The 72,089-nt window shown below is 34.5% G+C and overlaps 2 protein-coding genes across 2 annotated transcripts; one reads left to right on the top strand and one right to left on the bottom strand.

Moving 5' to 3' along the window:
• Positions 1-26,284: 26,284 nt before the first annotated feature.
• LOC123565714 (neuropeptide receptor 15-like) lies at positions 26,285-58,445 on the top strand. Its single transcript, XM_045359518.2, has 2 exons — positions 26,285-27,208; positions 55,683-58,445. The coding sequence occupies exons 1-2, from the start codon at positions 26,799-26,801 to the stop codon at positions 56,437-56,439; spliced, it is 1,167 nt and encodes a 388-aa protein (XP_045215453.1). The 5' UTR covers positions 26,285-26,798; the 3' UTR covers positions 56,440-58,445.
• Positions 58,446-65,463: 7,018 nt separating this feature from the next.
• Positions 65,464-71,274, bottom strand: LOC123565715 (uncharacterized). The gene is made up of 3 exons (XM_045359519.2): positions 71,200-71,274; positions 66,431-66,513; positions 65,464-65,802 (listed from the first exon to the last, which is right to left on the bottom strand). The coding sequence occupies exons 1-3, from the start codon at positions 71,222-71,224 to the stop codon at positions 65,593-65,595; spliced, it is 318 nt and encodes a 105-aa protein (XP_045215454.2). The 5' UTR covers positions 71,225-71,274; the 3' UTR covers positions 65,464-65,592.
• Between the last annotated feature and the right edge of the window lie 815 nt (positions 71,275-72,089).

Here is a 72,089-nt window from a genome sequence, read left to right as displayed (position 1 = left end):
GGACAGGTCCGTAACCGAGTTGATGCTACGAACTTACTTCGGCCGACCATGACGTCCATTCGGGATACGAACGTTTCCTTATATGCAAATAAGCGGAGCTTAACCTCTAAACTAGTGTAAACAAACAAAGTCGGACAGAAATAAATAATAAAACAATATAGAACGCTACGAATCAACACTACATGGCCAAGTATTAAATATCAAATACTTGACAATTAAAAGTTAACTATTTCTGCAGAATTAAAGCGATTTCGGTCCGTCTAAACAGAGATTTAGTCACCCGGTGCATACGTACAAAATTCCAAGATGGTTGACAACTGTCAAAATTTCAACTGACAAAAACTTTTATGAAGTTTTACAAATTCACAATGGACATTACATGAAAACATCGATTTAAATTTAATTCGCAGGTGTATGTTGATTGAACTGTTGAATTAATTCAGACTGACATTGCGTACTTTTACCGAAAATCCCTGCGAAAGCTACAGTTAAAATGTTTCACTACTGAAACAAACACGTGACTTGAATATTTTGGAATGTAGTTTAGTAAACAACAATTTAATAATGCATCTGGTTATCTGTCAATGCCTAGAAAGGTTACAGAACAATAAACTGTGATTAAAGTGTAGTTGACAGATAGCCTAACAATTTTTGAAATAAAAATAAAAAACTACAGATAGGCCGTAAAAGCAGTGCAAAACCATTGCCTGAAACGAGGTCGTGAGGCATCATGCCTCACAATACCCTCCCTACTAACAAAATTTCGTCCTCGAAATTGAAAATTTACAACCTATGACATGAAGTACAACAATAATAATTACTTTGCGGCAATAATGATGAGAATCATACTAATTATCAACATACATTAAAAACAATTAACAAGTATGCACCGGTAACCTATAGATACAGCAATATAATCATTTACATTAAACAATGTGGTTCGAAATCTTTGTACTGCCCTTACCAAGTACTGGTTTTAACTTTTATACATTTGCACTAGAATTACTTTTAGACAGAAGGTAGAACACACATGTACAGATTGCATTTACATATTTCCAATTAATTAATTCTGAAATATATATAAATTATAATCAATTTGATAAAATTTCATAAGTGCTACATTTATGCTTTACATTTAAAAATTTTCATATATACCATTAACAACATTCACAAGTACTAAAATAATTTATATAGACACCTAAACTGGAACCTATAACAAACATTGCATTCCATATTATACATGTTACGGGCAGTACTATACTTAGTAATAAACAACACTTTGGACAATACAAAGGAGTTTGCCTGAGTAACAATTGAGCAATTTGTCCTTTGAGCAATAAAATGTTTTAACAATAATAACATTATAACAGCCTTCTTAACAATAAACAACAATTGTTATAGTATTTAAATTTTTATATTCCAGGCTCCGTATACTCAACAGTTGAACTTGAATTGTACTAATGTTTAAATTATTTAAATGGAAAAAACCAATAAGTTATAAATGATTATTAATCATTGGTGACCGTACAAAGTACAAATGAAGTGACATAGTAAAAAAATGTACTTTCAAGTTATAAAAGTTAAAATACCGGAGTTAACCTATTACTTTATTATCTCGAAGGTAACATTTACCAAAAAAAAAAAAAAATCTACCATAAACCAATTGTTATCGTACCGAATACTGATACCAAAAGGGTTTACAAAAATTGTGGTAATAATGGCATTTCTTGAAAACACTAGTATACTATTTAAAGAGTTAAGTCCTACAAAAAAATGTCTGAGAAAAATAACAACCCAGAGCCACAAATTAAAATACACTTAAAAATTGTCTAACAGACCCTCTAAGTCCTGTAATGTCGGTACAGTACTGTCCAAGTCTATGTCCTCTGTCTGTACCTCAGTCCCAGACTGTTCTGTCGTCTGTGTCTGTGCTGCCCTGCAACCCGCAGTCATCTGACAAAGTACTTGTCGTAGTAATGTCAGTGTGCGTCCGTCTGTAGTGTAACCTTTTCCAGTCTGGTTGACAGTCAAGTCCTGTGCCTCAAAGGACACGTCCACGTTGTCTGGCCCAGCACGTCAAAGTCCGTCAAGTCTGTGCTGTGCCGCAAGTCTGGCCTAGCTCCCGTTAAAAGTCTGAGGGTGCATCCCAAACAGAAGTCTAGGGTCAAGTGGGGACCTAGCATGCACCCTACCTTCTTAGGCGGAAACTCTGGTCTCTGTCGTACGTCCATTCCTCTATGACCGTAGCCCTCGTCAGGTCTCGGTCTAGGGAACGTATAAAACTCTGACGTCTGTCCGTCATGTCGAGGGTCAAGTGGTATATCTTTTACAATAGAATTACAAACTATACTAACACCTGCTGTAGAGGAACGTCTGGCGTCGTCGGCTGGTTCCTGGTATTTCTGGCCCGTCATCTCCTTTTGGTCGTCGTCCTTGGGTGTTGCAGAAACGTCCTCATCCCTAACCGGCCTGGACAATCTTGGGGTTAGGAAATGTCGGGTCCAGCGCCAGGTTAGGTAAATGTCATGTTGTTCTGTCGGTGTCGTCTTAGTGTGCCGGTGTCTCTGGTGGTTCACCCCGGGACAGGAATTCTTCAATGTCCTCTGGTATTGTCGTCTGGTCCTCCAAGGCGTCGAATTGGTCCGTGGTCTGGTCCGGTCGGTCGTCGGTTGTTCTGGTAAGGTGACTGGCTGGTCTGGGTTGCCAGAAGGTTTTGCGGTAGCAACCGAATGTTCTGTAGGTGGGCCCCCTGAAACCGCATGCTGTTAATCTTCCAAGGGTTATTGGCCTGTAAATGGTGGACCTTACGAAACATTCGTGCAGGGGTCTCAGCCTCCTCGAGTATGGTAGGAAGACCTCCTTCCACCTCCAAAGTAACTCCTGCTCATACTTGGTGTTTCGTCACCAGGTGCCTCCTCTGGACATCAGATCTCTTTTGGGATTTCAAAGTTAAAAACCGGTAATCGTACAAACCCCTTGGGGTCCATGTCTGTCGTCCTTATGTCTAACCAGCTGGTCTATGGTGTCATATTAATTCGGCACTGTTTACAGCGAAGGACTGATCCACATGCTGACCTTTTTTGACATTCTGGAAATACAGGAAAAAATGGCAAACCCATTAAGTGCATGTAAATTTTAACTATTAAAGCACATTTAAAATTTTTTTATCAAAAATCATAAATATTGTATTTACTATATCGACTGTTCGAGTTTCAGACATATTTATACTCCTCCATTACTTTATCATTATTTTTTTTTTAGGGAAATTTTTGTTTATTTTATACAATTCTGCTGGTTAGTCTGTATTTTACAAAAATTCTACAGCTCAACCATTAATGTTACATCCATACAAAATATAAATAAAGCTGTATTTGGGGTGTAGGTACGACACGGGAAATCGGTATGGTATAGCACGGTAACTGAACGTGGTATGGTACGGTATATCTGCATAATACATCAGTACGGTATGGTTATCCTTTAACTAACCTGATAATCAATAATCTTGTGGAAATATTCAGTAATGCGGTAGTTTGTGAATTTCCTTTTTTTTTCTGGAGCCCCGTACAAAAAAAAATGGCACTTTTATGTGTCACCTCAAATGTGGTCATTTTTATAAAGATGCAGTTTGGTCTACATCAGCTTGGTTTGTGGTTTATGCCTCTGGTAGCGAGACATTATTATGGTAATACTGTTTATTTAACACATTGTCTCTGGAAGCGAGACACTATTTTTTTGGCTTCATGGTTTGTCATACTTGCTATAATAATAGAATCATTGTAATTTTTATACACAATGAAATATGATAAAACACGTAAAAAATATAAGGCTTACAAAAGACCAGTAGGTCTCCAAATTGTATCAACATACAGTAATACAGTTTTGAAGACAACATGCAAAGGGGAAACACCTTAAAAAAATAGTCTTTCTGTACTGTTTATTTATTTGTTCATTACATCTTACTCATTGTAAGGTTTTTAACCGATTGTGTGAACATTTAATAATTTGCCAGTCTTTACATTTTTTATTGTAAAACTAAGGTGGAAAGACTTTCATCACTTTGAAAGGACCTGTCCAACGGAAACTTAGTTTTGGGGAACGGCCTTTGTGTTTGTAATACTTTTGCCCAAAACAAGGGCTCTTGTTTGTATGGAATTTAAATTCAGTCTAGTATCATATGTATTTTTCTGTTGTTTTGCTGCTAATAGCATGCTATGGCGAGCTTGGTCATGGCATTTTCTTAAATACTCTTGGAGGTGTCTTACATATTCATCAGAGGAGTACTCATCGCTTCCTTTTAAACCATGGCCATATAATATATCCATAGGTAACCTCGGATCATGTCCGAACATCATTTGGTAAGGTGTTTTACCAGTACTGGCATGAACTGATGATCTGTATGCTAAAAGTAATATTGGTATCCATTCATCCCAGTCTTTCTGGTTTATTGATATATATTTACTTAACATGTCTTCAATACTGCGGTTCATTTTCTCTATGAGACCATTGGTCTCTGGGTGAAAAGCTGAAGATCTAAGTTTAACAATATCCAATTGTTTACATAATTCTTGGAATAACTTTGATTCGAACTGGCGGCCTTGGTCAGTCACTATTTTAGTCATTAGACCATATCTTGAAATGAATTCGTTAACTAAAACTGTTGCAATAGTCCCAACAGTCATATCCGGCAATGGGTACATTTCTACCCATTTAGTAAAGTAGCACTGTACAGACAGTATGTATTTATTCCCTTTTCTGGAAATTGGCAAAGGGCCTATGATATCAATCCCGACCTTTTCTAAGGGCACGCCTGTTATTGTTGATTTCAGTGGTGCCTTGGCAGCTCTAGAAGGCATTTTTCTGCCACCAAATTCTGTAGTGCCCCCGCCCCGGTCACTGTACTTTACTTAGGTTAGGGTAAAAAATAATGTTAAATGTAAACAGACCAAGGGCAAGGGGACTACAGTCAGGGGACTGAGTCCACCAATTACAATACTGTAAGGTTATTCATTGTTCAGGGATAAGCAATATGTTGACTAAACTAGGGTCTGGTCGCGACCCTATAGGCTGGTAGCGCCCAAGACAAGGCTGGTAACGCCTGAGTTCAAAGGCTGGTAGCGCCCGAGTTCAAATTTATTTCAAAGTTTAAAATAAACTACTGACAACGTTCCTTTCGGCTTCAAACAACTTTTATTTATGGGAAGCCTTAACAATAACTATTATAATTATAACTGAATAAAATAATCAGTAATGAAATATAAACCATGAAAATATCAGGCAAAAGTCGTGTAGCAGGCGGACCGAGAACCAGCTCTAAAATTACAGAGTTTTCTAAGAGAAAAACAGCCAAATACTTCTAATAAAATAACTGTATAAATTAATGATAATAAGTACCGTGCAGTTTCAAAGTTTGAATAATTCGTATAGGTTTTAGAAGCGTAAAATTAATAAAAAAAATGTCTAAGAACAAACTGACAAACAGCCTTTCTGTACGAGAGACGGAGGCAAAGTGATGATTCTAGCGTTCTAATAATTAACCTTTGTGGTATGCATGGCATGCAAATGAGGATGAATACCAGAATCTAAATTAGTCTGAATAAGGTCAAAGTCGGAAATACCCGGACAGGTCCGTAACCGAGTTGATGCTACGAACTTACTTCGGCCGACCATGACGTCATTCGGGATACGAACGTTTCCTTATATGCAAATAAGGCGGAGCTTAACCTCTAAACTAGTGTAAACAAACAAAGTCGGACAGAAATAAATAATAAAACAATATAGAACGCTTCGAATCAACACTACATGCCAAGTATTAAATATCAAATACTTGACAATAAAAGTTAACTATTTCTGCAGAATTAAAGCGATTTCGGTCCGTCTAAACAGAGATTTAGTCACCCGGTGCATACGTACAAAATTCCAAGATGGTTGACAACTGTCAAAATTTCAACTGACAAAAACTTTTATGAAGTTTTACAAATTCAACAATGGACATTACATGAAAACATCGATTTAATTTAATACAGCAGGTGATTGTTGATTGAACTGTTGAATAATTCAGACTGACATTGCGTACTTTTACCGAAAATCCCTGCGAAAGCTACAGTTAAAATGTTTCACCTCTGAAACAAACACGTGACTTGAATATTTTGGAATGTAGTTTAGTAAACAACAATTTAATAATGCATCTGGTTATCTGTCAGTGCTTAGAAAGGTTACAGAACAATAAACTGTGATTAAAGTGTAGTTGACAGATAGCCTAACAATTTTTGAAATAAAAATAAAAACTACAGATAGGCCGTAAAAACAGTGCAAAACCATTGCCTGAAACGAGGTCGTGAGGCATTATGCCTCACACTATAATACCTCATCGACGGCACTTTGATGGTTCAGCCAAATGCCACTGAGTCCAGGCAGGCATTGGGAGACATTTAACGACTGTCAAATAGCATTTAACACTGTTGTTGTTTCAGTTACATATTTTTTTTAAAACCGTTTGAAAACATAGACTATAGCCACGCATCGGATGGATCGAGTCTGTTCATGGAAGCAAATCAAGTTTGCAGCACGCCGCATGCTGCTTATCACCGGCCTGATCGGAACCCTCTTATTGTTTCATCCCTTTTTCAAAATATTTACGCCGATTATATTCGCTGCTTTTGTACCTCTATGACTGTTTTGTGTATTTGTAGTTGCATGGCTGATAAAAGTTCTTGATGGAGGTACAATTTCTGTCTGTTTGTATTCCTGTGTTAATTTTAGTTAGCATACAGACAGAGGTAGGTCTGGTATCTTGACCAACAGACAGCAATTTTCAGTTAGAGCTTTCCTGTTTCGTATAGAATTCCCTAGTCATTTCAGATACAATTTCAAACTTCAAACTGGTATAAATGTAATATAGATATATTAACCAGATAACTTTAGGCAACAGCAAATACATATAACAGGCTTCCAGTTCAAGCCCATTATTCATAGTCTTCCATGTAAAACTCAGATCATGTTTATTTGACATTAGATGGACTTCATCTTTGTCCATAACAAAATTTGTTCGTAGATTTCATAACTGACAAGCGGATACTATTTCGCGATCCGCCAAAGATGACTTCCCTGAAGTATATTACATTGGCACTTCAATTACAACACTTGAGTCTATTACATATTATATTATACGTATCATAGATATTTTCGTGGGAAAAGATCAAATCGAACAAAGTCGCACCATGTGAGAAATCTTTACCATTTCCCAACAGAGACACACCGCCATCCGGCGCAGCACAATAGTTTTGAATGGTAGTACTTCAAATAAATGAAACGCATTTATTTAGGAAAAATAAGGTAATAAATAGAAACAGTGTCTGAAATTTTCGAGAAATAACTTACTGAAATATACACAAACATGCTTCTGAAAAATGTTCAGTCGGAATTTATGCTTCTTCTTTCGAGATTTTTAAAAGTTATCAAATTAATTAATTATAGCCAAACGGAAAATCTAACTTTACTGAAATTCGTCAGTAAGTTAAGTAGCTTTGTAGATACTGATTAATTTTTCCCCACTCGACTGTGTGTAATGTACTTTTTACTGTAAAATAGTGTGCCATTTTGTGATGTGAGCTAAATAAGGACGGTGTTGTAAAATGTGAATTATCTCGTTAACGTCAGACTGACCTACCCATTTATATGGTTGGTCCATTTTTTGAATTTATTTATAACGTATCATTATGAAATTAATTTAATTGTATTCTGGTCTTAATTAAAGGATATCTTAAAGAACCATTTTACTAGTGTATAAAAGGTGTGTTTATTTTCGAACATCGAAAGAAAATTCTGTGTTTTGTTAAGAACAAATCAATATGAATTTACGTCGAGCAGTGTTAACACTTTTCCATGGAAGCAATTTCTGGTGATTAGCAAGTTTCACCTGCTTTAGTACATGTGGCAGAATCGTTTGTTTACGTATGTTATACTACATATATCGTTATGAAATAAACGAGAATCAAACTAGTCTTTAACAAGTTAGAATATAAGAAATTAAAACTAAGTTACTATTTAGAGAAGTTCACAGGTCTATTCGCTGAACACTTTATGTATTGATTAAGACATATGTAAATACTGGTGTAATATTGAAGACAACCAGGGCACCTCTAAAAGAGAAATTTCTAAATAATAAAAAGCAAGAAGCAAGAAGTAAAAAGCAAAAAAGCATAACACATTTCATAAATATCTTGCCCACATAGCGGGGAAAGTAAACAATTTTTAAGCATAGATATCTTTGATTTTTCATATGAAATACCTTGCATTGTCCAGTATAGTGGCATTTAAGTGACGTTATTATTTCTAGTCCTATTATGACGCCAAACCCAAGAATACATACATCTATTTGTCAGCGCGATTTCTTTTATAATTTGAGTATTTAATTAGCGTGATAGGTAGGAAAAAATGATCTTACACGTCTAGTCCTCAGCACGGTCGGCGTTGAATTATGGGTCTTAAAAAGGCAGGCATATAAGAATTAGGCGAAGGATATGAGGAATGGGCAAGGGCGCAAATATTCCTTTACTATATTAATTAGCTGTCATTATTTGACAGAATATGATTTTGCTATGACGTTCTGTAAAACTTAAGCTATAATATATTCGCAACGAAACATAATAAGGAATAATTTTATACAAAGAATTAGGATGAGCAAACACCGCCTGACAACGTTCCTCGGAAAAACACTTTGGAACTGTATGACAATCTGGATGTGGGAATATGCTGTTATAACGTGTTAAGAAGGGGAATATCACGTGATGTTAAAACACCTTTTTACAGCTGCCTGTACCATAGTTAACCGTTAATGTATTTCGAACTTATAATGCATAATCAAAACAAGACTAAGTTATCAACATAATTCTGGTAATTCGTTTAGATTAATTTTTATACGTTTTCTGTTAGAATAGCGTAATACATCTGTCCAGTAATAGCATCTTCATTATCCCTCTGGATATAACAGTAAATTCTGTTATAAATTTGTAAACTTTTCACTAATATCCGTTTTTAGGCGCTATATTTGGTTCGCTATTTGTTTGATAGTACCCCTATCGGCGTTATATCGTATTATTTTAGATGTACTGTGATCTTCTTGTAGATTTAATGAGGGAAAAATAATGTTTAAAGCTCATTTTTCTCTCTTAATGTAATGTTCTAACGGTATTTCACTTAAAATTGGATTGTGTTACTTGTTTTTGATGAAATCCATTTGATGTACTTTAGTTTGTTATTTACTTAGATGTTGACCTCATTCTGTGTCGCCTTGTTATTGAATACATCAGGGTTGTTATAAAAGTACTCTGATCTGCAATGTAGTAAAGAGCTCCGGAGGATATTGCCAGGCTTTGATTCCACGATTCACTTGCGCCGAGTGTGACCCGGTCTAGCAAAACTAATGAGAGCCAAATGAATCTTTGCAGATGAAGGTATTTAAGAAATGAAATATTGCCGATCCTATTCTGTCGTTCATTTCGAATGAACACCGAAAATAAGTTTCATTTCTTATATAAACATTATATTGCCTTTCCATTTGTAAACAATATTATATTATAAATTTCACACGTTTTTTTTGCATTTAACAATATTTACATTAGCCCTATTCTTTTCCATTGAAAGTTATGACGTTCATTTCGTATGAACAACAAAAGGAAAGGCGCGAAAGTTACATCAACGATTAAATTTGGCAAACAAGTAATTTGCATCCGGGGACTAACACATTGTGTTCCGCTCATTCCTCATTTTTTGCAAAATCCTTCCCCTGAGACCCATTTTGACATCATTGAAGCTTTTAATAAACCACAAGGTAACTTGTTGATAATGTACTTTATTTACGGTCAACTTCCAATTTGCAGAAATGGTGAACATATTAACGCGTTTCTCTTAAACACTGGTCTGCCCTTAAAAGTTATGTTCTTTGTGTTCAGACAAGTTGTGTAGCACATTGGCTAGCTGTTTTCTCGGACTGACCCTATTTATATCTTTTTTATTTTGATCTAGTCTGGTATTTTGTCACTAATGTAAGGGCCTATTTCAGCATTTACATTGCCTTTTCTAAGAAGTTGGAAATATGGTAAATGTGAGGTTTGACCCAAACGCATTTACTCCCCCCACCCCACTTCTTCAGTTCCTTTAATATACACAAATGGCCCCAACACGGTGCCCCTATTTTCAACTTGCTTTTTGTCCGTTTCGTTATATATGTTATATGTATTGTCTTGTAAGTTCTTGGTGTTACTTCCCTTTATCCCTCCTTTTAATGGGCTTAATATTATATAACCAGCCCCTTCCACAAATTCTTTTACTTACCATTTCCCTTTCCTTCCCTTTTTCACCCAACTGAAATGAACACGTTTTATCTATCTAATCATCATCGGATTGAAATGAGTGAAAAGTGTCATTTTGTATAGCAAATTCAATTTAATGTATTGAGTTATGTATGTCTATTTTAAGAGTGTCAAAAGTAACAAATCATGTCATAGTAAATGTTTTAGTTTATTGGTTTGAGCCAGGACAGACGTACATCAATAATAAATACTTCATGTATAGTATAGGTCACAGACATTGCATTGTCTAACAGACGAAACGATCATTATTTGAATGCTTCGAGAATCCACTTAATTGTAATATTTAATCCTTAGCCTGCTGGCGGCAAGTGCTTCTGCCTTTGCAACCAGAGCAGACCGTGCAGTCTGATCTTGGTCTGCACTGTTCGCTATTCAGTCAGTAAATTTTCAGTAAACACCCCTCCGAATAATAAAAGGTTTTGCCCAAATTGAAAGATAGACCATTCTATTTTAGAAATTTAGCTGGCTAAAGGTTAAAAGACATTCTTTACACAAATCATACGAAAACCTGACAATAAAACTTCGAGACTTAGTGCTTTATACATTGTAGTAAACATTACGCCCAGAATCTGATGTCAAATGAAATTGAATTATAGAGAAATAGTGCATATAAAACTACTCCTAATTTGGAACCATGATTCGTCTATGATTGATTTTAAAGGTGTGATCGTGATTCTGTGAAGTCTGGCGGACACGTCATCAACTGGCAATCGGTTTGATAAATTGACTTTATGACTGCGCATGTCACTAACTTAAAAAGTAAGTAAAGCAATAAATGAGCCGTGCCATGAGAAAACCAACATAGTGGGTTTGCGACCAGCATGGATCCAGACCAGCCTGCGCATCCGCGCAGTCTGGTCAGGCTCCATGCTGTTCGCTTTTAAAGCCTATTGGAATTGGAGAAACTGTAAGCGAACAGCATGGATCCTGACCAGACTGCGCGGATGCGCAGGCTGGTCTGGATCCATGCTGGTCGCAAACCCACTATGTTGGTTTTCTCATGGCACGGCTCAAATGGCTTTTAAGTTCGCCTTTCTCACACTGGTCCTAGAAGAGTACGATGTAGTTTGCATATTGTAATATTTCTGGTGTTGTAGTTGCGGGTATCAATAACGAACAAATACAAATGTTATCGGACATGCCCGTATAAAATTACTGTAGCAGTCTAGACTTAAATGTAGTTATACATAATTTATTTTAGGTCGATTGTGAAGGAAGTTCTACAACTTATATTAATCACTCTCGACACGAGGGTATGAGAGAAGATGCCAGTTTCCCTTTTAATGCTGAGCGCCAAGTAAGGGAGCTACTGGTACCATTTTTTACGTCTTTGGTATGACGCGGCCGGGGATCGAACCCACGACCTCCCGCACTCGAAGCGGACGCTCTACCACTAGGCTATTGAGGCGGTTTCACTTTTAAGATATTCTGTTACATATTTATTTTAGGAACAGAACGACCCATTATATATAGTTAGATTCCTACAAGAAACATATGTTTTACTGAGTTTAAAAAACGTAATTACTTCCCTTTAATACGAAAGTATATAAAAAGTTGAGTACATGTATATCTTTTTGTTCCAATGTAACATATAGTTTTACATTTACATTTACATTTGTTAGACAGCGGGATATTTCCACAATATGAACAAAAAGGCAAGCTCTACCACTGCACGTAGCTTCTGAATTAGTTTACTTCCTCTCTATCGTAGATGCGCAACCAAAGGAGGCAATGGGAGGTAATTATATTTTTTCTTGCACGTCTAATGACTTTCAGCAAAATATACGGCAGACAGAATAAAAATTTAACGAATATACTACATTAGGTATTGTATTTGTATTATTCCTTAGACAAAGTATGTTTGTCAAATTCATACTTATACTTTAATAACTCTATCTAGGTTGGACAACCATGATAGGAAAATCAAATTTGTGCAAATTTAACTTTCATTAAGGCTAAGTGAACATAAATAAGTGAAAACGATTAGAGGTTAAAGTTTCAAACAAATCCGTTTCTTGACCAAAATCTGATTAACAACCTTCAATGATATTCAAATAAAAATACTAAAAACAAACGTGTGAAATGAAAAGAATTCAATACTTTGAACTTGCAAGAAAATATCGCTTTAAGACCGCAAATAAAGTCGTATCTAATTAATAAGTAAAAAAGCCTCCTTATTGTGAGAAACAATGACCTTGATCCCAGTGATCCAGTTTTAAGCAATCCTAATCTTAATAGAAATATTATTTGCCTAGCTAAGGTTTCATTTCATTCCATTTTTCTTGGATTGAACTTGTCGACCTTGATACCCACACGTCATATGTATAATCTAATATTAGCTTTGTGTAGTTTTAGTTCAATAGGATTTTCTCTTATTTCATCACGGTTTGTTGCACGAACAGCTTTTCTGTTTTAAGTGCATTTACATTAAAGTTAAACCGGCTGGTCCCATTTGCAATCCCAACTTTAGTACTGATATAAGTTACCTTTAGGCCATAAAACAGACAATAAGATTCAATAAGAAAAACACGTCCCAAGAATGTAGTCCTCCTTAATGAACACTCTTGGTGTATGTATATATGTATGCAGCCTGTATATGCATACAATAATACAAGAAATTACATGTACAGAAACACAATGGACAGTCCCTGGTCAGTTATTACATGTAGTTTATTTTAACGTAAAAGTAACAACCTTATCTATCTTGACATTACTATTGACTTTATATTTAAAATAGTACACATGTAATAAAGTACAGCTAACACCGTAAAAATGTGATACCACTAAAGCTAGAAGTTTTATTAACGATCCAAATCTTATTGCATGACATTTAATTATGACTTTAATTTGTCTTGACTCATTGTGGTTCTAAGCGCGTGTATTTACTTTCATTTACCTGCATTACTGAAAACTGAATCTATATAATTCAACTGCACATGTCAACCGAAAGTCGAAACAAGTACAAAGTAATTTGTCGTTTCCTGGTGTGGTCGCGTGGCTCCTCCGCCAGCAGACAGAACGACCTCGCAAGAAAATGCTATTTTGCTTAGTTGAATTCTATGCTTCCAAATAAAATACGTAAAGAAGATAAATATGACACCATAACAATATTAAGGCTTATAATGCCTTTGTTTAAAATCACTCCAGGAGAACTACGTTCCAACGTAAGTCAAGTCTCATCGATATCATGTGACATACCTCAACGATTAAGCTACGGTGTCGCTTCGAGTGACCTTGTTGATTCATATATTATGTGTAATTAAGCGTGTATTCAACGTTTTCATAACTGAAAAGGTAAGTTTGGTGTGTAGAAGATATATTAGCTATTTGCAGCATTTTGCAAGATACAACGAACTAGTTACAAATACACTTATGTAAGCTACATAAATGTTGCAAGGCCGCAACGATAACAGACATTATGTGACAACGTCTCACATACAGTGTTGCAAAGTCTCAGCATCATAATTACCATTTGAACTTGTAGAAAATTCTTATGTGGATCTTATCTTTATGTCGAGAACATTTCTTGGACATTTTCATAAATGACTGGATGACATCTGGGCATGATACAACAATTTAATCAGTATGACAAATGTATTTGTCTTTATAATAATACACATTATAGTATTACACTGGGTGGAGTAAAATTTTTTGAAATATCAAATTCCATGGAATCTTGTAAGCATTGTCGATGGCTCCTACACAAAAGTGGTGCTCAGGTGAACCATTACTCTTACAGTCAGTTTTGAAAAAGTGTATAAATGTTACGCATTGTAATGTTAACATTTTACGTTAAAAGTGGATAGAGAACCTGTAAGGTTTTAATAATTGGAAGAACATAACAATTATATTATTTTAAACTTTACTGCATGTCTTTCTTTCTCGTCCTTTTTAAATACGCGCATTTCCTGAAAATTTCATTGCTAGTATTTTGCGTTGTTTTTATCTCCCAATTTCTTTTTTAAGTTCTCGAAACTTGTGCATTTACTAAGATAATCCAAACTTATGCATCATATTGCATCACCCTTTTTCTTTTCTTTTTCAAACATAATTCACAAAAGTCGTACAGTGACTCGAATCTCTTTTACTTTGTCGTTTTACTGAAACGCATTTTTCTTTTTAAATTGAAAGTCATCCAAAGATAAGCAATTATTATAATCTCAGACAGATTTTTATTTTACTGCGCCCCTTTCTCGCTTTTCAGTAATCTCATTAAATCATTACTTATTTCTTCCGTCCAATCTATGTTCGCACTGGTCGCTGACTTCGATTCACTTGCCTTTTCATCTATGTGCTTGAACTTTAGCTTTGGATGTGGGATTTTCATGTAAAAAAATCCATCCAGTACGCTTGCAGAACAGAACATAGAACAGAACATACCTTTATTACCTCGGAACTTGTACATAACAGTTATTTGAGTATACAAAGCAAAAATAATATTCAATTCAATTCAACATGACATGGTGATATAAGCATGTACGAAGTCAAATATCATGTATAATTTTATCATGGTTGTTGTTTAGTAAATCATTCAGAAAGATAATTAAATTACAAAATATATATGTATATATATAAAGCAAGAGTGAGTGGACCAACAAAAAAAGAAAAAAGAAAGGGATGGGGAAATGTTACTACAATTATCCCGCAATCACGGTAATATTTGAAATTACCTATAGATCTACTGTGACCGAATTATAATTTCCGAAAAAGACTATATAGTACTTGCAAAAGGTCGTTTGCTCGACCAAGATGCCCGTCCGTATATGAAATTATGTTCGGAGGGGCACCTCGCGCTTTCCGTCACCACGAACCTTAAAATCTTTAATTATCTCGGAACGCTTCATTAAAGTTACAACACACTTTTTAGATAGTACGTACATGTGTACGCCGGTAATCAATACTGTATAGATAATCAGGATCGTAAAGCATTACTTCAAGAACTTTCCACATAAATTAGCTATTTCGTAACAAATGTTTTCGGCATCATGTGCAGGCGTATTGCTCATTTTGTCGGCATATAATAATTATTATTACGTCGTGCAAATGTATTAGGAACCTGAGACGTCATAACTCGTAACAATACAAGGCGCAAGTGCCCTCAGGATGGATATTTCTGTCGAGTTCGTTAACACATAACTGATTTTTTTCTTGCATATCGTATAAAAACAAGCGTTTCATTCTGACAGATCATATTTGTTAAAATAACAACAGAAATTTAGAAGCAATTAGAAATACTTCATTTGCAGTACTCATTCTTATGGCAGAGTATGCACCTACCATATAATATCAAAGCAGCGCAAGTTTTCTTGCCTACCTAGCGGGGAAAGTATACATTTATCCGAGCATGCGCCGGGGATAGATATTCCTGTCTTTCCCTAGGGAAAAACCTTGTCTAAAATATCGTGCACTAAGGTGACGTCACATAGTACTGGTACCATTGTGACGTCATAAACTTTATAAATAATGTCGGGAAATACCCAAACTTATTTGTCTCCACGATCTATTTTGAACATGATAGGCAAGAAAAAGATCTAACATGTCTGCCTGTGTAAGACAGCTGTTTTCCCTACCCTCGGGACAGCATGGATAAAAAACCTCGCTAACGCTCGGTTTTCCATTCCACACTGTCCCTCGGGTAGGGAAAACCTCGTCTTACACAGGCAGGCATGTAAGATCCTTATAATCATAACCAGAACGAAAGCCATCGCATGGGCTGCCAGATGGATTTTGCAGGCATGAGTAAAGTCGAAAGAAACGCCAGTCCGTTGTGCAAGAAATATTTTCCTTATTACATATCTACAATTATTTCAATTGAGTTTTAATTGACTGCGATCGTGCAATATTTTTCCTTATTATATACGTTACTATAAATAGTAACAAAAAGCCGTTTAAAACGGTCATTACGAATTCTGTTTATGTATACATAATGGCGCAGTGCGCCTCTAGCGCCATAACCATAACGGCCCCGGGTAACCAGAACGTCAGCGCGTTCTGATGTTGACGTCATGAAGCAACATTATTATGGCGATTGAAAGAGCGCTGAATCAGATCGATTGTCAAATACTGATGGCATTGTTGATAAAAAGCAATACAGATAATTCTTTTAAGTGTTTGGAAAATATATAAAATGAAAATACCAAGATAAATATGAAGTGAACGTATATGATAAAAATGTCAATAAACGACTGGTTATGCCTTCTAGTCGCAATTGCACGCAAAGTTTCATAATGGTCCTCGGAATAAAACCCTCGGACTATTATAACACTAGACGTGCCATTATGGCAAGAAAGCACAACCCAGTCGTATATGAACTTCGAAGTAATTCTTCATGAAATGATTTTTCAACCCTAAATTATGCTTTATGTAAGAAAGTACAATTATCAAGGCATTTGATTTTATACAACATATAGTCTCTTATCTCACCCGATAACCTCCTCCACCTCGCCAGATAAACTTTCTCCATCTTAGGCACTAACCTATTATTCTATTTATCTTGTCATTACTTCATTTTCCGATATTTGGCAATTTATTTTACAAAAATAAGTGTGCGACAGCCGCTTTAATGACGTCATATTCGTAATGACGTCACTTATATAATGACGTGATTACCGGCAAAATCGCAATAACTTCTTCGTTTTTGAATAAAAACTCATTCTTTGACCACTCATTTTCTTAGTTCGGACATTTCCAACACAATGATGATGGTTTCGTTACAAAATTTCTTATGACAACAATATCGATCATAAGGTCACATGATCAACTGACCGTATATCACTGGTCACATGATCAACTGACGGTATATCAAGAAAGATATACGGCACCCTGATATCGGGTCGAAAATACTGCAAGTGACAGGATAAAAACTGAAAAACTCCAGTAAATGCTTGAACAAATGAAAAATGCACTTTAAACTTTTCTTACAAGATTATAGATACACGTGTAATATAAACAGGTAAATAGATGGGATAACGGTGTCTTTGAGTGAAAATGGCCCTAAAAGAAATTAATAGCCCTTGGGCTATTATCACCTTGACAGGGCCATTATTACTCAAATACACCACTCTCCCATTTATGAAACTGTAATTATTTGGAAAACGCTTTCATATCGGAGAGGAATGTTTCCTTAAACGTTTAAATGGAAATAACCGCGTGACGTCCATGACGTCCACGCGCACATTGCGACATCTATTTGACGTTTCAACTTGTGGAAAATATGAATGCGCATCAGCTTGATTTGTTTATTAGATTTTCGGAGAAATTCTCGTATTTTTCCTGTTTTTCGTAGCAGAAAGGAAATTCAGACATAAAGTAATAACTTGATAGTAGGTATGTAATCAAAACATTATCAACTCTGTATGTGGATATATGCACTCGTTCTTTCGCGGATAATATTGCGCTCCTTAAGTCGCGCAATATCACAGCTGCAGAACAATTGCATTATATCCAAAAACAAAGTCAATAACTTATAAATATTGACGTTTCAGTTTCATTTCGGGTGCGTGTCGTCAATTGTGACGTCAGTTTCATGGATGTCGTCACGTTTTAAGTTCTTTAACTAGGACATTTTCAGTTCCACTTGGGCTAAAGAACAATTTTTTTATCATTGATATAATGAATTATACACATGTAGTAATTATAAAAAAGATTTTTAGATTTGCATCGATAAATAAGTAGATCTATTCATTCTTCATAAAGTCGCGCAATATTTCTATATTTCCGCTGCAGAACGCGTGCATATACCTAGATACAAATCTAATAACCTACGATTACATGCTCACTTCAGGTTTCTTAGTTGCGTCCTGTGCTTCAAAAGAATCTTTTACACACTTAATAATAATTAAGGTGTGCGCATGCAATAGTATAAGTCAACTCCGCGCCACCTCGTATATATCACTAGTAAGATATCTTGGGGAAACCGTCAAATGATAATAAAAGAAACGGATTAAAAGAATACTAGTACATACTTTGAACAAAATCTGATTTTCAGTCACAGACTTGCTGGTATATTTTACTCGAATATAAGTAATGTGTTACGCAGAAATACTTCGATGAGTGTCAGTAACGCTTGCCTTTGTCGCGTATAGAGTTAGTAACATCATCGGTTAGAGTGAGGGACATGATATTTAATAAATATTGTTCGTTTATGATAAAGCCGTTGCAGTAATATAATTTCTAAGATTAAAACTGGCAATTGCCTTTCATCGAACATTGACTGTCAGTAAGTATTGCTGTTGAAAAAGTGTAGTATATTTGTTTTATTCTGGAAAACAGTAAAATGCTTCTATTTTCTAAATAACAGACAACTGTTTTTAAAATTTAAATGTTTTAATAAATTTATGCGATTACTTTTAGAATGTGAATAAATGTTAAAGTCAAGAAATAAGTAAATATAATAAAAGCAATTGATATATGTGAAAATAATATAAGCCGTGTCATATTGAGCGATACCGTAACCAGAAGTCGTTGAGATATGTCACATGATATCGTTGAGACATGACTTACGTTGGAACGTAGTTCTCCCGGAGTGAAAATGTGGCTGTCACATTCTTTGATTTTAGCATAAAATAGATTATGTTCTAGGTAAATCATATTTTCAATAAATGTTTTCTCATATATTTTTCATAAATCAAATCAAATAATTTATTAACATTCATTTGCAAAAAAATATTACTGATTTCATTATTTTGATTACCTCCCTTTATCGTTCAAACTGTATAATTTCATGTGTAATATTAAAAGTAGTGCTTTCCTAACCATTAAATTATGCATAATTTCCATTTGGACAACTGTTTTATCTTTTTTTAACATTTAAATCCTTATTGAACTTATAAGAATGAGTACTGTTTCATAATTATACAGTATTTATATGACTAGATTGTCGCTTCCGGCTGTTGCAGAAAATAAACAAAATCTAAATAAATAGAATAATGCCGTGACTTAAAATAAATTCTTATTAAAATATCATCGCAAATCTCCAGCTAAAAATAGACAACGCTTCAAAGTTGATGCTATCAGTACAAGCACAGCATGCAGTAGACAATGCAAAGAAAATGCAAAGTGCTAAGCAAAAATGCTCAAGGAGTTTTCAGCCGTAATAATGATAACCGATGTATAAATAGAATGAATATTCATAAGGTTGAAATCATGTATAAAACAAAAACTTGTAAGTAGGGTTTGTACGGGTTAACGTACGCCATGCAATTTACATAACCACCCAATGACTATATTAAGCTGCAGTCTTAGATACCAGACTGTGATTTCCTGTGATTTTATCGATCCAGGAAAACTCCATCTTACATTTGTACATAGAATGAGGTTATCAATAACAATTATGTAATAATACTGTCTTTCATCTTAATTAATTATTTTAACCTTTGACCAGTATATCAGAAAGTTATCATAAAAAAATAGGATTTAACAAGAACTTAACATATTTAGTTTCATAACAAGAATGTGGCAGTCGCACTGGAAACAAAAACATTATAACTCTAGGAATATGTATTTTCCTCCGCACATTTACCTTTAAAGGCACTGACTTCCAGATTTCGGCTAAAATGATCTTTCTACAAAATTAAAGTTTGCTCATATTATGAACATTAGAATATGTTTTTTTTGTTTCTAAACTATCTTAAAAATGCCAAATCAAGAAAGAAAACAAAAAACGATGAGCGCGTTGGGAATCGAACTCGGACCGCTGCGGCAATAAAGAACTTCTCCGCTGTCGTTACCAATACCGCTACGGAGGATTTAGTGGATCGAGCGCGTTAAATATAGATATTTATAATTACGGCAGTTTACCCTGAGTAAAGCGTTACAATCGCTTTTCGATTTTTGGTTGCGGGTTTATCCCGCTACCAAAGTTAAGTGTATTTCTGACAATCATGTAGCATCTTTATTTGATTCCAAATCACATCCAAAGGAATTTGTTCATGTGCTACACAAAGTAGTCCCATTCATGAACACTGCGGATGAATTATCAATGATCAAGCAGTTCTTATTCAGCCTCTATCCATTCACACTGGCCATTTAGATTATATAAGATCTGTCAATGATTAGGTATTCCAGCCCATGGTTACATCACTGACTTCCAGCTGTTCATGTAAGGTCAGGCAGAGTTTATCTTAGATATGAGGCACATTAGTATTTGTTTCTTATACATGTATATTTATAGATTGGCATTTAAAATGAAAATAACTCAAGCAAAACCCGCAACCACCAGACATCTCAAGGCTTTGATTATTGTAAAAAATTGTAAAAACAACTAATTCTCATGTGTTTCCATTACATATAATCTGTCAGTAATTAAGTTTCAAAGCATTCTTAAGAAATAAAGCATGAATTTCCAGATATCTAAATAAAATTTCTTTTGTTTTGTTGTCGTACGATCTGGAGGCCAGTGCTTTTAAGAATGGATGTGTTTCAACAAGGCCGATAGTAAAAGTACTACTCATTCAGACACTGATTACACTAAATTCCCGGAATATGATTTAAATCGCAAAAATTTATTGTTCCAATAATAACTTTCACAGAAAGTCTTATATTTATTTATACGGTATCTGCGAACGGATACAAGTATAACTGAATTAAAATTCCTTTAAAATATTACTCCTGAATTTAAGTATACGATCAGTCCATCGTTCCGAGTGTAGGAGAAATTTCATCAACGTCATGCAAAGGTACACTTTAAACAAAGTGATTAATTTAGATATGAAGTAGCTGAGAATGATGTGAAGTAGCTGTCTCTGTGAAAAAGTTAAGTCAGGTGAAATATCGTGAGATCAAATCAGCTATTTGAGTTCAAACTGATTTCACCTGTAAATATGATCTAACATGGGGTAATAAAATGATATAATTCATTGGTGTGGTATACAGTACCTCTTCAATCCAGGTAGATCAAATTTAAACAAGGAATTAAAAACGTATATCAATTAAGAGATTCAAAATGTTCAAAATGGACTGCTGTCATATGTTATTCATTAACTATGCGAGTTCAGCTCATTGTAATCATTTCAGCTAAATGAGTTTATTTCCGATAGCTATATTTGTTATTTTTATCATAATTGAATTATCATTAAAGAGAAAGGCATTATTGTTCTCATGTTAAATCTATCTGATAGGATTTCCTAAATCATTTAAATAAGTGAAAGAATTTTCAAAATCAGTTTAATAATGAGAAAGTTATTTTATATTTTATCAAAATGACGGCCATTTTGTTTCCATGGCAGTAAAAACCAAAATGGCGGATTTATTAAATTTGAACTGTATTTACTTATTTCTGTAAAAAATTTTATCTACTTTTTCCAGCTATAATGAAAGAAATTACCATGTTTTACATCTTACACTCAAGAAACATGAATTTATCTAATTAAAAGGTTATTTGCTAAATAAAGAATTCAGCAGTGTATATATGACGTCATAAATACACTAAAATGGCCGCTTCCATGATCAGCCATTTTTTAAATTTTAAACTACCATATCTATTTCAATAGTGGTCCGATTTTAAAAATTCTTTCGGCGTTATGAAAGGTTTGAGGATGGCTTTTAGATAAAATTAACCATTTGATTGTCAAATTTTTAGAGATAGAAACAAAAACACAGGTGTAAAACGTTAAGTTAGTTAAGATTTACATATAAATGAGACAATTTGTTTAGAACAAGTTAAGTTGTTTCAGCAGGCGACAAAGGTTAATGTACAAGCTATCCGTTAGCTTTTACCCAGAGAATGACCTCCCGTTTGGCCTGTGAAATATACGCTTTATTCACAGTATTCACCCACACTCCGTGTAGCTGACAGTTTAGAACAAATCATGGTGAATAACATCAATTGTGAACGAAAATGATACAAAATTGTTCTTTTGTCTCCACCGCCAGAGACATTTTCGTGCAGGCTTTTAGAATACTTTCGCATTTTATTTTGTAAAGGAACTTCCTCTGGAACAAAAAATTAAATAAAGTACTCCACAAAAAAACAACAGTTTTGTTGTGTCAGCCAACTACTTCTACCGTACGATTTATGAACACTGTCATGGGAAATTTTATTCCTTTTATTTTCAAAAGAACACGAATATCTTATTATTGTCTTTAACTTGTTTATATCCCATGAAATGTTGACACAGCTAAGTTCTAAACTGAATGCATTATCAGTATAGCATATGTCTTTTACATGTAGCATCGTTTGCTAGTTTTCTGACTAAACGTTTCGCAAGGCTCTTTTTGAAAGTGGAGAATAACATTAAAACTGTATACTCGTGCAGCCACTAATCTTAATTGTGTAGCAAGAGGCTTTTTGTCAATTATTTCAAAGTTGGAATGTAATAAAAGCATGCCGGAAATAATGACAAACAAACAATATAGAAGTCAGCACAAAATTTCTTAACCGCTGTTAAATTTATTTGATACTGGCGTACAAAATGTCAACCTCGGTACATCTGAAAATTACTTAGCAACATAACGTAACGGAGCACTACAAGTTCCCGCTAGAAATCTTCGTAATTTGCCAAATTCAATTATATAATACAATAGTATGGTTTCTTCTCCATAAATGCGTTAATAGGTTAGATTTTACCCAAAGAATAACCTGAAATCACAATTCGCCCACACTCAGTGTATATGACAGTTCAGTCAAAATAGTAAATACCATCAGTTGTGAACAAAAGGGATACAAAATTGATCCTTTGTCTCCCCCGACAGAGACATTTTCGTGCAGGCTTCTGGAATACTATCGCATTTTTATTTTGTAAAGAAACTTCCTCTGGAAAAGAAAATTAAATAAAGTACTCCACACAAAACAAAACAAAACAAAAACAAAAAACCCCAAGTTCTGTTGTGTCATCTAACTATTTCTATCGTACGATTTATTAACAATATCATGAGGAATGTTGTTCCTGATATTATCAAAAGAACACGAATATCTTATTATTGTCTTTAACTAGTTTATATCCCAGGAAATGTTGACACAACAATCTCAGTAAGTTCTAAATTGAGTGCAATATCAGTATAGCAAGTGGAGGATAACATTAAAAATGTATATTTGCTCAACTTACATATTTGTCATTAATCTTGATTTTCAGAACAACAATTATTGACCGAAGTTTTATATTATACTGAGCTACAGAAATTTCACCTCTGTAAATATGAACGTTACTAAACAACATAACGTACCGGAGCACTACAAATTCCCGCTTACCATCCTTGTTATTTTCCAAATTGAATTATATAGATTTCATCTCCATAAATTCGTTATTACGAAACATTATTTTTCGTAGTACGTGACAACGGCATGAGTTCAGTAACAAGAAATGTATATCGCAAGATGAAACTTTTACGCAACTTTTCCTCAAACAAATTCTGTAATTTTGTTTATAAATCCAGAGATATATGTTGTAAAACAAAGGTAGTAAACTGAAAATGAATAAAACTCTGATAGGTGGGCCGATGGTCTAATGGTAACACGCTTGACTGTCCGGAGTTCGAATCCCGGTCCAGGCACTGGAAATTTCTGAGATGATCTTGAGTGTCTCCCACCTAACTAAGAGGCATGTACAGGTTCTTCCCAGAAAAGACGGCTTCGCGTGTATCGGTGCTATACACCGGGCACGTTAAAGAACCAGACTGTCTATTCGCAAAGAGCTAGGCTAAGGTAGCCGGACAGGCCTGTATCTAAAAAGAATTTCTCTCTATCTGTTCTGGGGGCTTTATCTCACTCTGTCCCTCTGGTCAGATCGCTGTGTGTCTGTGTCTGTACAGGATGAATTTCGCGCCCTGTGTGGCTGCGTTTGCTATGAAAAGAGCGCTATATAAATCTGGTATATACTACTAATAATAATAGTAACTTACAAAACGTGTATAGAAAGATTTATGCATCGTAAATATATTTGATTTAGCAAGAAATTCTATAAAGTTTTAAGAGCATGTTAATGTTACACGGGCGGTTCCAGGATATTTTTCCAGGAGGGGTCCAAATGGGGGTATGTGCAGGAGGGGGTGCGGGAGGGGGTATGGGGGGCATCCCCCGGAAAAAAATTGTTTCTTGGGGTCAACGGAGAGCGAATTTCGAGCGTTTTAGAGTAAGGAAAACAAGAATCTGAATCCCATCAAAAATGTAATCATCACTTCGAAAATTAGAAATCCAATATTATTTTACCAATTTCCCCATGATATGAAAACAGGAATAGATCTAGTGGGGGTACGGATGAACAAGGATGAAAAATTCATTATTTGGCCTTGACTAAGTTTAAGCCCCCTGCCTAAGACTCGCCGACTTCTAAAGGTTTATTAAAATATAATATAGATCTAAATCATGTATTGCCATTACCAATGTGGATGTTTGTCGTTTGATCTCAAAAAGTTCGTGTTTCAAAAGGTAGGAATTTTTTCTAAGGGCTTTCGTGTATATTGTTAAAGGTCTTGTTATGAATGTTTCCTGATGTATGCAGTACGTTATAATATGATTTTTGTACTGTTTGTTCAACTGTGAGCGTGCAGCTTTAAAAGTGTTTTCACCAATAACTATTGAAAATTCTAGGGGGACCCCCCTGACCCCCCACCCCCCTGGACCCACCCATGTGTTCTACTGCCCTTTATCAGGGTTTGAACAGTATAGATACCAGACATTGCCTTGTATTCATCAATGATTATATCAACTATATGGATGTCACATTCTGTAATACATGATATGTCACATCTAAACTCACAAGGAGTGGATTCCATAGTCTCTGTATGCAGTCCCAATGCGTTATGGTTTGTAGGAAATCTTGAAGACCCCAATACACAACCGCTCAATTAATTCCCGAAATAATTTAAATTTAACCTTAATTACAAGTGGAACAAATACGATCAATAAACTATTAATACAAATTTACCGTCTTTTCTTAAGCATTGCAGAATGCTTTATTACTGTAAAATATACCCCCCAAAAAAACAAGCATTTCTTACAATAAAATACACATGTATGTTTGTATAATGTTCAAATATAAACTGAACACATCTCGCATTCATGACGTAAAATTTAACTGACTTAACGATGCCATATGACGAATAGTAATATTACTAAGTACATGGCTATTTTCCCCCTGCCCTCACACTTCACTAAATATTTCTGTTACGAAAGTTGATAAAATCTGTAATGGATATGTGTAAGATTGATCAAACGTTATCCTTCTAGTGTAGTATAATAGTACTGGAAATGCCGGTGATGATGATGACGGCGCGTCAAGTGCATTGCGTCATGACGTCACATTGTTGCGATGTTACGATATCTATATTGAAAAATTGTTGAATAGTTCTAAGAAGTTTCCAGATGTCTTTTGCAATTTCGTACGATGGAGCGAATTTATTAATGTTTATGTAAAGTTTTTTTTTTATACATATTTATTTTAACTGAATTTTATTTTACAAAGAATCTCCCATTATTCATAACTCACATTCTTCCGCATTCAGCTGTAGTTCCGTACCAGTGAAAACTAAAATAATATTTTCACTGCTTTAAAAGAGTGAAAATACCAATTTTGTTTCACTGATATATTTAAATATTTCACTGAAAAGCATGAAATAAATATATGAGCCGCACCATGAGAAAACCAACATAGTGCGTTTGCGACCAGCATGTATTCAGACCAGCCTGCGCATCCGCGAAGTCTGGTCAGGATCCATGCTGTTCGCTTTCAATGCCTATTGCAATTAGAGAAAACCTTTAGAGAACAGCATGGGTCCTGACGAGACTGCGCGGATGCGCAGGCTGGTCTGGATCCATGCTGGCCGCAAACGCACTATGTTGGTTTTCTCATGGCGCGGCTCATATATGAAAGCATCAGTATAACGTAATAGAAAACGCAGATAGCAGGCTAACTCTGTGTAAATATTTTCCAATGATTGTCCAGTGCTCTGTTCACAGTAGGAATGACAGCTGGATTATAAGCAAAACCTATTTGTTAAGTCATTCATACCACCAGAAAAAGGCGTCTGCTGTGAAACACATAGCGTTTCTAGTTCGTTTAATAAATTGCGATATACATACTGTCGTTAAAGAAAAATGCTTTTTAACACTACCTGAACATCAACGAAACTCGTTTTCATGTGAAAATAATTTACAAAATAGGCAGAAAAATACATGAATGAAAGGTGTTTGAAATTAGTACCTGTACAGGTGTTAATCATTTTTATTTGCATTTTCCATTAGGTAAGCAAGTGAGACAAATACCAGACAGATACTCTGCTATACTACGATGGAATTACAGAAACAAAATGTAAATGTTTTAACTATGGACATAATATTGGACTTGGAAACGGTATAAAAACCGGAATTTAAATTACCTGTACAATTGAATTAATTTTAATGAAAATGAATATATCATAAATCAACAAGTAAATCAATAACTAAATAAATGATTTAAACGGAAAAGTTGACAGAACAATTTTAAAATTAAAATAATGAGTTTGAACAATTCGAATTTTAGAAAAGTCTTATCTGGAATTTTAGATGAGACAAATGACACGGAAGAGGCTGACATCACCGCCGTTCAAGCTACGGATCCGAGCACCGTTATTTACCTCACACTTTTGTTCTTCGTTATCGGTGTTATAGGGATTCTCGGGAACATGCTCGTCATTTTTGCGGTGATCTGTAGTAAAAAAATGAGGACGTCAATGACTAATTTACTGATCACTAATTTAGCATTCGCTGACCTGTTGATCATGGTACTTGGTATTCCTGAAATCTTTCAGTTCATGATGAATAAAGGATGGACTTTTGATGACCTGGTATGTCGTATAAACCGTTACGTGCTGGTGACGTCATTGTATGGTTCGGTTTTGACGCTTATTTCTCTGTGTGTTGAACGGTACGTATACAATATTTCTACTTTTCTGGGTTTGGGAGGGATAGGATGGTGGAGGTTGTGGGCATCCGTCAATTTCTTTGCCATGAGTGGATTTGATAGTTATTATTTCGTATTGCAATCATTGTTCTATTTCAAATCAACATTTGACAATACATTGTATAAGTTAACCATTTCGGCCTTATGAATTAAGTTAAAATGATCATGTTATTGATTTTGTGCTTGTTGTCTGGCAACATTAGAATATGAATTGTGATTTACTTTGTCAATACCTCGTACTGAAGGTGATTCTTTGGACTGAATGAGATTTTTGAAAAACTTATCTACACAAAAAAGGTATCAGCATGAATAGAGATGAAAACATAAATAATAATTAACTCAGGCACATAATTTCGACATTTCCTTTATAATTCAATGCTTTATTTTACCATTATGTAAATATTCAAGTTAGAAAACTTATGCCAAGATTGCCACCAAGCAAGGATCAAACAAACAAATGAACGGAAGTATAGGTATATCGGAATCCTTTATGTTTAACGTGGTATGAAAAAAATGTGAAAATTATTAAGATTTTTAACCAAGGCTGTAACATCACCATAACATATGCAAAACTAGAACATTGACGTCAAAATTTAACATGGTAAAGCACCTACTTATAAAAGTTACAGTCCTTTAAAGCTCAGGAATGACCTTTGACCCACAAATATAACATTTTACTTTGACATGGCGGCCTGGGTCTTGTGCGCAACACTTTTTCTGGTTGAGACTAACAATTTTGCAAAAAATGCCACGTAGATTCCAAAGGTACGGCCTTTGACCTTTAAGATTAGGATCCAGATCTATTATTTTGTCGCAATAAAGCACACATTTCTGCCATATTAAAGAGATTTTGTGCACACCAAAGTGGAGGCCAAGACAAGATCAGAAGTAACCCCAAATTGTGATTTTGACACTCCTACTAAATCAGGCAAACATTTGTGTCAACCAAAAGAGTTTGTTCTTTACAAACCAAAGAAACGGAGAGGACAAGATGTGACATGACCGTTGGCCGACGAAAGTGACCTTGAACGCTGAGGTGGAGGTTCCGGTCTCACGCGCGACACGGCTTCACTTACGCAAGCATTTCTGTCAAAGTAAAAATAAAGATTGTTTCACGCCTGCAAGAACTTCAGTCCGTACAAAATTGGATTGACACAAAGACGCACGCGGAACAGCCTATTGAACGACCTCAAACGGGCGTGGCTTTTACGTAACGCCTCTAAAGCTGATGATGACTCTTAGCTCACTTTGCCAGAGCAATGTCTTGATGAAATTAAAACTTACTAGTCACAAATATTCGAATGAAACTCATTTACTTTATTAATAATAAAGCAATATCTAAAAGGACGACATTATTTTTGCTTCCTATACTTGTTTCTTTTACGAAATGATGAATGCTAAACGTATCCACTGCGAATAACTTACTTGGCAACGTAACAATAACCACATACATTGAGAGAAGACGTTTAAATAAAAGATGGATATCGTCTGATATTCTAGCATAAAACTGCTGTTTTTTGCCGTTTTCAGAGGGTGTTTTAACAGAGAGTAAACGTATGTTCACAGAGAGGGAGAGAGAGTCTCGCGCTCAAGAGATGTTAACACATTTTTTATATATAAGCGCGTTCCATTGCAAAGCGTAAACGTATCACGGCCTCATAACGAATAATTCAAAAGGAAATAATATCAACGTGATCAAATGAGGCTGACATTTCCGTGCATTTCACGGACATTTAATGACTTTGATGGACAATAAATCCATCTTAAGCGTTTAATGCTAGAATAGCGTTAGCGCTTGTTCATTTCGTGATATAACATCTGCAGTATTTTCAAAATAGTGGTAAGCCAGCAGTACTATATGCATAAACAGTATACTCTCGTCTGTTACTCCCATGCGGGCAGTATAAAAGTGCCAAATGCTTATAAAACCTGGCAATCAACGTTGATCAGTACATGATCCAGTGCTGCATACATGAAAAATGATGTATTTTAGATATTTCTTATTGAAACTAAAAGTTCTGGTTGTCAGCAGTTACTTTGTTCGTGACAAGAAATTGTTCCGTATTCAAATAAAACTGGGATTTTGACTTGACAAAAGCAATAAAGACACGGACAAAGCAAGCCATCAACAAGATCTCGCATTATCAAATTTTCTGGTCTCTTGACATAACACATTTATTTTGTGCGACATGTAGTGCTTCAGTTGATGACTTAGAACTGATTAACCTTAAAAAGTTTATGACAAATTCAGACACGTGACAGGTTTTGGTAGGGTAACAAATGCTCTCTTTCGGGCGACGAAAAAGCCATTTAACTTTAATGATCGATAAGAAAATATCATCTCATTTTAATATTTTGATAAAAGTATTAAATTGCATATATACAAATATCAAAAAGTATGATCGATGTTTGGTGACTATCAGTAATATTGTTATATATTTTCCATGGGAAATACTTGCAACTTGGATCCGATATTAGGGGTTTTGTTTATATTCCATTCGATTTTGTTGACTTTTTATCACATGTATTAACCCACCATTTAACGTTTGTACCTGTTTATCTTGAAAAAGTTGAAAATAGCGCCGAAACGTCGATAAAATAAACTGTAACATTGTTTTTGATATCGTGTTGGTGTTTATCCTTCTGGTATGATACTAAAGTATATTCTAATATGAACACGCTTACGCTAGAATGACGTCACGTATACATGAGATGACGTCAATGTTTTTGTTGCGACCAAGAAGAGCGCTAGATCTACTATATTTTATCTATTGTTTTAGATTAAGGGCATATTAGAATCGGAATAATTTATAGCAAAGCCATGTTTTAACACTATTTATACACTTGGGTGGTAATACGTGAAATTACGTGCGCCCTCGTGAAATTATTACGCCCGACGTATAACCACCCATCGTGCATAAATAGTGATAAAACTCTCTTTTGTTATAAATTATTTTTTAAATAATAGATCTACACATTTAGTTGTCTATACTCGTAAACGCCTGCCGAAATATTAAATTAATACAAAATAAAGCACGTTTTATTTTACTTCGGCATACATCAGTCATAGATTTACAAAACACATTTGCAGTATCAGAAGCATTATAAATGACCATTAAATAGATCAATTATTATCTGATAAACATGACATTATTTTAAATAAACTATAAACATAGAATAAACCATTTTGCTAAATAAATTACTATTTCCTAGTTGAAAACAAATAAAATATGTGAAAATAACTAAATCTAAATTGTAAAGAAAACGTTTTCTTTCTTTCTGGATACAGTAATGTTATGAAAACCTTGCCAGAGTTGGAGATGCAGATTTACCGTAATACTTTTGGCCGCTGACTCTAAGCAATTTTGTTTTGACAGACATACCAGTATGCAACCAGAAAGAAGGCGGGAATTTTTTCTTAAGAAAATTCACTGAATTATAGAAAGTATGTTCCAACTGACATTTATTTGGCGGGATTTTCAGCACATTGTATTACATGTTGAAACACCCTTGTAGAATCCGCCTCACTAAAATGAAATCTTTATGACTTCGTATCTTTTAACTTATAGTTTACTAGTATAATTTTGCTTTATTATATACGTTTTTGTATTCCTTTACCCAGATCATATTGTAAATGTATATTGCAAAATCACAAATTAAACAAAAATAAACAAAAAAAAAAAAAAAAAAAAAAATCATTTAGAAACACACATACATGTTGAAATTGTAAATACTTTCAAAATCGGGGCTTATTTTGGTTTCAAACCAATTCAGTTGAGTTTCATTGCGGGAGATTTTGTTTGGTTTATACCAGTTTTAATTCAGTATGATTGCTGGAAAGTTCGTTTTAGTTTATACGAGGGCCATTCTAAATATAATGATAATCGTGCTGGAATATTGCACACACTCTAGTTAATCCCTTCAGAGTAATCATCAGTCGCCATTGATTTCCACGCACTTCCGCAGTCGAGATATCCAAGAGGTGAACGCACATTGTAGTGTTCTCTTGGTATGGTCTTATGTAACTGAAAAATACGACTCTAAAGTGCTATTCAATAAATATTTGCTTTTTTCAACATCAGAAAGAGAAAAAATGAACATGGACTTCGACCTGATGAATAAGCGGTATGACTGATTTGTACCACCTTTTCGTCTCTCAGAAACTTGTGCACGATGGCACTTTTGTGGGCCTCGGCGTTGTCATGGATAAACTCGAGAAGCGAAGACCAGTCGTTTGACGCTGTTTGAAGAAAAAACTCCTTTGACAGATAAAATGAAAGAAATTATGACATTTTCAAATGGATGCATTGTATTACACAATAAAGTATTTAACATACAGAACAACAGAAGGTGCAAGAAGATCGTTTGACATCATTAGAGTATAAATCTATTGATTTGGAGGCGCGCAGCAGGAGAAACAATCTGATATTCGTGGGAACACAAAAATCTAAATATGAACATTGTGAAAGAACTATTTGACAATTCCTCAAGAAGTATCTAGGTTTCGATTCTTGCCCACCCTTTCCTAGAGCGCACAGACTGGGCAGATTTGAAAGGGGCTTTACGAGGCCTATTATTGTTTACTTTCTATACTCTTTCTAGAGATACAGAATATGTAATCGCCAAAGCCAGTAAATTAAAGGGTACAAATTACAATATCAATCGTGACTTCCCTCGTGAAATTGTACAGGCTAGGAAAGTATTTTGGTACAAGATACTTAGAGTAGACTATCCCGAAAGTAATGTGGGTATCGTTTATCTTGCCAAAATCGTTATGGATGGCCAAACTGTAGCGGATATGTTCTCCAAATAGAACCTCATCATGAAAGGCAATCGTGTTGACATTGCCTCCTACGCAATCTCGAAATTCTCTCGCATAGATACACTCAAACGCGGGAGCGTAGCCCTGTTGGGTATTCGCCGAGAAGACGCCATGTGCCTCGTTGACTACAGTCGCAATCTTCCCGTCACCGCGGACCGCGTAGTCACACTACAGATCGTAGCGCAGCGTCGTAGGAACGCATGAAGAACGCTAGTGATCCCTTCAACAGAACGTCAGATATCACTATCCCATTTTCGGTCTTCTTAACTTAAAATAGTCAAAGCAAGAATTTTTTTATCGCCATGTTTTGATATATGTTACAACAAAAAATGATCTGCTCAGACTAATGGCCTCGGACTGCGATATGGAATCTTTGAAAAGGGATGTTGTTAATGCTTATACCAAAAAAATGTAACTGATAAAATTGTAGAAATTTCTGAAAAGTGCATCCCAAATTGGAGAGAGAACGAACAGCACTGGTTTAAAAATGAAATAAAACAATGTATTCGAAAACGAAGGAGACGTTATCGAAAAATGAAATGAACAGATTTTCAACACTCCTAGGAACGATTTCGTGCCGTCAGAAACCAGGTCACATCCAAACTTCGGGAGGCAATACAACAACACATTGATAACTTAGCAGAACAGATAAAGTCCGGAAGCCAACACTCAAAGAGCTGGTGGACATGCTTTAAATCATTCATCAAACCTCTATACCTGAATATGAAGCAGCTAGAATTGTACCAGGGACCACGGATCTTTAACCAATTAACAAACTTAAGGATTAAGATGGATGGGAGTTTAGAGAACAGGCGCTACAAACATAAACCTATATTCTTTTATAAAATAGGAAATAATCTTACTCCTGATTACGTCTTAAATCTAGTCCCTTCAACTATTGGTAGCGAGCATAGGTATTCACTTAAGAACGCAAATGACACACAGAACTTATTCACTCATACAGATCATTATTATAAATCATTTCTTCCATCAGTTATTAAGAATTCTGATCACATTCAAAACGCAGACACGCTAACATCCTTTAAATGTCTGTTAAACATTGACATAACAATAGTCCCTGCCTTTTTCTTTAAGAGATCGCAAATTGCAAATATTTCACGCAAGACTCCGCACCCACTGCTGCTCTTTGTTTTCCGATTAATATGACGACACATAATTGATTCCCCCACTTGAGTATGCGGAGAAGTAGAAAATTCATATCACTATAATTTTATTCATTTGTCGGAGGTATACAGACTACAGAACAGAACTACTAAATACTATTTTACAGCATTGCAACCCAACTCGTGATATCATTCTACGAGTAAATAATATAAGCTTTCCTTCGAAGCCAATGTTGCAATATTTAGAGCGGTTCAAGCCTATATCAGAGAGTCTAAATGTTTTACGTAATGACATAAATTGCGATTCAGTTAACAAACTACATTCTTGTGCGTTTCATAAAGTGACATAACTCAGGTATATTAGCCCGTTTGGTTATACTTACAACACATCAAGAGCTCATGATTTGTTTATATATGTAAACTGTATTTTCTAAATAAATTCCACAACTATAATGATTATTAGATTATTATTAATAATTAATATAATTATTATTATTAATCTTCATACAAATGCTATATACGATCCTTTCTATTTTACCTTTTAGAGTTAAGGGTTTACAACATAACAGTAAATTTATTTCATTTTTATTCCTTTATAATATTTGCTTAATAACATCATTAATTTACCATTAAATGTTTCTTATTTCTTTATCTTTTCATTACACTGCTTACTTTGTAAACAGTCGTGCCATGAATGTTTATTTATACACATCTTTATTCAGGGAAAGGACAACCGTAAAGCTAATTAGCTTTCTGTCCAATTCCCCTAGCTCTCAGTTATTGTATATTATTCATGTAATGACTTGAACAAATAAAATATGTTTAAACCAAAGCTCGGTTAATAAAACTTTTCCAGTTAAAACAAGTTCATATGATCACAAAAGAAATAATAGTAACAATAATATTTATACTAATAAATCATGGTTCCAAAATGCTATAGATCCAAGATTAACTACCACAAAGCCAAAAGTAATTATCGCTGAAACCCAACTGATATTAATAAAACACAGCTGGGCGATGCTAGCAAGCTATAGAAAAGAACAATTCATTTCTATATTAAAAAAGATAAACAAAGTAAATCTACCGAGTTGCGAAATATGAACGAAAAAAAAAATACAAAGAAATATTTTGCGGTTCCTTAATAGCCTGAAACCTAAAAATAGAATCAAATAACCCACAGGATATAAATGAATTTTCTGACGTTTTTTTTTTTTTTTTTTTTTTTTTTTTTTTTTTTTGACTAAAATACATCTGAAATTGAGAAAAATATGTGTGTCCTTCCCAAACCTTAAATTTTCAATTAAATTCCCAAATTCACGATGCAGAAATGCTTAAATGTATGCAAAGTTTGAATAACGGTAAGGCACCAAGTCCCTCCGACAACGAAAATATTAAGATTTTTGCTGCTTATTTATGTAAAACTGTTCAACTGTGTACTAGATACAGGTTTTATGAAAAATTATTCCCATTTTTAAAAATAAAGGCCAGCCAAACAATCCCAACAATTACCGCCCTATTACAACTGTATTTTGCTTAGGCAAATTATGCACTTCAGTAACATCAGGCTAACGAAATATCTCAAGGACAATAATATTCTAAATGAAAATCAGGCCGGTTTCAGAAAAGGATACTCCTGTTAGATCATATATTCAATTATGCTCCTTTATTGAAATATTTTAAAAGAAGAAAAACCTTTTTTGTGCCTTTGTGGACTTTACTCAAATATTTGATAAGATATGGCGCGTTGGACTCTGGCATAAGTTGCTGGGGCAACGGATCTGTCTCTACCTCGTTTATTTGCGAAATTTGGGTTAGACAGGGTGAAATTTTGTCCCCTGTGCTCTTTTCTATGTACCTAAACGACATTAAAACATATTTACAGAATAGTGGCACTGTTGGAGTAGAATTATTCGATCCACAACATTTAACAATATGACTTAAACTCGTAGTCCTACTCAACGCAGATGACACCATTCTTATCTCGAACTCGCCTACTGACCTTCAGATTCATTGAATGCATTTATAATCATTATTGCACTAACTGGCATTTAAATGTTAATTATTTAAACAAAACTAAAATATTTGTTTTTGGAGCTTGACAATTAGGAAATCTAGGTGTAACATTCTCTAGCAGTGGCTCTTACCTTAAAGCCAGGAAGAAGGTAGTACAACAAGCAACTAAAGCAATGTATCTATTATCTACAAAGTTGAATGATTCAGATTTACAAATAAACATCATTATCGAATTATTTGACCACACCGTTTTTCCAATTTCCACGTCCGGTTCAGAAATACTCTGATTCAAAAATTTAGATCTGTTAGACTATTGCCCAATAACTAAATCCCGAAAACCTACTCCCCTGTTAATAGGCAAGCTTGGTCGATTTTCGGTATCAGTAATTGTAAAAACTCGAATGATATCATTCTGCAATCGTGTACTTACCGGGAAAGAAAATAAAATATCTTCACAAATTTATAAATACATGATCAACGAGCCTAACTATGAATCTAAGCGGATAACTAAGATAAAAGACATTTTGAATTCATAATTGACGTCATAACAACGCCATAATGTTCTCTTACCGGTTCGCGCGTCAGCCGTTGTTTATCGCAGATGTTACAGGAGCTAAACTTCTTTGTTCAGCTTGCAATAAAATCGAGGCATGTTAGAATTAAAAATAACATATTATTCGTTTAACAAAAGCGGCTTAATGAATGCGACGTAAATGCAGGAAAGTAAAAATGTCACATAATACATTATCACCATCCCTGATAATAAGTTCTAGATTTAGTGCCCAAGACCTACTAATAGTAAAAAGTGAAACAACATTAGTAGTTAGATACCAATGTTTTGGACTACATACCAATAAAGTGAGATTTCCGTGGCCGGGTGGTTAAGGTCACTGATTTCGTTTCACTTGCCCCTCACCTATGTGCGTTCGAGCCTCACTCGGGGCGTTGAAGATGCCATCCAGCTGGCTTACGGAAGGTCGATGGTTCTACCCAGACGTCCGCCGAGATGAAATAATTCACGGAGGCGGAGGGGAACCATGGGTCTTCATTCATCATCAAAGCTGGAAAAGTCACCATATGACCTAAATTGTGTCGATGCGATGTTAAACTCATAAAAACATATCAATAAAGTATTTTTATTATGGAAGAGATTTTCTATGTGTTTTGCAATGTGGCCAGTTTCATGAAAGTAACGTGACTTTTAGAGTGGATATAATGCAGCTTCTTCTTATCGGCAGCATAGTCCAGTGGTTTTATAATTATGAATGATATATTTTTGATAGGTCGTGTTGACATAAGAACCTCGTATGTAATTGTCTAGGCACTCTCATATTGATAGTCTTTGGTTTTTTTTGTTGTATTCGAGCAGTACGTGACACTTTAATCTCAGCTGCATAACCAGACAATAAGAACTTCGCGTTTAGATCATGATGACAGATAAAGAACGCAGGTTCTTCTAAGGTTATTTTATTAAGAATATCTTCATGCCTGATTATTTCTGACTTAAATTTCTATGCAGCTATCAGTTTTTCCACATGCTTTTGCCAAGCAGCATTGTCGTATTTAATACACCAGAATCATATCTAGTAAAACGTCCTCGCATTTATGCCTTATACCTCATGTATTGTACTACAATATTATGCTCTATATACAAGTTTCAAGTTTATTCATTTAGTCATGGCATATTACATGCATGAGAATATAACCGTATAACATAACAAATAAAACATCAGTGTGGAATGCATATGGATGATTGCTATATAGTATATAATTGTTATACTTATTTTTACAATAGTTGCAAATACTTATTTTTACTTTCATGACTAGAAAGGTTGCAGGATGTAACATTTGACAGTAAGTAACAATGTAGAATATACATATGGATACTACTTACAATGCATAATCTGAATGACTAGAGAAAAAGACTATATATAATTGTACAAGCAACTGATTTAGTCATAATAAGTGTTAACAAGTCTAAAATTATAAAGATATGCCAAAATATGTTTTACACGGAGAATGAATTGTATGAAATAAGACTTAATAAAGTGTAATATCTGGCTAGCTAAAACATGACATAATGGATTTACAAAACAGGGCAAGTTTAATAAGTGAAGGTTTGTCATTGCTTTTCATAAGCTTCTCGAATTTGTAGGTGTTCAAATATTTAGTTCTGGCATTTACATATAACTGACATTCCATAACGTAATGATATTCGTCACTGAGACAGTTGTTCGGACAAAAACCACACAGGCGCTGTTCTCTTTCAATACCCAAGAACCTGCCCTTTTCAATAGGTAATCTGTGGGTTGAAGTGCAAAGTGATAAGGCTAAATTTGTAGGTAATATATCAGGATACTCTTCAAAGCAATGTTTCTGCTTAAAAATACGGTACACCAAGCATTTTGAAGAGTCATTAACAGTACTTTTCCAGGACTGCAAGAACTGATCATATAGCCTTCTAGAGCCTTGAAATGAGATACATTTTCAACTTTTTGATTTATGAAATACTCAGACAATCCTAGTTCGTTCAAACAATTTCTAACATATGCAATCCATGGAGAGCTAAAAGTACCTGCATTATGTAAAGTTAACATTGTTCTATACAGGATTCCACAAATCTTGTCATTATTTGCATTCAATATCTTACACCAGTAACATAATAATCTTGCTTTAATCAGCAAAGTTATTGGTTTAATACCCAGTTCACCATATAATACAATGTGTAAATATTTCCTTTACCAGTGTCAAAACACAAAGTAGATACATGGATTTCGTATATCAGCGACTGGTTGACCAGCTACTTCTACCACAATGCTCGACCGAATTACACGCGTATGAAAATAGTCTTCAAATGGCCGTAGAAAGGCAAACCTCCAGCTGTCAAAATGGTATCTACTGCCTCTATGGATTATCAAAACTTCTCAAATTTTACAGATAACTGCTATTTCACACCTGCCCTTTTTTGTTGTTGTATGTTTCACACTCAAAATTCATCAGAACAGAACAGAACAGAACAGAATCTTTATTAACTTGTACAACATGTACATCGTTAAATAACATATACATACAGTATATAAACAAATACATACAATTGGTCACGACTTGAATAGATAAAAAAACAAAAAAAAAACAAACAAATAACACACACAATATTAATATTTAGAGGATGAACTGGTTACTGCAATAATATATTACCTTTGAATTAACAAATTTCTACGATTGAAAGAAAGTTTAATGAATTTACTTAGCTTGACAAGAGTATTTCTATCACTGCACTTAAACAATTCAATAAGCTTATACATACTTGGTCTATTATAAAAATATCGTTTAATATAAATGCGTCTGAGATCATCAAAGCATGGACATTTACAAAGAAAATGTAGTTCATCGTCTATATCATTTAAATTGCAGTACATACAAAGACGTTCATTTCTAGGTATTCTATTTGCTCCATATCTGCCTGTTTGAATTCTTAATGAATGCGATGACACTCGTAGACGAACAAGACAATTCCTAAGATCAGAAGGTAGTTGATCAAGATAGTTTTCATAACCAAACGTGTCCTTAAAATGATCATATAAACGAAGTACAGAGCTAGAAGACTTACTATTGCACCATTCTTGTAGAAAACAATCGATCAATCTTTGTTTAAAATTGTCTAAAAATAAAGTTTTAGTCACAAGCGATGGATTTTCAAATACAAAGTTAAATCCATAATCACATAACAACTTTTTAACACTTGACACCCAATTTTTCTTTCCATTTAGACAATCTTCATATGACATATTATAAACAGTTTTCAAAATTATATTATCTGTTTTAAGTACTTTAAACCAGTATTTTAATATACGTAGATATCTTGATATGTATAGTGGGTATCGCCCTAATTCTCCATATACTGCTGCATTTGATGTACTCATTTTGACGTTAAGAATTTTCTTTAAAAATTTTAGGTGTATTCTTTCGATTTCTTTCGATTTACCAAAGCCCCATATCTCAGTTGAATAACTTAGTATGGATCCAACAAAGGAATCAAATAACTGGCACAGTATTTTAGGTTTCATTTTAAATTTTCTACAATTTATTACTAAAACATTTAATGCTTTTAAGGCTTTACCGGCCAACTGCTGTTGATTTAATGCAAAACTACCAGTATAATTAAAAACTGTACCGAGATAGTTAAAATCATTAACTACTTCTAATCGGTTTCCGTTATATGTAAAAACTTCATTTTCAAGCAGACCACCTCGTTTCCGAAACACCATAGCTTTAGTTTTATGTGCATTAACCTCTAGACACCAAGTTTTACAATAAGTACACAGCAATTCTAGACTTGTATTTATTTCTTCAGGAGACTTGCCAAGAATAACCATGTCGTCAGCAAATAACAGTAAAATAAGTATAATATCATCAAAAGAAAGACCCGAGTTTATGTCATTTTGGATAAATAATTCTAAATCTTCAACAAACAAAGAAAAAAGCACTGGTGATATTACCTCCCCTTGTCGTAATCCTACTGCGTATTCAAAAAAGTCAGAGTATGTATTACATGATCGAACACATGATTTAACCTTTTCATACATATCTTTTATTATTCTCAATATTTTACCATCAATACCAAGCTTATATACTTTAAGCCACAGTGCATTTCTATAAATACAGTCATACGCCATTTTTAGATCCACAAAAACACAGTATAGTCTTTTATTCTCATTCAGATATTTTTGTACTAGATTCAAAAGTATAAAAAGAGCATCAACTGTAGACCGACCTTTCCTGAATCCAAACTGTGCATCAGAAATAGTATTATTTTGATCACAAAAATCCACAATTCGTTTATTTAAGACAGATGTGAAGAGTTTAGACATACAACTTACTAGAGTTATCCCCCTGTAATTTTTAACGTTTCCTTTATCCCCCTTCTTATGTAAAGGAACTATTACACCCTCTGTCCATTTTTCTGGGAAAAATCCACTACTTAAAATTCCATTAAAAATATCGCATATATGCGAAGATAATATATCCATTGATTCCATAAAATATTCATTGAGTAAAAAATCATTACCACAAGATTTGTCTCTTTTGAGAGTTTTCACAGCTTCAAGAATTTCTTCCACTGAGATAGGAACATTTAATAAGTTATCATCATTAGCATCAATATTTTCATTAAAATCATGATTTGCTACAAAATTTTCAGCTTCAGGATTCTCACCTTTGAAAACATCATTACTTAATTCTGAGAAATGTTTAAAAAACGACTGGAGTGTAATTCCATTATCGGAACGGTTCGTTTTTGTTTTAAAATATTTCCAAAATTCTTTTGGCTTCGAGAATTTAAGTTTTTCCATTTTTGACAACTGTATTACCTCGAATAATCTACGTTTCTTCTTTACAAGTTTTTTATATTCAGACTTAAGTGCACAAAAATTGTGTCTACTATCATTTGATTTACACCTTTTAAATATGCGCTGTGCCTCCAAATACCGCTGCTTTGCTTGCAAACACTCATCATCAAACCATTCTTTATCGTTTACTGGATTATCAATAAAATGTGGCAACTCATTATTTGATATATGACGTTTAAATAACGGATCTGCTATCTCGCGTACAATATTAGTGAACGCACAAACAACATTATTAATAGAGCTTCTGTCATTCAGACATATATTTTCTGTTAAGCGATTGAAACTCGGTAATTTACCAATTAAACCAGATCTAAAGTCATTTTTTAACGTATCAGACCATTTATATTTTATGTAACTACTATCATTATTTTCATCTAACATTAGATTACACTTTAATGATACAGATATAGGACAGTGGTCACTCCATTCATTGAAATCATGCACCGTAAAACTCAAAATTCATCCATAGCTCAAGAAAGACGTTTTATTTTCTGTTTTGTCAATCAAGGCCAAAAAATAACTGTGATCTTTTACCTGTGTCTTACACTGTTGTAATAAGCCGGCCGCCTAAACATAAATACAGCTGTTAGCTAAAATGAGCACATGACATTCAAGTTATTGAAAACTTATTTAATACTATTATTTTGCTTTATAGCATTATTCGCACCCTTACAAATACCGGAGATAGGTAGTAATTAAGATATTTGTTAAATTATGATGAAACTTTTATTCTGAATTAATTTTGAAAACAAACAGAGGATAGAGGCACGATTTAGGGAACTATGATTTTGGAAATAATAGACAAGAAGACGATCTGACATGATATATACAGCAAAAGAAATACAACTGTCCATCTATATTAGACTTGTTCCCGAGCACCTTTCTCCAAGTTATAAATAACTTTTATTATCTCTATTCCTAGAGTTTATAGTCTTTAATACCACTTTTTCTGAAAATTATGCAAATACATAACAAGAATTGAGTGTTAAAACTCGAAGTATGTAACGAAACTTGTATATACACTTTAATATTCTAACTTTGGTAAGGTCTTATCAGTTGAGTTAAATTGTCGCAAGTTTGGACGTGTTGCAATTCCCATCGGCCACAAGTCGTATATAGATATTTTTACAATTAGTATTATAAATGATTTGATAAAGAAACTTATCCAGACTAACTGTAATTAGTTTAGAATTCAATAAGTCAAAGATGTTATTTTAAAACCTCCAAATATTTCGCTTTGTCCACTTTTTTCATCTATCATTTGCATTTGGATATTTCTTTTCTCATTTTGAAAACTATTTAAAACAGAAAGTTTGTAATATATGCGACCGTAAAGATAACTTAGTAAAATGAAACAATAAAACATACTGAACGTTCAGCGTAATACTTTTTCCAACCATTCTATCTCTAATGAAAGATAATAACTAAAAACGTATATTTGTTAAGCAGTTTTTGAAAGTAGTATAATTAGCAAAGAACAGCTAAAGTGATATGCAGGTGAGAACATTATTCATCATTTCATTTTCCAAATACTTGGAAGCAGAATGATGTGGGGGATGTTACGAAGTCAGCTGCAATGCCAAATCACTGCAGAATAAATTGTTTAATATGGGACATTAACAAGATGAGTGTTTTAGTGATTTCAGTGATTATATTTTGATATATATTTCAGTTAGCCTGTTCGTCTCCTCTAACACATTTTCAAGAAGTCATTAAACCTCTTTGAAAAGTAAAATATTCAATCTGTTCCTTTCACATGAATAAATGACCCTAGATAATGCAATAACGTTTGACTCACCACATGGCACAAGACAGAAAGAATGTCATTTTATTTTGGTATTGTGTTCACGCCATATCCTACCCTAGTATGGACATGGTCGCACAGGGGAAACACCTGTCTACTTCATTCGCTCACTCCTCACTTATTAAACTCCTACATATAGATGCAAAGCGCATTGAAGGATATATTGATTTTTTTATACATGTATTTTAAACCGTACATCGTTCGATTGTGCAACACATAGGAGCAAGGTATGACATATAAAAACAATTCAATATTATTTCAAAAACTTTCAAAGAATTCCCAATCTACGTCAAAACACTTTTGCCATGAGAAATTTTTATTCTCTCTGCAAACTGTAAAGTAGACCTACTGCTTAGGTACCGATCTACTGCTGAAATAAAAATTGCCCTGATCACATATTTATTTCCAGCGGGCCTTTTTTCAGTTCTGTAAACACATTAAAATCACAAGGGCAAGGTCTGGGCTGTACGGAGGGTTGGACAACACTGCCATTTAGAGGAGTTGATAAGTTCTACTGTGGAGGAGGCTGTATGAGAGGGGGCATTGTCATGCAAAAGTAGGGCATTTTTTCTGGTAGCAAGGAAAGCAACTTTTTCAGTTTTTCATTTATTTTTTTTCAAAAGTACTTCTGAAAAATATCTAGCAGTCACAGTTTGACTTTTTGGCATGAAATGAGCCAGTATTATTCCACGTTCCTCCCAAAACCTTGCCAGCAGAGGGAGACATGTTAAACTTCTTTGGAGGTCAAGATCCACCTCGATTCCACTGCTTTAACTGAGCTTTTATTTCAGCTTCACCAAAGTTTCAATCCCAGTGACAATAGAGTTTAAAAGCGTATTTTCTTACGGTTAAAATGCCAAAATTGTTCTTTTGCAATGTAATCCTGGATGCCTTTTGGTCTTCTGTAAGCTTTTTCGGCACCCAACTAGCACTTACCTTCCTCCCGAATGTTCCGGATTCCGGGTGTGAAAGACTAAATTCTAAACGTGTTTAAAATTCCTATTGCTTGCCTTTAAGATTTTGAATGTCACGTTGCTAAATTTACTGAAAGTGGTATGTATTGTATGTGGTTTTGTAGCTGCAACGCTTTTGTAAATAGGTTTTGTTTTTATTTCATCAGCCGTGGCGGCCAGACAGGCAATTTCAAGACTTTCGTATTTTTCAAATTATTAATAATCAAGTCACGGTTTAGTTTTGGTCAAATCTTTTTAGGACCCGACTGTGAGGTCCCGTTTTGTGAATTTACGAACATTGAACATCACCTAAAACAAGCTCAAATTGAAAAGAACTGTGGCGTTAAACGTTTCAACATCGCTATCCAAACGCCAGGAAATCGCTATAAATTAAATACTTTATGATTACCGAAGGAGCCAATTGTTTATTTTTGTTGGCATATAGGCGTGGCCACTTTTCAGCAATCTACATGCAGGTTAAAAGCTTGCAATCACAGTTAAGTGGTTAATATTTAGCATGTGCGTTGCAGAAGGATGTAGGATAATATAAAGCTGGCTACAAAGCCGAGTTTTTGGTGGTAGTGATTGTTGTGTTTTAAGTCACACTGACTGTAGTTTAAATTGTGTAGCTACTTTCTAGCTGTGTATGGTGTAAGAAGACCCTATATTTGATGAGCTCTAGGATTTCATTCAAATTACTCTATGAACAAAGAAAAAGTAAACTTGGCAAGAAAAAAATTTACAGAATTATTTGGCAAAGTATAGATCTAATATAGTCGGTTGGTCAGTTCCGGATCATGGGGGCTTCCGGATCACAGCACTGTTTACACATATGTGTCGAAGATAATCATTCAGTTCTTAGCATGAATATTTGCTTCAATGAGGGAAATAACATACCAAAATATAACTTTTGCAGATCGCTGGAATGTGAAGAAAAGTCGTGATTTGTCAATCTATGTGATCCGGAACTCGCACAACAGGGACACAATCGAGAAATGATCTTTTAAACAAGAAAATATTTTTATATTTCCAACTTGCCAATGTGTAATGATTTGGTCAGATGAGAGAAAACAATTATTATTTCACAGGTGTCCCAGTGCTTTTTAGTTTTATTCTAAAATGATCAGGGATAGACAAAAATGATCCCGAACTGACCAAAGTGGTGACACCACTGTTGCTGCTACAGTATAATTATTTACTTTGCATTTTCAAACCAAATGTGGTGATTTAAAAAGCAAAAGGATTTTCATTCCTCCCTGTGCAAAAATGTGTTTTAAAAATATATTTTCGAAGCTCAATAACAAATATAACCCTTAGTGATCCGGAACTGACAAATCGACTGTACTTCTCGATACCAATTAAGAATAATTCAGCATTTTGTATCAATATACATGCATATATATTGTGAGCCCTGTATTTAATGACAACATTTTCAAAGCTTTTTATTCAAGACTTGAACCACTGTTTATTCATTGTTTTTCAGAACAAGATTGTATCTTGATTTTTCTTTGAATATCAGACACAATATTTGTATCAGACTATAGATTTCCAAGATAATTGAGCCGTGCCATGGGAAAACCAACATAGTGGGTTTGCGACCAGCATGGATCCTGACCAGCCTGCGCATCCGCGCAGTATGGTCAGGATCCATGCTGTTCGCTTTTAAATCCTACTGCAATTATAGAAACCATAAGCAAACAGCATGGATCCTGACCAGACTACGCGGATGCGCAGGCTGGTCTGGATCCATGCTGGTCGCAAACCCACTATGTTGGTTTTCTCATGGCACGGCTCAATTAATGAAGCATTTAAAATCCAAGAAGTTTCTACTACGCTATGGATATCTTCTGGATCAATGCAGATTTCGGCTGGAATAATCGCGGAAACCTTGTCACGGGCATCATTTTTATAAGTTTACAGCAGATCAATGATAGGAAAGCATGTAAACCCAATTTAAATAGAATGTGCTCTTACGAATATCTAAGAAAACCCTGACGGGTCATGCTTATTTAGTTAAACGTTTGTCACGACAATGCGTTTGCTTATAAAGCAGTTGATCAGGGTTTATAAACATTTTTTTCCTATGAATGTAAAATTTGTCTTATTTTTGTTGTACTAGAATAGCATATGCAAGAATATTTGTATTTGAAGTGCTCTTAGTACCCACAGCTATGCTCATAGTATTCATTATGAAATCAAATGCATTAGATTTTAAATACCATTAGCCAGCTGCTTATTCAAGCCAGATAACTGAGGCTTCTCCATCCTGAAATATATTTTAGTGGATTCTTTTTCATTTCAATGCATAGCATAAAACATTTACTTAATACATGCTGTGACAATAAATAGATCATATAAATGAGCCAGAAAGAAACTTTCTTGTCCTCCTCAAAGATTATTTTCATTGCGTCAGATTTTGTTTCTAGCGGAAAATCAAGGCCTCATGTTGTCTAGTTAATGAACCATTACTAGTTATTTCCGATTAAGTCGTCTATGTTATCGCTATGTAGAAAAAGAATTACATTGACCTTTAAAGATCCACCTCAAAATAATTGTATTATGGTAATTAAACACGATTTGCATCGAAAATTGAGAAATACAATATATATTCACTGTTTTCGCACTAAGAAAATGATTCATCATGATATTTTAGGACCAAGACTTTAGTGTTTACTATCTACATACCTTATTGAATAGTATGTCAAGTATTTGAGTACTTAGTTAAGTTTTAAATCACAAATTGTTTCTATAAAGTAAAATGTGTGTTTAGTTGTTGTGCTTTAAAAACTTTAAAATGTCCTAAAGTCATTGACCGAGTAAACCAAACCTAAAAGCAGTTAGCTGTGAAAATATGCTAATCAGTAAGGGTCTTAAATTGTCCATCTGTATATGGTGGAAGATTTTGTCCTATGGTCTGTTATATAGAGGATATTACATGAGTGCTTTTTCATACTGAATTTATTAAACGAGTTGAATAAAATGATAAAATGCGAGGCTCTGCCGAGCATTTTATCAATTTTATTCAACGAGTTTAATAAATTCGATCTGGAAAGTCACAAATGTAATAATATTCTTTTTATCACATGTTATCCTTTCCTGTCGAAACATCAACAAATCTACATTCTTTTACTATATAAACAAGACAATTTGACCAACGTCTCCTATACTGTAAATGACGTCGACGTCAAAGCTTTATTACACTAGTGAATTATCATTTTTATTTAATGGCTTTGTTACACTCCCGCGACGTCAAACATGTGATAAATTCTAAATTTTTATATGACATGATTCGCCAAAGATGCTTTATATTTCTTCGAATAAGATATTCATGCGCTACGTGAAGAGAGAGAGAGAGAGAGAGAGAGAGAGAGAGAGTAATAATGCAAGTGGGTTTAATGTCACACCGACACAAATTGAATAATAAAAGTTAATAGGCAAATTAACACCAACAACAAATGTCTTTGACCGTCCTAGTCGATCGTTTTGTCTACACTGGACTTGGACAACTAAAAATTTAAAAGATAAGTCACCAATAGCGCCTGCTCTAGAGAATTTGTTCGTTCCTGAAATTTGTGCATGTCAAAATCGCCAAAATAATCCAAACGTTTAAGACAAAACTGACTGGTCTGAACATAAAATTATGAGAGAATTTTCCATTCTGAAAAACAATAGTTTAAGATTTACAAAAGGTCATTGAAAAAAAAGACGGATAAAAAAAGCTAATTAGGTAGTAATATACGCGTCCATTCTTTGCTTTATTAGTATCAAATATGAAATCTAAAAGATGTATCAGTTTTCTAAAATTAATTCCCTGACGGCTCTTACTTCTATATCATATTTATCATTTATTCGAAACCATAACAATATCATCATTTTAAAACGAAGATTAGGCGCATAAATGATAGCTCCAATTATTATCAAAATAGAACCATATAGATATTTAATCTGACTTCTACCGTAGGCGTATAAAATTGTTTTCAATGTCATACAATACTATAACGTACGGAGTTCTATTAGGCCATCGTAATAACGCCGGTTTCTCCCTCGTCTCGTTGTGTTGTAGCGTATCGATGTCTTTGAATTATCAAGGAGAAAAACGTATATCTTCGTAGTTTTCTGTGGAAAATATCCGCTATCGAGAATATAACTGAATACACACCATATACGTGAGGTCAATAGATTCTATAAAATATTTCACTCAATAATATTAGGTTATTTAGCGGCTCGTCCAGTATGGTTTTCTCAGTTGGGTACTCGTCCAAATATATCTCCGTATTGTACAGTACAATGTTACATAACTTCTTTATTCTATATCTATTTCATTTTAGTTTACATTGAAAAGATTCACTGAATATTGTTTTTTCTGCCTTTTCTGATTTCAAGACGAATACTCAAACTGGCGCCTACTTCACCCGATTTACATTCGGAACATTTTCACGCGTTTCGGGCTTTATCGTATCTTTAAAATGGGGCTGTTGAACCATCCAAATACGGAAAAATACAGTTTTTTTACGCACGTGCGTCAGATGCGGTAATATATTGTACGGTCACGTGTAGCAAATAAACGTTCACGATTGGATAAATAAAATAGATATAGAATAACAAATCAGTACCATGTGATTTACTCCATCAGTATCCAAAATTTGATTTATGGTAATAGGAGTTTATAAAAAAATCCAAATTTGTAGAACAACATTTTGATTCTTCACTGTTTGGTCTTAAGTATGTCATTACCAAGATGTAAAAAATATTTTACAAGAAGTGTCCTATAGTATGCTATGATATTTTTTTTTGACTGGAAAAATAATTCCAAAATCTTCGGATTTGAATGTCGTAAAAATTCAATACGGGCATTCTTCAATTCGAGTCTTTCCCGATTCTGTTTAACATCTCTTTTATATACAGTTTTCAGAAATAGAAAATTATTCCTTATTATATTTTCTTATACTACTTTTGTGCATTTTCATTTCTCTGATATACTACTGTTTCTCATGCATGTATTCAAAATCAAAGCAGTCTCTATTCAATTTGTTAGAAATAACTACATTATTTATTATAAGTATAACGACTTGTATTCTTTGCTTAACAACGGATTGTAATATCATTTATTATAATTTTATACGTTACTATAAATAGTATTGATGAGTATCTATTGACAAGTCCATAAACGCGCCATAATCATAATGTACCCGAGTAACCGGAACTTCAGCTTTCCTTTATCAGTACTTATCAAATTTCCAACTTTAATGATGTTTAGTCGTTGGTAATATTTTGTGTCTAAATATTTCTTTCTTAAATCATTAAAGTCAATAATGTAATTCATCACCAATATCATTACAGAATAAACATTTTCTTTGTAAACATGCACTTGGTAAGCAAACATCCGAAACATCAGTTTTTGTTTCTTGTAATCCTATTATATCATATTCATTCAAAAATGAAATAAATTCTGGACGTCTTAGCTTTCACCTTCGGATACTAAAGGGTCATTATGAAAACTGTTGCTATGTTTTCGGCAAATAATAGCTGTCTCCCGCTAATCCCTATATTGTATTTTCGTCCGTCCCTGTCCGTGTATCGTTTAATCTCTGATCGCTATTGTCACCTTGCCCTTGATGTTTTAAATTGATTTGTGCATTTTGCGGCATTTGTGTCAAATCTAGATCAATCAAAATTTCACAGTTTCACTTTCATCATCGCACTCTGAAGATGCTTCTTTTTGCTTTTTTAAGCGTAATGTCTGCATCTAAAGGGGATCTCGCTTTTTGTTTTACCTGCATAGTTCTCACGTCCTACAGGTGTGCTCATCAAAGTTTCCTGACTTAGTGCACTAAACTGGTTCTGAATAGGTATATTGAACGGTTTCTCGGCTATATTCTTAGATTTTCGATACATACATTGAATGATAATGATATCTTCAGCACCGATCATTTGCGTATTTGTCTGTGATACCCCATAGTGTAATCCCTGATATGTGTTCACCATCATGTTAAGTGGTACACTGTTTATGTGCGAAAATATTTGTCCATGTTCCTGGGCTTGTCCTGTCTGCATGTTTTGCATGTTTTGTATATGCTGTGTACTTTGTACACTTTGTTGTTCATATAATAGTTCTCTATATTTACTTCGCATTTCACAGGGGCTCATATTGTTTATCTGCCTTTGCTCCAGGTGTTTCTTCTTGCTTCTTTTTGTTACCCATATCGTAGTGTTGTATTTTGTATGCATATGCATCTGTATGCATACTCATCCATACATACTTACAGATACCCCCAAAAACAAACAAACACACACACACACACACACACACACACACATACACACACACACAAAAAAAAAAAAACCCAGCAACAAACGATTTACCGTCTTCAAGCTATGTACAGTGACCCATAACTTTAACATGTGTCATATCATTTTGAATTAGATCAAACAGATTTTCGTTACATACATTGGATGATAATGATATTTTTACCAAAAATACACTTCACAGAAATAAATGTCATCTTCAACAACCTGATTTCAGCCATAAGATGGTATCGTTACGACCACTGGCAATTTGTATACCGGAACCATCTGTAATAATTACCTATATAGTTCGGTTTCGAGGTCAGCGATGTTTTTGTACTTTAAATACCGGAACGGTCCGTTATTTAGGAAATATTATTCAGTACGATAGTGGTTCTTACCTAAATAAGGCAAAGTAAATCATGTTGATTTCCCTAATCGACAGATGAGTCTATAAATTGAACTCTCAAACGTCAAAATCAAACTATACCCCTATTAGCAAGCTTATATTTATGATGATAACATGTGCTTTATATAGAGACTGACAGAAGAAAAAATTTAGAATTCAGAAATGGATATTGCACTAGCAGTCACTGTGACCATGATTCACTGGCCTCAAAATCATACACTGACCATCTGCAGTATGTCTGACTTGGTTTATGTTGTTAAGAGGGGCTCTCAAGGTATCGAAGCCTTGTCCTTTGACCCTATGTCCTACATGTCTGTATTGAACGACCACTATCCATGACCTTACAGTCATTGTGACCTTGACCTTATAACTACTGACGTCAAAATCAACAGGGTTTTCCACTGCTCATCCGTATTTTAAAAAGTCTATATAAGACATCTATGAGTTACCTTATAACAAGGAGAATAAGAGTACAAAATAGAGGGAAGCACTATTATTTACGAATCTGCGATTTTAAGTACAAACCCTAATGATTTAGTACATTAATATATGGAAAGCAAGTTATAAATTACTAAATTTTTTAACTAAAAAACTAGCAGATGAAATATACAGGGTACCATTAACAACGCAGAGCAATGCAACTACTTAGCTAGGATTAAACGTAAGACTGATGTGAAAATAAGTCGTACGAATTGTAGTATGCCATAAAATACTCTATTATTTAATGTTGTAAACATGTTTAATGACAGTTTTTCCATGGATATATGTACATGGCTGGATATAGTATAAAACATTAATAACTATAACAAATAATCAACGCTTAACATCAGCTAAATTTTGATTCAAAATATTAGCCTAGATTTGAAACATTAGTGTGATGTAACATGCATTCCATTCAATAATCTTTTTTTGACTGTGTTAGGTCATGTCGGCATCTCAACTTTGTATGGTTTACTTTAAAAAAAGAAGTGATTGATAAAGGTCGCCAATATTTAGTTATTTCAGATATAAGCTGATGCTATTACTGTAATGTAAATAGCATTTTCAAACTTTATTCTGACGTGATCTATTTACTGAAACATTACATTTACATTAAAGTGTTACAATATAAAGACAGAATGATTGATCCAGATAAGCAGCACAGTGAAAGAGCAGCGACACAAAACTCTTTAAAAGTTATACAAAAGGCAATTCTATACGTATCCATGCAGATGTCACTTCGAAAATATGTTGCTTTAAGAACAGTTTACCATTCCCGTCAAATCACATTTTAATCATCACTAGTTAAGCCTGTATCATTTCTTGTAATTCCTAAACCAGTCATTTTATGAACTTGCTTTTGAGTAGTTCGAGGAGAAAAATGATCCACTGATAATGTGACGAGCAACTTCGTTTATCAAACTAAATTGTTTTGCAAGGTTATGCGCAAAGGTAAAAAATACAAATCAACAGAAAACCTCCACACATGTACGGCAAATACGTACTATAGTTCCCTGAATTATAGACGTAGGGTAAGTGGTTCGCATTTATTCGACCTTATTTAATGAAACCGTACACTTATGTCTGAGTGTATGTTTTTAGATTTCATCCTAATGAAAATCGAAACAATGTTACGATCTTGCCGTAGTTTTACGATATGACAAAGGTACACGTAATGATCCATGTTTAGGGATATGAAATGGTTTCGGACGAGCCTTGGTAATGGATTTCTGAGCAATGTGTCAAGGATTTCTGGACTATTTCTGTACCATGTACTATTATTTGATAATATAGTGTTATTTTGCCTGGAAAGATGTCATCGAACAGACTATGTAAATAGCAAAATAAACCTAATGCTATTTTGCCTCTTAAAGGTCATTTTTGCCATATAACAGATTTATGTCTGAAAATCTTTGGTAATTTTGACATTTCCTTTATCTGTGATGCATGAGACAGACGTTAGATGCACACTAATTAGTAACGACCAACCACATGCCGGTATTGATTTCATCTTCACTTCCTGTATATGGATATGCAGGTGCTCTGAGTTGTACCGTATTGTTAGACAGTATAATCCGTTGCAAGGCTCCTGTGGAAATAGCTTGTAAAACGTCATAAACCTGAATCCCCTGCGGCAGAGTTTCGACTCTGCCTCTCTGATACGGAGTGATCTCCATAACACGATTTACAGTGAACACGTCTCCTAGTCAACTCGACCCCAAGTCAACTTGTCCCCATTTTGGTAATTTCGTCTCCCTTGACGATTTCAAAAATGGTCATTTCGCCGGTTTGGGACGTGATGAAATTCCGCTATTGATAACGTTTAATTTAAGGCTGATCACTACCAAATAGAATGTAAGCCTCCGCAGGTCTAGTCACAAGTAGTCCAAATATAAATAGCACTAATCTTTTTTCCTTTCCTAGTGCATTTTCTCGGCAGCAACGTGCTTACTTTTACCCTACCGCGTTTCAGTATGTATCACTTTGCATTCTAATGAAATCGGCATGTTCCTATCGCATGCTAGATAAAAATGGCGGCGTAAGAATTTAATGTCACGAAAAGAGAAATTGAAAGAAGCGAAAAGTAGTAAATTCAGCGGGTTGTATTTAACGAACTGTAGTTTTCTTATATAAAAGTTAACACCCCCTTTTCTTTTTGTTTTTCTAAAGTAGCGATCTAGTTCTTTATGGGAATATAAGTGTCTGAAAATCTGATATGCTAGAAAATGTCGAAACACCGTTATGAAGTGAGTGGATTTTATATGAAATAAAGAACAGCTGGATTTAGTGGTGTTCAGCCTACAAGGGGCAATACATGTTATTTTCTGAAACCCCTCGAAAATGAATGGAAATGCCACCAATCTATTCTTTATGATGTAAAACGGTAACAAATGGCTGAAAACGCTTAAATTTCTTGTGTTTTTGGAATTTAGATCGAATTTTCGACCAGGTGGCACTATTTTGGTTCGTTTTAGGACCTAGTAAATGTCTTTTCTCGCATTTTAGCACTTCAGTTGTCTAAATAATATTGAAATTAGCATGTTTCTGAATGAAAATGACAAACATCGTAACGATTAAATGGATGTTAAATGTAAATTCCACGAATAAGGTAAAATTAATTGAAATATTGCTTGCACAGGGCTAAATTTTGTATATTTTTGGGGATGGGGGTGACCTGTAATGAATTGTCATTTCTCTATATTTTCTCAATATTTTGCACCAAAACAAAGCAGAATCATTGTGAAATAGGTGTACCTTGAGAATGAATGCAAATTCATGGAAAAATCAAACAAAAATTTTCTCTTATAGGCTGATCACTACCAAATAGAATGTAAGCCTCCGCAGGTCTAGTCACAAGTAGTCCAAATATAAATAGTACTAATCTTTTTTCCTTTCCTAGTGCATTTTCTCGGCAGCAACGTGCTTACTTTTACCCTACCGCGTTTCAGTATGTATCACTTTGCATTCTAATGAAATCGGCATGTTCCTATCGCATGCTAGATAAAAATGGCGGCGTAAGAATTTAATGTCACGAAAAGAGAAATTGAAAGAAGCGAAAAGTAGTAAATTCAGCGGGTTGTATTTAACGAACTGTAGTTTTCTTATATAAAAGTCAACACCCCCTTTTCTTTTTGTTTTTCTAAAGTAGCGATCTAGTTCTTTATGGGAATATAAGTGTCTGAAAATCTGATATGCTAGAAAATGTCGAAACACCGTTATGAAGTGAGTGGATTTTATATGAAATAAAGAACAGCTGGATTTAGTGGTGTTCAGCCTTAATAATGTCATTTTTATATACCTGTCTAAATTCTGTAACAATACGGCTTGTGTTTCACAATTAAATCATACTGAAGAATTGGGCAAAAATCGATTCTGTTATCTTTCCTTGTTTATTGAGATCAACGCTATACATTTTTGTCTCCCTTCAACCGTATAGCTAAATATCGATCACTATCGGATATTTTTAGCGAGTGTTGCAGATCGTTATGGTTCGGCTATCTCCGCTTATCGTGTCACGGGATGTGCCGATCATAAAAAACAAGGATTATAGATTAGAGATCTATTGTAAAAACGTATAGGGAAGGGTGATCTATTTTGCACCAATTTTAAGCACCGGTAAAACAACAACTGCAAATATAGTCATTTTTATATGTATCAGGTTACATACAGAGTAACAACCTGGTTTAATTCTGTTTTTCAATAATGTAAAATACAGAACGGAAAAAAGAAGACATTACGTTATTACTTTTATTCTTTTATTTTGCATAGTATATGAAAATAAGATCAACACTATATTATCTTCTTTATATTAAACATTAAAGAAACTGAGACATAAAAACAAAATCATTTATATTAGGCGAGCATAACATACATGTACATGAAACTAATATTATCTTAAAAATAGAAAGCAGGAAAAACTTATAATTTTTAGAAGTGCTTACAAACTTGACAATTTCATTTTCAGTTATTATAAATAGATGTGAAATACGTTGTTTTTTTTGCATTTAATCATGTTTAACTTGTCAAAAATAATTATGCTTTGCAATGAACATTTGTAAAACATATTGTCAGACACTAATGAAAAATGAACAAAAAACAAAACAAAACAAACTAACAAACATTCTTGACAATGTAAAAGGTATCTTTTTATGACTTGAGAGCCTGTTTAATTGGAAGTTTGATCTATTTGCCCCCGAGCCAGTCATTGTGTAGTATAGTAGATTAGATCATTTATTATAGTCTCACCCATTTACATTTAGTCTAGTACTAACAGGTAGAAAACAAATTCCATAATATACTGTTACAATAAATCCTGTACTGCTGCATGTTGTCGGACTACTTTCTTTCAAAGAATACATGACCTGACACAGTTCTATAAATAATGTACACAAACAACCTAATTAATTCTATTTTAACATCGATCAACTTTGAGGATTTCGGTCAAAATCAAACAGCACACAAGAAGGTGGAGGTACCTGCCTCCAATCTACTATTATCATAAATAACCCCATTGTCTTGAGTCCAGCAGAGGAGAAGTTTTGTTTGTAGGGCTATCCATATTTTTATACAAAGTTCATCAGGTTCAAGAGTCATAAAGCAAGACCTACTTTATATATATTCTTCAATGCAGCTATATTTTGGTTTTGCCAGAGTTTGCCATGTTTTCTTCTAAAAATGCATAATTCTTATCAATAAGAATACAATGACTCTAGTTGCATTCAATTTGGACTGTAAATACTAACAAATAATTATCCAGTAAATCCGGCATGCTGCGATGGTCCCTGCCCGTGAATGATATATTTAATCTAGACTTCCTAGAATGATATTTTCTTTAGATTCTAGTAAAATACAGAATTACAAGTATTTGTTATTACAGTCGTATTGTCCAATTTCGTTTGAGCAGATTATTGATATTTATGTTATAAATCGAATTTACAATTATGTCATTTATTCTTTGTGCATATGTCACGCAGTTCTGTATATTACCTGTAACACAAACATCAATTCATGTTGTCGTTATAAATAACCATTAAAATGTTGTTGATATTACTAGAAGATGCTCCTGTATTTGTAATTATAATAATTGTTGTCGACGAATTTAGTTTTACATATTAATTATTACTTTACTTATATATTTCAGGTATATAGCCATCATCCATCCAATTAAAGCACACATTCTTTGTAACCGCCGACGGATCGTCGTCGTCTTGGGTTGTATCTGGCCGTTTGCGTGGCTTGCAGGGTTACCGACACTTTTCTTCAATCAAGTCAGACAGGGACACCCTACCCATCCACATTCTAAAATAAAATACTGCATGATATTATTCCCGGATAACCCTGATTTGTATTATATGTTGTTCAAAATTATTGAAGCGGTGATGTTCTACTTTCTTCCTTTGTCCATTCAGTTAACGCTATACGCTTTCGTAAGCAAACATTTGTTTATCGGCTCTGATAGACTACACCGCACGTACACTGTGAGAGATCGAAACGGAACATCGATGGAACGCTACTCCGAGGCCATACAAGCTCGCAAAGGAGTCGTAAAAATGCTTATGGCAAGTGTAATTGTTTATTTTCTCAGTTATTCGCCAAATCAGGTTCTACTTATATGGAATACCGTGAGACCAAAGTCATTTCATGAAAACTGGTCATTTCTTGTGTTCACCATGATCGTTGCTTACATAAATTCAGCAGCCAATCCAATTTTGTACAGCATATTTAGTCAGAACTTTAGGGAGTGTTTTAGAGATATTCTTTGTCGATGTTGTCCAAAACAACCCCAGCGCCGGCGGACGCTGCGCACCGGAAGTACACCAAGCACATACAATACATACAGCACAACCTCCCGGTACTGGAGACATACGTCTTTGGCGTCAGCTGTCACTGACGTTTAAGCCAGTCATGCATAAAAATAAAGTAACAGATGAAATATTAAACGGCATCGCATTTATGAACTTAAGAAATAATTACCTCTTTCAGATTTCAAATGCAAATATATGAAACTTTATGTTCTTAAAACGAGAGCATACCCGACTTTCTTCTTTAAATAGTTCTAATCGACAATCAAAGGCGGTGACCCATGTAAAATTTGCGTCTTTACGATTGAGGAGCAGCTCTTTCTTGTAAGTCTTGTAAGTTTATTCACTTTAAAACCCCTTGACTATTGGCAGATGCTATGAAAGTTGAATATATAGGTTATGCAGGAAAATCAGATAACCTACCAGCGCTACTGGATTGTTAACCACTTCGCAGAGGTGGAGGACAGCTAACCTACGAAATTACATTTGTCGCAGAGAACTAGTGGGGTACGGATTATCAACACTTTTGTAAATTGAGTTTCTTTGTAGACAAAGTGAACATAGAACATATGGTCTAATTTGCATTTTTTTTCGGAAAGTTCCAATATTCTAACATTTTATGCTTGTTGTAAGATTTTGTTTAGTTTCTGTCGTAGTGAATGTATAATAAAAATTGAAACATGTTTGAAACCACCCGCTCTTTGTTAACAACCAACAATAAAGTACTAGTATTACACAAGTCAGCCTTGAAAAGAATGAATTTATGCTTCTAAATACTAATTAGCAATCAAGAAACGAAATAAATTTTGTTGTCATTCCAAATGTTTGTGTATTCCATAACGTTTTATGTCATTCAGTGCAGATATGTATTCGACGAAATTTTATGTCATTCAGTGCTGGTATGTTACTAAGGACTCACGAATTCTGTCTTCAAATCAGGACTATCGTCTGACAATTTTTTCCTAAACAGAACATAATATCTATTTAAGCGATAGCAATGGGAATTATTTTTGTCTCATGATCTAACCTAATTGGAAAAGAGTTCCGTTCGGTCTGTGGACCTAATCATGGTAATAATTAAGATAATTTGGAAGATCCAAAATTACGTATTTAAAGGAAATTATTTGAACAATAATATCATAAAGTGCTGCTATGCCAATAAAAAGATGAATGGTTTGTTTCTGATAAATGCCCCGGTTTTGCACTTCTATAACGGTTCGTAAAAAGATCCTAATTATTATAAAGCTTTCCTGAGCACAGAAAAAAGATACTGTGTTTGATTGTCTTTACCTTTAAGTGTTTATCTGCTCTACTGACCTTATCTAGCTTTTATTTATTAGGTCTGTAGACTGGCTTGGCTAGGTGCGACAAAGAGTGCATAATGAAAATCCTGAAGCGGCTACTTCTTCTCCATTCTTTCCCATGTTGAAACTAGAACATTCTAGTGTTATTCTTATATTTTCCTACCGTTTCCGCATGTTATTATCATTTCCAATTACAGTGTTATTATCAACAACCACACTATACAAAATGGTATATACATGTACCAGGTTGTACACTGGCGCACCGCGTTTGGGCGAACTGAAATCAGCACAATTCTAAAATCCATAAGATCCTTCAGACGCATAAAACGCAAATATCAAAATAAATTTAGCTTAGTTGTGTGGTGTAACAGTTCCTAAAGTTCACTCTACTAGCTATCAGCAACGACAACTCTGTTCTCTATGATAACTACTGTTTAATATTGTACTAAGTTCTAAGATAATATATACATCAATGTCTTTCTTCATAATTCTCTAACATAAACTCTGTTATTTCAAATAATCTCTGAACTTTAACAGTAGTACTTCATCGTTAATTGCCTCAGTTCTAATCTAACTAATTCATTTTGCGAGTATCGAACATACGCATCTAACCCTACTGAGTACCAGAATGATACTGAAGTTTTGTCTCAAAACTTCTGCTTATGAAAGAAATGATTCGTGACTCGAGCCATGCGGCGTGATCAAAAGACCGGGTGTTTATAATTACCCTGTCATTTATCCAGTTAGTCAGTTGTTAAAACGTTATAAGAGCTGTGATTATGAAAACAATGTATCTGATTTCTTTATTGATACAAAATGTTATATAGCACCTTATTTATGTACCATGTTTAATTACATATTTGAAAACTGTATTTATCATAATTCATGGGTAAAGGGTGTGATTGTACCTATTTATAAAAAAGGTGATGCAAATAATCCCTGCAGTTATAGAGGAATCACACTGGTAAACGTTATAGGTAAAAATGTTTCACTGTTACTGAGAAATCGCATAAACGCATGGTGCGAATCAGAAAATGTTTTTAATGAGTCGCAGTTTGGATTTCGTGATGGACGCTCTACTGCTGATGCTTTTTTTTTGTTGCATACTATTATTCAAAAAGTTTTGTCTAAACGTTCTAAGCTTTGGTGTGTTTTCATCGATTAACAACGGGCTTTTGATACCGTTAATCATGATGCATTATGGGTAAAATTACTCCAAACTGGAATTAGCTGTAAAATGGTCAGTATGATTAAATGTATTTATAATGTTGTTCAGTCTTGTGTGAAATTAACAAATACTGTAGAGTTGTCCAAATTTTTCGATGTTACTATCGGTTTGAAACAGGGGGAGCCATTATCTCCCCTTTTATTCATACTTTTTTATAAATGATATTACTGATAACTTAGATATTAATTGTTAACAGACAGGGATTTTGATATGTTAACATGGTTTATGATATTATTTGCGATGATATTGTACTGTTTACCACTGATCCTAAAAGCCTGCAGGCACAAATTGATAGCGTTTATCAGTATTCACAAAAGTGAGGCTTGAAAATCAATGTTGATAAAACGAAAGTATGTGTTTTTGAAAAGCGTAAACAAAATGTCTATCCTGATTTTGTCATAAATGGTGAAAAAATTGAGATCGTAGATAATTTCATATACTTAGGTGTAAAATTCACATACACTGGTAATATGTCAGGCGCTGTAAAAGCTCTACATGATCAAGCCCTAAGAGGCTATCATAACCTTTTGTCATTGTTTGATAAAGTTATTTTTTGATATTAAAACTAAACTCTCATTGTTTGACAAAATGGTGGTACCAATATTGATGTACGGTTCAGAAGTATGGAGGATTTATAATAGTACCCGTTTTAAATGTGTGGATAAACTTCCTGTCAGATTTTGTAAATATATACTTGGTGTTAAACATCAAACTCCAAACAGTGCTGTTCTTGGTGAATTGGGTAGATTTCCTTTATCAGTAATTTGCAGGGAAAGATCAATAAAATACTGGCTGAAACTTATGAAAAATAGGGACACGCCTTCTTTTAAGATGTATCATGACCTATGCCAGCATGTACAAACAAATTGTTGGGCAACTAGAATTCATTAAGTGATTGATCACTTAGGTTTTAGTAACATAAGACTTAATTTTGATAGAATTGTAAATTACTTCCCAACTATACGGCGCAGAATCCGTGACCAGCATATTCAAGAATGGAGAGAAACCATACATAACATGCCAAAACTAACCTACTATTGTAAATATAAAAATGATTTTGTTTTTGAAGATTATCTCTGTAATATTACAAATGATGACGTGAGAAAATATTTCTCTAGATTAAGATTGTCATCTCATAACCTTTGTATAGAAAGTGGCAGATATAATGGTACAGTAAGAGAAAATAGACTATGTATATTGTGCAATCAAAAGGCAGTTGAATCGGAATATCATTTTATGTTATGTTGTGACAAATTCAGAACAGTTCGTAGAAAATACTTTAGAAGCATATCTTGGCCTTGTATACAGAAATTTAACTCGCTTATGTCTACAAAAAGTAAAGGTTTGCAGATAAAAATATCTAAATATATTAAAGACTGCATGTTAATAAGAAAAAATGCCTTGAAAAACTTAGCTGTTTTTTAAATGTATATTGTAATAATGTGTATACAGCCATGTATTAAGTATCCATTATGATTTGTGTATGTATATGTGTCTTTGCCATAGTATGTTTTTGTTTGTAAATGGCCAAAGGCAAATTGTTTGCTGATTATGCCAATAAACTTGAAACTTGAAACTTGTCAAAACAATTAGTAATTTTGAAACATGCATTGCTGTACAATGCATTAACTGGGCGATATAATGTAACCTGTCATTTAATGCACGTGACTAATTTCTAGACCGTAAAGCTAAGTGTGAAAAGGAATGCGAAATATATTCTTAAAGTACATGACTTATCATTGACCGAAAAGCTAACTGAAAAGAATGCCTAAGAAGTATTTGGTATAATGGATTCTTCAAACCATTATATCACACTTGGACTGAGTCTGCTCTTGAAAGGTAAATGTGAAATGCCACCAGAAAAACTACAAAACTGGTGACCTTCTACGCAAACAGATAGCATGAGACTGTCGTCAAACTAAATACTTTAGACTGGCATCAGTCGTTAAAGTCTTTTAAGATAAATATCCCTGCCATAAAATCCTCTCAAATAGCACTTTCTGAAAAAAAGTTACAATATCTCTTATCTCTGACTCTAACGTTGCTGCGATGAGCCTCGAGAGATTTTTTTTTAGAAATTATCAGTGTCATTATGAAGAAAGAAATAATTACTTGATCCCAACAGACTTTGTAAGTCCGCAAATACTTTTAAAACCTATTATTTTTGTCTTCTCAAAATATAATACGTCTTTTATGAAAGCCGTACAGAATTGAATTCATTACAAATTAATTGAAGATAGCATATTTCAGGAGCAGCGGCAGAAACTGTCATATGCTTGTAAAACAAGCATAATATATTTCAAAACTAGCTTCGTAAAAGAGCGTAAACGTACAGTTGGGTAATGCTCAGTTAAAATTAACTTTATACCGGTTAATAGTGGTTACACAGACAGGTTCATTGAGGTATAACTCTTGAAATGATTATGTAAATTAATTTTATTTGTTTTCACTGTCTAGAAAAACAAACAGACTGAAAAGTGGTCACGCAGAAAAGCCATTTATTTGGACCTCCCTTTATTGATGTTTTGATCTGTTGACATAACAGATTAGTATATTATGTGCCACGTACCGCATCGCTTGACAAAGGAATGGATTACACAGACCCGCGGCAGTCACCATGGATACAGAGCAACAAATGCGATCCTGAAACTGATGATACAAGCACAGTCATGGCGTTTCATTCCATATATAATTAATCAAAACTTTAATGCTACCTGCACACATATCTAGCTAGTTAAAGATATTAGTCAAAATATATTAGCTGACGCATAGAAAACGAAGCAGTGATTCTAGATTGACAATAGACAGTCAAGTTAAGTTAGTTTTACCAGCTCCCTTTTTATTTATTTAATCTGCTGATAAAACACTGAGAGAAGGTCAGCCTTCTAATGTTGGCAAAACTTGTGCCCTGATCCTTTTGTTTTTTATGCAGTTAAAAAATACATTTATTAAACTGTTAAAATAAGTTTCCCATTTTTACTGATATTGTATGATTCATGTTGAATTAATCATACGTTTAGTACATGTAATTTGTTTAAACAAGTTTCCCATTTCTACTTGCAGTGTAAGATTTATGTTATGAGTAATCATACATCAATTTGATTAATAAGACCTTAATTTGTTAAAATAAGTTTCCCATTGCTACTTACAGTGTATGATTTATTTTATGATTAAACAATACTGAGAAAGTGCATTTGGATATGCGTTTCATTTGTTTATTTTTAGATAACTTCTCTTTTATAGGATAAAATATTTCTGAACACTTCTTTCTTTCTCTTTCTTTTCTCCTCGCCAATTTGAAAATAAAATCGTATTAGATCTTTAAAATAAAAATATTGCCATTTGAAAGCAATTACCAATTATAGATTTCCAGACATTTCCAAATCCAACATTAGATATCGCCTCACCATCAATATAGTTTGATGGAAAATTATAGTATGTTGTCCACATGGGACTTTGTATTGACTGCTATATAATTTGTGAAAAAAATCCGTAGGTGGGGACGTCGGTAACACTGTAACAATTTCTTGTGCTAATTCTTAGTAATTTCCTTTTATTGTTGTCAATATATTACGTGAATATTGAGACACGTAACATTGATATAAAACGAATAATTAGGCATGTAAGCTTTAATATATGAGCCGTGCCATGAGAAAACCAACATAGTGGGTGTGCGACCAGCATGGATCCAGACCAGCCTGCGCGGATCCATGCTGTTCGCTAACAGTTTCTCCAATTCTAATAGGCTTTAAAAGCGAACAGCATGGAGCCTGACCAGACTGCATGGATGCGCAGGCTGGTCTGGATCCATGCTGGTCGCACACCCACTATGTTGGTTTTCTCATGGCACGGCTCATATTATTGAAACAATATGGGTAAATAGTTCATTTTCACAACTGGAGATGGAATAATGTCGGAAACATTTTTCAGAGAAAATGTGTGAGAATTACATAGCAGTTCCAATTTTGAATTTGAACACTTTTCACAACTAAACCCTTTTAATGCTAAATTGATATACCGTTTAACGAAGAACTGTTAATTTGATTAAATACACTTGGTAATATATTATTTTCATGTTCTTTCTAAGTATTCTTTTAACAAGATCACTCTTACTTTGGTCCCTTGTGGTGGGGTATGGAAAACGACTTGTACGATTCCCTGAAAAGGAATCCACCGTTTGCCGCGGATGCCGGAATGGGGGTATCCTTGATGTTGAGGTGCCCCTTTGTATATGCACCTTGGGATGGTAATGTGTATTTGCTAATACAATAATATGACTTCATTTTTTGCAGCCGTATTTGATCAACACGACCTATGTTAATGCTTTCTTTCTGAATGAAGTCAACCAATAAATTGCTTGGTAATACAACCTAACACAATTTTCACCATATTTTTCCTATATTCTTCTCAAGATGCAGTTACAATAAATGAATATTCACTCATCCGTAAAGGTAATTTCCTGCATCATTTTTTTTTCAACCTGTCTAAAATAACCTTTATCGTCACTGAAACAGTATTGCCTAACCTTTTGAAAAATCCTCTCCGGACATTGACATTATAATCATTTTACCCCAGAAAAAGGGGACATAAAAGACAAAAGAAATCAGTATTTTCCATCAAGCATAGTTTTCGTTGAGCCACATCCTGTTTGAAACTCGAACGTCATGTGGTGACCTTAAAATGAAAAAAGGTTCTTTGTAATGGGTAATGAACCATACATACATTTTAATCATCGATTCCGTAACAGGTATCATTATATTAGTACTACTTGGTGAATTTTGTTGTTGTAGAATAAAGAATAAATTTCCAAAAATATAAAATATACTTGCAGCAAATGAACTTGTTTTCTCTCAATACAATAAACATTAGTAGTCATGTACATACTCTGCTTTAATTTCCATGGAGAAAACTGTATAAGAAGATACTGGGCAAAGTGTTTTAAACATAACATGTATAACTAAGATCCATTGAAAGCATAGAATATAAGCAAGAAAAATGCAGAGTCGGTTTGATTTTGTTAATGACAGGTAATGAAATGTGCAACAACCCATAAAGTCCCAAATTCATAACCCCAAAAGACCATAAACAACACCAAGTGTAAGTATGGGGATACTTTCTACGGTCAATCCTTGACACCTCGACACTTAAAAACTGTAAAATATGGAACAAGACCCTTTGGAAGCGTAGAACTCAGTACTTTCGTGTTGGTACCCCCGCCAGAATGACCACAATAAATATTTCATTTTTTTTCTGTCGTGCTTCCGTCCTATCTTGTCGTGTCCTCGCGCTGCCCGGTGCGCGTCGAGTTCACGATAAAGTAGCACTCTGTCGTAGTGTCGAACTGGCGGGGGCGACATGCGACAACGCAAGGACACGACCAGTTATCAATTGTTGTTTCGCCTTCCGATTGACATGCGCAGAAAGGTCTATATGGCCACCTAAATGTTACCCTGATAACAGTAGGAAAGCAATTTGTTCATCTACCGCATCAAATGAAATATGAAAGATGCGATCTGTGCTCACTATGGTATTAAACGACTGTCTGAAATTGCGTGTTTGTAATGTAAGTGCGCATGTCAACCGGAAGGTGTAACAACGACAACATAATTTGTTGCGTGCCCCCCGCCCAAGAAGCAGCCACAAGGCGACGACACAACAGAACGTTATTTTGTCCTGTCATAGTGTTAGCGCGTGGCGCCCTCGCCAGAGAGAAAATACGACAAAATGGCACAATGTCGTTTTCGTGTTGTCGTCCTGCCAGCAAACGGACACGACAAAATAGGGTGCCAACACAACTGAAAAAGTTGTAGTGTCGTAGTCGTACTTTTGTCGTGTCCTCCTGTTGTCGTGCTGGCAGGGCATACGACAAATATAATTGACCATGCTATTGTGATGTCGTTCTACTGTTGGCACCACTGCGACAGCACGGCATGGCAGGAACAAGCCACCATAGTACTTAGATTTTGACGAGTTTACAAAAATGTTGAACTCCCTATGGTTTAAATGTGTTTATAGTAAACACATTATCTTTTAAGAATGACACCGTGTAAAAAAGAAGCATGAAGTACGAGAGATTGAAAGGAACATTTGAATTTCTTTATTTCATCCCATGGGCACGAGATAAATTAACTAGTAGAAGAAAAGAATTGGAAACTTCACATTTCCAATGGTAAGAGCTAAAATGACTTGTCAGTCGTCATCACAGTAAGTGCTACATATGTATATGTGTCGTTCTGTGTCCCTCCAATACGCTAAACGTTTCCTGATTTTAACGATATTTTGCCGTGTTTTATGTGCCGTTCTTTCGAGTACATTACTTTTTATGAAAAAAAAACATCAACGTCTCTGTTGTGGCGGGGAGCAAGAGAACGACAAAACAAATAGAAATCAGCTCTTTCGTTATTGTCAGGTTCACCCCTGTTGTATAACTATTGTAGTTCCACAGGAAACCTACTTTTTATATTAATCAACAGTAATATCTGTTGCTCATTGCCTAAAGTCTAAACCTATTTGCATTGTATGAAATACCAATTTATAAATGAACAGGTACAAGGATTTTAGTAAGTTTACATGAGTGAAATAATCATGTTTTTGCTTTAAATATTTACTTTTCAAAGGATTCAACGGATAAATAAGAAGTACAGAAATGACATTTATAAGAAAAAGCAAACGAGACTTCCGCCGAATTATTTTCAGAAATTCCCAAGGGTACAGTTTCTATCGACGCTTTCCTAGAAAAGTTACTCCGTACGTTTTTTCTTTCATTTCACATTCTTGTCGAAGTATCTTTAAGCGTCTGGTCCATTCTAGAATACAAGCGTCTGTCGCACGCCGACTTTGAAGATGTTCCAGGAGTCTTGAAGGAGTCAAACCTGGGCACAGAAGACAGGTAATGGGTCTTTTTGGAGAATCCTGCCGTTCCTCAGCCTGTTCGTGAAAGACAAAAGATACATATTTTGTGTATAAAAGCTTAGCTGTTTTGTTTATATGTCCGTAAAAATGTTAAAAGTTGCAATATTTTTTTTTTTGATTTTCGAGTTATGCAGTTTACTTCACCCGAATTTGTGAGTTAAGGTTATACGGTTGATACCCGGCAAAATTGGTCGTAAAGTACTAACTCGTACAGTACAAGGGAACTAACAACATTTATTATGCCGGCATTTTGCAATTCATGATGTGTCTCCCATTAAAAGAGATTTTCCGTGTTTCTCAGTGGCAGTAATTGGTACCTCATGCGTTGTCGTCTATATATTTCAAGATTCCCCTGTTTAGAAGCGTACATGTATACAACAGGAACGTAACTCTAGATAGCAACGTTTTACTATACACCAAAACTATTTATCATTTATGTTGATGTACTAACATTCGGCTAACCTCTCTATTTTGTAAAAAAACATTTGTTTATACTTAATGTAATATGAAAGTTGTTTTTAATACTTAACATACTGAAGTAAGAACGACTATTTGTCTCAATAAAAACTGGCTATATCTCAAAGAATCATTTTGTTTCAAAACTATCATTTTTAGTTACTTACAGATAAAAACAACAACTTACCTCAGATATATCAGCCTGTAGACTCTTTCTTGCGTCTTCGAGTTTCCAGTACTGTCTTCTTAGCTCCACCAAACGTTCCAGATCTGTCGGAATTATAATTTAATTATAAACCTACAGAAACAAAGCTGTGTTTTGTTGTTAGACATCGGAAGGGCAAACCAAATTGACCCGTAAAATACTTTGGATATTTTTCTAGTTTTTTGACAAATCCCATAAACTGTTTAATTTTAAACAGGTATTCATGAAGAAAATATTTCGAAATTTATTGATTAATTTGTCTCTATCGCAACTGGTTTATCTAAGGTTTTCCGTTCGGAGAACAACGTTTTTCCCATAACACGGAACTTGAAAACATGAAAATTCGCTGATGAAAGTACGATGCTGAAATATTGATTATGAAAGTCGATGTCACGAAACTGCAATGATGAAACATGAAATATGATGAATAAGCGGCGATGAGTTTCGCGTTTTCATCTTCGCGGTAAAATAATTATACATTCGACTTTCGTATTCATAGTTTCGACTTTCACCATCTTAGTTCCGACTTTCTTCATCATTGTTTCGATTTCTTCATCGTAGTTTCATTTCTTTTTTCATTACTGTCGTAGTTTCGACTTTCATCAATCTGACTAAAGTACATATCCTATTACGCTACGCATAGGATCTGAGAACGACCTATTCATTGCCTCGTTCTGACGACCCTTTCGCTAGCCAATCAGAGCCTAACTTACAACATCTTGCAAATCTACCTGTAGCCTTGACTTTTGATATTTACAATTCTTATGTCATAATGTATCAGATAGCCGGTTAGCTCAGTCGGTAGGCCACTTGCTTTGTAAGCGAGGGGTCCTGGGTTCGAGCCCTGGAATAACTGCACATTTTTCTTACTCTTTGACATTCGAACATGTCGTCTGATTGGATAAAATAAAAATAGCAATACTGGAAATCCAAAATATACAGAAGACGAATGTGAATGGGTCGTTCTCAGATCTTCGTTTAGAAGATCAAGTACTTTAGTCAGATTGGACTTTCATCACCGTGGTTTTGAGCATAGTGAGTTAGGGAGTAAAATAGAAATGCGATATCCCAAACGGAACTAATAGCAGGAGAAACGGATGGAGGAATTTAGAAAATGTCGGAATGCATCATTTTTTGTATGGAAAGGGAATTACTTTTTAAACGGAAAAAATGACATATTTTATTGACTGCATGATAAATAAAATGTTAGGTTACTGTTCACTCACTGGGTATATTTTCTTCATCTTGCCGGATAAAGTTAAGTTCAGAAATACAGTAACCTAATATTTCCCATATGGTAACATTAGACCAATCGTAAAAGTCACCACAAAAGTCAATATTGATTTCACAGAAAAATCAGCCATCGAGCCCACTCGGCAGTTCTCGGTGTATTCCCTTTTCTGCGGCTGGTGACCCTTTATTTCGCCAGTTATTATATTTTAAAACATGCCAACAATGAACAAATATCAAAGGCGCAAACCATGCAATGCTTTAAAAGATAAGTAACGCTCTAGGTTACCGGATATATTCGGCGCAGGATGGTTCGGCACAGGATAGTAACTTTAGTGGGGTAAGTCAAGGGCGTAGGAGCTGGGGCGGCAGGGGCGGCGCCCGCCGCCCCAATATTTCGAGGAGCGGCGAAATGCCGAACTCGTAAATTTTTGAAAAGGCTAGAAAATATAATTGAAAATAAAAACAGTGGTCTACCATTTATCATGAAGTGCATCGGCGACTGATATGTACACAGAATCTTGTCATATCACTGGCACCTTGCTAGATCACCTTGGTGACAGGGTATTGTACAAAATCGATAATCCGCAACAACCAAGGTCGCTGTATTTTTACGCCCCGCAGACTTGGATTATAGGCGATACATTAATTAATGAAAGTTAATCGATTTTAATTGTTTACTGCCAAACTTGCAATTAATGTTGTATCTCAAATTCTGCCGACACAAACGCAAATCGGGATCTTTAGATGTCTTTACATAAAATATTATATTAAATTAATATTTTTGACGCTTAAACATATTGTTTGCAGATCAAAGGCACCAATCATAATGATTAAATTCAACGCATAAAATGTAGAAAAATCCTCAGATCTAGTTAAATTAAGAAGTATTACAGCTTCTACATAAAAATATAAAAGGCGAATCAGCCTCGCAATTTTGCATTTCCAAATCGATCATTTGGTAAAAAGAACCATGAACTCCGTTCATTCAACCCTCAATGGTTCAAAGAAAACAGTGAATTGCGTTTTACTTTACAATGCCATTTATAATGACTTAAATGCTATAAGGATTAGATTACCCCTTTAAGTCAGGGTCTTGTGCTCGATCCTCTACTTAGACACTCACTGGTTTTACACTGGCAAGACATTGTGCGTATCTAACATCGTACCGCCGTTACAGTGTTTAAACATAGTAAACTGTAAAAAGGGGTGAAAACTCGAAAAAAAAAACGAGTATGTTCAACAGATACTGAGCAGTCCAAGAAGTCGCCAGATTGCACCATTTACTCTAGCTATATGCAAAATTTTCCCGGGGCAACCCCGTACCCCGTTCATACGAGGGGGACACCCCCTCCCAAACCCACCCCCTCCGCCGCCCCAATGCTCAAATCGTCCCTACGCCCCTGTAAGTATTCTCTTCACTGAGGTCTATGGTGAAATTTAAAACTTAGAAAAAGCTGAATTTTAATCTGCCTTTGATTTCAGGCAAGTTCGAATAGATCTATCAATCTTTAAATTTTTAAGAAGCTGAATTTTGAGCTGGCATTGAATTTATGGCTAGTTCGATGACTGAGATCAAAGTTTTCAAAAGTAAGTGAACATTTTATTCAAGTTCGAATGTCACTGTTAGTCAGGCTCGAAGTTCAGTGCTGGTTAGAATTTATCACGGACAATTTTACTTATGGGCTTTGGGTAGCTTCAAATTCAATGCAAACTCGTTTTTTTTCATTCCATCCAAATTATCCTTTAACTGGTTAAATCGGCTAGATCCATATCAGATTATGGAGCGAGCATCTACTGCTAATTTCTAAAGCCGCACTTTTGTGCAGAAAAAATCAATCTTATAGTTCAAACATTTTTTGTCCAATGACAAGCGAGGGATTTTCAAAAAAGTAACCAACTTATTTTCATATTATTTCATAACTGAAGAATTTGATCCACTTCATGAAGTAGTTCAAAATTAATGAGTATTCATTGTTCCGCCTACTTTAGATTTCCCATATTCAAGGAGGCGGAGCAATTACCAAAACAGGGGCTGCATACAAGAACTAATGTGTCTATGTAATAAACGAACCAAATATATAGATCAAAATATCAAATTGTGTTTTTTCGCTTCATTTTAATGCAAGCTGTACTTTCATAGTTCAAGTTTTACCTTTCTGCACCTTTCACTCTCAATCAATTACCTCTACTAGTCTAAAAATAAACCAGGGTGCACGTACTTTGTCTTGTTTTATTTATACATGTAGTTGCTTAAATTGTACTGTTAGATCATTACGAGCTAAACCTGCATATTATATTTTCATTGAAAAAGAATATAACTTTTTGTTCTACAAACTACTCGATAAGTGAGCCGTCTACTCTGTATTTATAGTAACCAAATTAAAATCTTCCAGCACTGGATCAACCACTGTTTTGCAAAAGGTTGACACTAAAATGACCTTGTATCAAGTTGTAGTAAGCATGTACTTCTCCATCATGAGTAAAGATAACATTAGCCAATGAATTCCAAGAGACTGAGGAAGGCGTGGTTTAGTTTACTTCAGAGAGATCTTTTTGTTTCCTTAACCTGTTAGAAAAATAGTAAAATGAAATAAGGCGTTTAAACTTAGGCTACGCTCCGTTTCGGCAAACTTAATTGCATTAGAAGTTCAATAAATGATCTAATCTATAACCTATACTTAGCGTTACAGTATACTTAAATTTCGCAAGAAATGATGTGCCGGTACAGTAAGTAGATTTAAAATGTACGATAAAGTGACTGTCTACGAACTTTGAGAGAAAAAAAGAAACAACATAGAGCTCTAATAATTATAATATGAAATAAGGCACTGCCTCAATCGGGAATCGATCCGACTTCAACTCATCCCATAACATTTGAAAACATTTGAGGGTTCCCGATAATTGTTTTACCTTCTGTCCCAACCCTTTTGTATATTTACATTGATGAATTTATGTATGTTTGTTGTATGTGTGTTTGTAGAATATGTATATACATACAATAAAATATGATTAAACATTTGAAAAGAACTGTCTAATGACGGCACGGACCGAAGGAGACATTTTTCAAGTCGATAGTAAATATCTCATTCGGTATATCGCATGTTACTGTAGAGGGATCGATCCCGATTTTCGTCGCTTCGCGCAATATCAATTCTCTTATCAATTTAAAGGTAGATTTTGGAATAAAAACAACAATGCCCATATTTGTACTGATGTGGAAGACGTTGCGGTTCGGACAAGTTATGTGGACGTTTAATAGGCACAAGGAAAAAGTTTATTCTTCCAAAAACCCGACGCTCTGTGCACGTGCCGGAAGTACACATTTTTTATTCGATAGTATATCTCATTCGGTATATATCGCATGTTACAGTAGAGGGATCGATCTCGATTTTCGTCGCGAATTGACGAAAATCGGTAGGATAGATTCCTTATTAAATTGCACGATTTACGCCAAGCATTCGCAGAGCAGGCCTGTATCATAATAGTAAGTTAACATAATTATTATGTCTTCAACTTACCAGAGCTCAATTGTGTATCCATCATAAATACAGTAGGGACCAAGCACTTCTCTCAGCAATAAATAGATTTACTGATGACGTCATAAAAGTTCGTGTTTCCCGATGACGTCATATTTTTTTTTAATCTGATACACTGTTCCATGTGTGAATCTGGCAGTAAACACAAATCCCTCCCTTCCTCCATCTACCCCCAAGATAGACGATCAAAACACTCAAGGGTACAAGGCACAGGTGCTAGACACATCAAATATTTTACTTAATAGGCCTATACTGCATATATGTATATATGAGATCATATAATATATACATATATAGGCCTATTAAGTAAATATTTGATTATGTGTCTAGCACCTGTGGTACAAGGGTAGGAGAATACTCACAGACATTCAAATATCTCTGGCTAATGTAGGGCCTATACGTCGTAAATACTTGGAGCACACACAAGTTGCTCCGGTTTATTAAAATGCTAAAAATCGTTATAGATCTAACACAGCAGAATTCTTTTTTGAATCGGTCATAATTTTATTTATTTCTGTAGTCCATTTTGCCACTTAAGAGTCATATATATAGTCTTGTCGAATTTGGTGGCTACTCTCTTGACCCGAATACCGAATTAGACCTAGATATAGATCTAGAAAATCTAGACATCATGTTGATAAAGAAATTTCTTTAAACAAATAATTCAACGGCACAGACGTTGATTTTAAACATACAAAATATGATAATAATCTCGAAATGTCACCGACTCAGTTGCCCAAAATGTCATTGGTCAGATTCCTAAATTTCAGAGGCAACATTTCGATGTGCCACTAGTGGTAGCCTACATTTGTATAAAAATCATGTTCCCATAATTTATTACAAAAATGATTGAGAGTTCTGTAACACATTAG

The sequence above is a fragment of the Mercenaria mercenaria genome, chromosome 8, assembly GCF_021730395.1.
Source record: "Mercenaria mercenaria strain notata chromosome 8, MADL_Memer_1, whole genome shotgun sequence".
NCBI classification, from domain to species: domain Eukaryota; kingdom Metazoa; phylum Mollusca; class Bivalvia; order Venerida; family Veneridae; genus Mercenaria; species Mercenaria mercenaria.
Note: the sequence above shows the minus strand (reverse complement) of the source record. Positions and strands in the feature narration are given on the sequence as shown.

What these genes read in the sequence shown, in the direction of transcription:
- LOC123565714 (XM_045359518.2), top strand. Translation starts at nt 26,799, where the DNA reads ATGAGTTTGAACAATTCGAATTTTAGAAAAGTCTTATCTGGAATTTTA. An exon ending in ATTTCTCTGTGTGTTGAACG is followed by an intron (nt 27,209 to 55,682) that starts GTACGTATACAA and finishes TATATATTTCAG; the next exon opens with GTATATAGCCATCATCCATC.
- LOC123565715 (XM_045359519.2), bottom strand. Translation starts at nt 71,224, where the DNA reads ATGATGGATACACAATTGAGCTCTG. An exon ending in GGATACACAATTGAGCTCTG is followed by an intron (nt 66,514 to 71,199) that starts GTAAGTTGAAGA and finishes TAATTCCGACAG; the next exon opens with ATCTGGAACGTTTGGTGGAG. An exon ending in TACAGGCTGATATATCTGAG is followed by an intron (nt 65,803 to 66,430) that starts GTAAGTTGTTGT and finishes TTTCACGAACAG; the next exon opens with GCTGAGGAACGGCAGGATTC.